General features: G+C 51.1%; 2 protein-coding genes across 2 annotated transcripts; both read left to right on the forward strand.

The window, feature by feature from the left end:
• The first annotated feature begins 22058 nt into the window (after nt 1-22058).
• Nucleotides 22059-33960, forward strand: Scrt2 (scratch family transcriptional repressor 2). The gene is made up of 2 exons (XM_059259663.1): nt 22059-22191; nt 33155-33960. The coding sequence occupies exons 1-2, from the start codon at nt 22059-22061 to the stop codon at nt 33958-33960; spliced, it is 939 nt and encodes a 312-aa protein (XP_059115646.1).
• An 11997-nt stretch (nt 33961-45957) lies between these two features.
• Nucleotides 45958-50484, forward strand: Srxn1 (sulfiredoxin 1). The gene is made up of 2 exons (XM_059259664.1): nt 45958-46311; nt 48980-50484. Exons 1-2 carry the CDS (start codon nt 46105-46107, stop codon nt 49181-49183), a joined length of 411 nt encoding a protein of 136 aa, XP_059115647.1. The 5' UTR covers nt 45958-46104; the 3' UTR covers nt 49184-50484.
• The last annotated feature ends 20500 nt before the right edge of the window (nt 50485-70984 follow it).

The following is a 70984-nucleotide window of genomic DNA, read 5'->3' on the forward strand; positions in this document are numbered from 1 at the left end:
GCACTGTGGTTACTGCCCACATCCTTAGCAGGGCCTGGCTCATCTTTGGGATGTCATTTCCCTTGGGACAGAGAGACCATGTAGAGACTCTGGTGTTGCACACCTCCATGGTAGACCAAGTCAGGGCTCCAGAGGTAGGCAGGGCAGCACCATAGATCAGACTTCATCTGACTCAGAATTCTCAGTGTCCTTTCTTCCCTTCCTAGGCCCTGCTCCACAGTGCTGCATAAGCCGCAGGGCTAGGTTTGGGTCAGGAGCAGGATTCTTGCATGCCACAGCTCAGGTTCAAATCCAGCTGAGTCTGGGTTCTGCTTTAAAGGCATCACCTCAGAGGTAGCATTAGCAAATGGTCTCTCTACCTTCAGAGACTATCTCCCATCACCCACCCGTGGGCTTTCCCCTTCCTCTACACGGTGTTTCTTTTGTGAAACTGGCTCATTCATTTACATCTTCCTGTGGTTGTTTCCTGGCTCTCATCCCTTTGGAACGACAACTTGTATGGGCAGATGCTCTGAGTCAAAATGCCCTGGCCTTGATCTTTTCTAGGATGCTGGCATACCTTATCCGGTGAGGTTGAGGGAACTCATGCAAAGTGCTCAGCTCTGTGCATGCCGTAGCCAGAGTTGCCCAGCACAGAGCCAGAGTGAAGTAAGTAAGTGCTCATTAAAGGCTAACTATTGTTGGCTTTTTGTTTTGTTTTATTTTAAGTTTTTCAAGACAGGATTTCTCTGTGTAGCCCTGGCTGTCCTGGAACTCACCCTGTAGACCAGGCTGGCCTCAAACTCAGAGATCCTCATGCCTCTGCCTCCCAAGTGCTGGGATTAAAGGCGTGCTCCATCACCACCACCACCACCACCACCACCACCACCACCACCACCACTCACCCCTGGCTAACTATTGTTATTGTCATTATGGAAGGGCTGAGATTCTTCCTATCTATTCACTGGACAGCTTGATATGTCTCTCCATGCCTCAGTTTCCTTCTGTCAAATGGTGGGGTGATCACTACCACCTGTTACATCACAGAGTTGCTGTGTCAAGGGGTACAGTGACAGAAACATTAGTCCCTAAACTCAGCTTCAATGCTGAGAGACCGGGGGTGTAACTCTTGGTAGAACACTTGCCCAGCATGCACAAGGCCCTGGGTTTACTCCCCAGCAACACATAAAATGTACGGGGTCGCCCATGCCTGTAATCCTCACACTCGGCAAGTTCAAAGTCATTCTCAGCTACACAGTAATTTAAACCGCATACGCTTCTTTGGATATATCCCTCTGGGGAACCCGTCCTTCACAGCCTCCCACCCTAGGACTAGAAGCCTGAGGACCTGCTCGCCTCAAAGCCAGTCAGTGCACAGCTCAGATCTTCGAAGGTGGGTTTTCCATGGAGCCAGTGTTTTTCTAATTTGAACTTGGCCTTCCTCCACACATCTACAGTCTATGTTTCTCAACTTATTTTACGTTTTTCAAACTGCCTGTAATTTTGAAAAAGGATAATTCCTGCTAGTAGGAAGTTGTATAGTATTACCTTAAATAAGAGTTACTTTATTTAAGAAAGAGGGTTATGTTGATATTTGCTGAAAGAAATGCTCAAGTATCAGGAACTTGGTGCCCTCAACAAGAGGAGACCCTGAGCTAAGGGCTTAGAGTTTGAAGAAGAGAGTCCTCTGGGCTGGAGAGATGACTCAGGAGTAGAGAATGGATATTGTTCTTACAGAGGACCCGAGTTTGACTCCCAGCTCCATATCAGACAGCTCACAACGAACTGTAACTCCAGCTCCAGGGATTCTAATGTTTCTATTCTCCTTGAATACCTACATTCATGTGCAAGAGCACACACACACACTCTTTAAAATAATAAAAAAAATAAAGCTTAAAAAAAGAATAGAATTATCTGGGGACTTTTAAATGCCTTACTTCACTGGCAAATCCTTGTAAGGTGCAGTGGCTTGGAGAGACACCATTTCTACACTCCTTGAAAGATCCACTTAGGGCCAGAATCTAATTAATTAATGGAGATTCCCCTGACCGGCACCCCCAGTTCTTTTTCCTCAATACTATCTAATAAAGGGTCTTCTCTGGGGAGGAGCATAGGGATGTTGTGGCAGGAATATCCTTATTTCTCAAGTGACCAGGGTGACTGGGGTGGCGCTCTCCATTTGCACAGCAGCCAGGCTGCCAGGACTCTTGAATAAAAGGCTCGAGAGTTCAGTGGCATGTGACTTCCTGGAAAAGAAGTCAAAAGGGGACTCTGGCAAATGTGATGCAATATACAAGGAACCTCATTGGTAGGTGTGGTGGGGCAGGCTTATCATCCCAGCCCTTGAGAGACTGAGATGACAGAGTGTGCATCCAGGCCAGGCTGTGACACAGGGCAGAACCTGTCTCCGTTCATAACCACCACCAAAACTAACTAAATTCAGTGGCACCCCTAGGACTCTGCGGGCATGGCCACTGAAGGATGTTCCTAGCAATACTGTTGATCGTGGCGAAATGTTGAAAGTGGCTGGAATGTTCATCAGCAGGGGAGAGGGTGAGTGAAAACTCTTTGTTTCATACAGCAGGCAGCCGTGTAGCCATGAATCAGTGACGACACGAATGTTAGACAGGAAACATCTACAATAGATTGGTGAATGGAAAAGTCGCCAGGAAATGAGACAGACTGGGCCAGGAGATGGTTCAACAGGTAAAGATGCTCGTGGCACAAGTCTGAATTCGATCTCCAGACCTCACAGAAAAAAAGAGAGGATCAACTTCCCAGATCTGCCCTCTGACCTCTATGAACACCTTGGTACATGCCCACTTTACACACACACACACACACACACACACACACACACACACACACACACCAATATTTTATAATAGGAACTGGCGAGATGGCTCAGTGGTTAAAAATACATACAGGTACTGCTCTTCCACAGGTCCTGAATTAGGTTTCCAGTTCACAACCATCTTTAACTCTAACTCCAGGGGAATCCAATGCCTCTGGCGTCCTTGAGTGTCTGCACTCATGTGCACATACCACACCTCCCACACTCATGTGCATATACCACACCTCTCACACTCATGTGCATACACCCCACCTCATCCCACACTCATGTGCATATACCCCACCTCATCCCACACTCATGTGCATACACCCCACCTCATCCCACACTCATGTGCATATACCCCACCTCATCCCATACTCAGTGCATACACCCCACCTCATCCCACACTCATGTGCATACACCCACCTCATCCCACACTCACTTGCACATACTATACCTCATTCCACAACATGTACACATAATTCAAATCTTTTAAAAACTGAACGAACTCTATTATCTTTAAAAAAAAACTGTGTGTGTGCGCGAGTGTTGTTCGTGTGTGAGCACAGGCATACATATGCCATGGCACACATGTGGAGGTCAGAGGACAATCTCTAGTGTTTGAGATAGGGTCTCTTGTACATGACTGAACATGTGAGGACAGTTGGCCTATGAGCTTCTGGGGATTCTCCCTCGCTTACTTGGAGAGCTCTCTATTCTTGGGAATAGAAATGTATACCCCTGCATCTGGGGACCTGAATTCAGGTCCTCACTGAGCCATCTCCTCAGCTCTGTGACCCCCCCTTTTTAAATATGCATTATAGGATGGGCTACACAATGAAATCCTGCTTCAAAGAAAAATGGGGGGAGGGAGTGAGGAAGAGGAGGAAAAAGAGGAGAGGAGAGGGTGGGAAGAGAGAAGGGAAGGAGGGGGAGGAAGGGAAGAGTAAGCCACAAGCTGAGAGATGTTTGACAAAAATTGTCACCAAAAATATATAAAGAACTCCTACAAATCAGTAAGGCAAGGATAATCAAGAGGAAAAGCCATCTAAAGAGCTGAGCATACAGAATAGAAGTCATGAACAGCCAATAACAATTGAAAAGGTGCCCAACCTCTGACTAATTAGGAAAAGCCAAATTTAAAGTTCATCTCTGTTCATCAGAGTGACAGCCCTTAAACTGCTGGATGAATCTAAATGTGATCCATCCTGCTAGAGTAAGACGACTCCCTGACGACGGGGGAAGGCCGTTTGTACTATCACTGTAGAGAACAATCTGGCATCGTTCTTCAGTTATTCTGTGACCCCGCAGTCCATCTCCGGATACACTACCGGGAAAGCTCAGCCACGTGTGCTGAGAGGTGTGTGTAAGGACCCTGTCCCCTACCTCAGCTCGAAACTCCTCTCCCAGCATCCCTTTCTTCTTTCCTCAGGCAACGTTAACCAGCAGGGCTTTAACCCTCCTTCACCTCCAGGTGACGTCATGTGGGTCATGTGGTTCTTTTGGGTGACTGCTGGGCAAGCTGGAGTCTAAGCCCAGAGCCTGGCATCTAGGAGGTCATCTGTATTGGAGGCAAGGGACCAGAGAGAGGCCAAACCTACTCAGGGTGCTAGGAAGGAAATGACAGGGATGCAGGCAGGGCTCGTCCACAGAACAAACTGCTCCACAGTTGTCAAGAACAGGCACCTCCACATGGGCAGCAGAAAGTGTCTCCAAAAACACACCACCAAGCAGCAAAGCCAGCAGGCAGCTAGCCGTGTGCTCTGGGAGGAGCCAAGTACTTCTGTGCACCCTCACTCCATGTGCCTCTGCCCATGCCCACTGTGTTTGCCTCTCACACTTCTGAGCACCGGCCACTGGTCTTGGGCATGGGGCTCTGGTGGAGAACAGGGGACCTGCACCTTCCCGTATTGTGCACTATACTATGGAAAATATAGAAACATAACAATCAAACCATGGAAGAGGCCAGGAATGGTGGTGCATGCTTTTAATCCCAGCACTTGGGAGGCAGAGGCAGGAAGATCTTTGTGAGTTCAAGGCCAGCCTGGTTGACATAGTAAGTTTCAGGCCAGTCTACACAGTAAGACCCTGTCTCCACAAAACCAACAAATGCCAACAACCAAACCCCAAACCCCACAATCCACAAATCCATGGAAGAGATGTGGCTGTAATAAGCACAGCACACACACTACCACTCTACCCTGTAAGGCACAAACAACCCCAGGACCAGCATTTGAGAAGCTTTCAAATGTTTCCCAGCCACCTTTTGCTTTGGAACAAGGGCTAGACAGTTTCACACCTCCTGAAGAGCCTCTGGTTTCTTAACATTGTGTCTGCCAACACAAACTCATTGGACAGACCCATCTATTTCTCATGCTCAGAGGCCCCTGCTCTGCCAGGGCTACACCAGGGCTCACAGTGAGAACTGCAAAGGGGATAAACACTCATGAGGACCCAAGTTCAGATTCCCCGTGTACCCATATAAAATCCAGGTAATTCCAGTATTAGGGGAGAGGGTGATACAGGTGGATCCTGGTGCCTCAATGGTTGCTCATTCTAGCTCATATGGTAAGCTCCACGTTTGGGGACCCTGTCTGAAAAAGTAAAGTGGAGATCAATTGAAGATGATACCCTGTGTCTAATTCTGCCTCTCACGTGTGTGTGTGTGTGTGTGTGTGTGTGTGTGTGTGTGTGTGTGCACAGAGAATCCATGGAAGAATGGTCATGTTTCTCCTTTCCTTGGGAGCCAAAACGGCACAAGGTCACTTTGAAACCCTGTCACCCACGAACGGGGCTACATGGTGTCTCCCCAGTTAAGGTTCTCTGCTCTCTCCTCTTTGCTCCCACCTGCCCTCTCTCTCACGAGGCTGGCTTCCCTACTTCTCAACTCCCATAGCAAGCAGATTCTGAGGTGGCACCCGAGATCTCTAGCCCCCCCATCCATCTGTGAGTCTTGCCACGCCCTCCACACTGCAAAGGTGATGTGGCTTAGCGCCATGGCTAGGTTATCCGGCACAGGTGACCTTAAGCAATGGGGGTCGTGTGAGTCTGCTGGCCCCCTCTCCTGAGGGATTCCAAAGCAGATGGGGGTCAAAGGAGGACTCCCCACATCTTTGCTGACTTGACAGTGGCAGGGGGGCTGCTGACAAGCCACACACAGTCCTGTGGTCTCTAAGAGTCATCGAGAAAGCTAGAAGTCACCAAAGCATGGCTGCTCATCTGGCCTCATTCGGGCCCTTTGCTCAGGTAGGTCCCTAGGCCTGGAAGGCCCTGCTCCCTCTCCCTTAACCCAAGTCTCTGCTGGAATACTGGTCTCCGGAGTCCTACCTTGACCGTGTTCTCTACCATACCATCACCCCTTCGTTTCCTGTCCCACCCATGGCTCTCTTCATCACTTCTGCCGGTTCTATGGTTTCAGCTTTGCCAGGGTGGCTTTGATTTCGAGACAGTGCTAAGCTTGGAGAAGAGTTGGCAGAACGGGACAAAGAATCCTCACGTATGGGATCCTCACCCAGAACCTCCCTCTGGCACTGACACACATGTGCTTCATCATCTGAGCTGTGTAGGTAAAAGGATCCTTCCTGGCACTTGTGAGCAAGCTGCTGATCTGGTTCCCTCTGACCCTGGAACTCTACTGCGTGTTTTCTCCAAGCCAGGACATTCTCTTGAGGAACCACTCAAGCCATGTCAAAACCAGGAAATTGACACTGATACATGGCCTCGGTGTGATCTTCAGAGCCCAGCCAAATGCAGCCAGTTATCCCAGTAACGAAACCCTTCATCGTGTACAAGGTGCATCTGGGATGCGCTGGACACTGGGTGCTCAGTTTTGTCTTTCGTGGTTGTGACATTCAAGGCCACTTATCCTGTGGAAGGCACCTCGGCTGGGGCTGGTGTGCCCTGCTTCCCTGGAGTTAAAAGTAGGCTTGACGGGAGGTGGTGTCACACACCTTTAATCGCAGCACTTGGGAGGAAGGTGGATCTCTGTGAGTTGGAGGCCAGAGCGAGTTCCAGGACAGCCAGAGCTGCACAGAGAAACACTGTCTCAAAAAATAAAAAATAAAAATAAAATTAAAAAAATGAAAAGTAGGCTAGGCTTCTGAGTCTAGAACACTGCAGGGAAGATCTGTGCTGTCCTCTGCACTTCATGGAAGAAGACCTCTATCCACTATCTATCCCCTAACCAGCAATAAAACCCTTTAAAATTTTATTTTTAGATATATCTATTTTATTTTATGTGTATGAGTGTTTTTACCTGCATGTATATACATATACCAAGTACAAGCCTGGTGCCCAAAACGGTCTGAAGGCAGCACTGGATCCCCGGGAACTGGAGTTACAGATGGTTTTGAGCCACTGTGTGGATACTGGGAACTGAACCCCTCTTGACCGAGGGACTGCCTCTCCAGCCCCTGGGTGATGGAATCTTTGATCACTCAATCAAATTAGTCACCGCCCTGCTTTTCCCCTGTAAAGCATCCTCTTTTCAGCACAATTACTGCATGGAAGCAGCCGGGAGCAGGCTTTAGAATACAGAGACATAACTTGAGGCTGAGGACCTGGCTCACCAGCTAAGGGTGAGTACTGCTCTTGCTGTGGACCTGAGTTCAGTTCCCAACACCCATGTAAGGTGGCTCACAATCACCTGTAACTGCAGCTCCAGGGAGATCCAATGCCTCTGGCCTCTGCAGGCACCTGCTCATGTACACACACACACACACACACACACACACACACACACACACACACACACACACACATCACAAAGAATATTGACATTTCTACAACAAACCTTCACACAGTGGGTTTAGTTTTGGCATCCAGTAGTGATTTTTGTTTTTGTTGTTGAGTAAATGGGAACGTCCATCTTTCGTGAGACACCTGAATATTTTATTTACTGCTACTCTGAGTGTGATATCCCATCCCTGTTTGTGGCCCAGACTTGGTGACTTTCCCAAGCTTGGTTCATTTCCATGGATTTGGGCATGGGCTCTACCTGCTACAAGGTATCTCACAATTGATCTCAGGACTTCTCTGTGGCCAGGAAGTGAAATATTTGCAAGAATGTTTAGGGCAATGGTTTGAGGAAGTCTGAATGTCCCCCAAGGGCCCATTCTGATGGAGGCTTGGTACCCATGGGCGTGATATCGGGCAGTGCTAGGGAACTAGGACGCTTGGGGTGTGGTCTTGCCAAACAGTTCATATGTCATGCCTGGGGCACTCTCCCAGAGGCCATCATAGGAGCAGGCCTGGCCTCTACACTCTCCTCTGGCTCCTGGTAGAAGATGTGACCTCTTCATCCTGCACTTGCTCCTGACTCATGATACTATCTGTCTGACACCAGAGCCCATGCCAGCACGGCCATCCGATTTGGACTTTGAACCTCCAAAACTATACACTAAATAACCTGTTCTTCATAAGTAGCCTATGTCTGGAGTTTTAGCTCCATTTTGTTCTTATTTTGGTGGGAAGATGTGTGTTCATGTGTGTGCACATGTGTGTGTGCCAATGTACATGCATATGTGTAGCCAAAGGTCAACCTTGGGTGTCATTTCTCAGGAGCTGTGTTGCTCTTTGTTGCTATTTTTTAGTATTTATTTTTATTTTATGTGTATGTGATTATGCCTGAGTGTGTATCTGTACACCACATATATGCAGTGCCTGAGGAGGCCAGAAAAGGACATTAGATTCCTTGGAACTAGAGTTACAGACAGTTGTGAGCTACCACATACATGCTGGGAATTGAATCCAGGTCCTCTGGAAGAGCAGCCAATGTTCTTAATGCCCGAGTTATTTCTCCAGGCCCCCATCTTGTTCTTTGAGACAGAGTCTCTCATTGACCTGGAGCTTGCTGAGGAGCCCAAGCTGGCTAGCTGAGGAGCCCCACAGGTCCACCTGGGATTCTCGCGTATATCAATACACCTGGTTCCTAGGGATCTAACTCTCGTCCTCCCATGGCACGGCAAGCACTTTCCTGACTTAGCTACCTTCCAGGCCCTGTTTTAATTTTTTCAGATAAGGTCTCATTATGTAGCCCAGTCTGACCCCAAACCCAAAGCAATCCTCCTGCCTCAGCCTTCTGTGTTGTCCTTTTTTAAATGGTTGCTGCCTTTTAAGTCACAGCTGTCCGAATCAGTAACTGCAACTCCACCGCTACCAGCAGCAGTTAGGCCTTGGGCTCCAACTCTTGCAAAGCTACAAAGAGAACTTAACTAAACCTCTGTCCCTCTAAAGAACTCAAGATTCAAAGGCTAAGGTAGAATTCTGCGCTTCAGAGAGGCTGAATAGCAAGTAGCTCATCTCCTCTCCTTGCTGGCATCCTCCAAAAACCCCCTGTGTGGCTTCTCACCTCTCCTTATAAACCCTTTCTCACCTGGCTCCTCCCTACCACTTCCTGTCAGCTAGTTGCTGACTCAGCCTCCTGACCGCAGGTGAATTTTATTTAATCAAACACATCTTTGCATCATTAAACAAGCGTTCCAGAGCATAAACAAAAGTAACACACCTTGAAATCATATTCTACAACATCCTGAGTGCCAGGAGTCTATGTGCCCATCATGCCCAGCTAGCGTTTTATACCAGTGATGAAAACATCACAAAGACTTATATCAATCCATTGTGTCAAAGCTCACTAACTAACATGAATTTTTTATTTGGTCGTGTGTTTTATTTTGTTTGAGATAGGGTCTCACTATGTAGTTCTTGCTGACCTGGAACTCACTCTGTAGACCAGGCTGGCCTTGAACTCACAGAGATCCACCTGTTTCTGCCTCCTGAGCGCCAGGATTAAAGGCGTGTGCCACCATGCCTGCCATGAATATGTCTTTATTTTGCTCTCTTTTATTCAAACCTGTCCTTATATTCTTCTTCTCATTTGTCAATATATCTAGGAGACCTTTCTACAGCAATACATGAAGGATTATTTTACCTTTTTAGTGACCATTCAATATTCTACTGCTTACATATTCCAGCTTCAGTTAATACATTGCTGTATAATAGATATTTAGATTGCTCTTAATATTTTGCTAGTCCAAATAAGGCTGCAATAAAAATGATTTTAATATATTCAGTTCATGAATGTGCAAACACGTTCAGAAATGGGATTGTTGGTGTGTGGCCTTTTCTGTTACATGTTCAGTGATTAGTAGCTTAGCAGTTTGTCTTTCCTCTTAGGATGTCAGTGTGGAGAAGGGACTCTGCTATTCACTACTGTATTTTCAGCATCAAAACTGTCAATAAACATGTACTCATTGAATGAGTGAGTGGGCCGTGCTCTCTGATTCTGGACTGGATTACCAAGCATTTATGAGCACCCACTGTATGCCCGGTGCTATGTACCCTTTCGCTAACTTTCCAGACACTCCTGGGAGGTCCGGACTACTTGGAGGGTACCAAGTCCATGACTATGCTGAGGTCACACGGTTAGCCCAGACCAAACCACAACTTCCATCTGCATGACATCAGACTCTATGATGTACACTACTGACCATGTCACTCAACCTCCGACCCCACATGGTCCCCCTCCCCCAATCCAGCCCCACTTACTCCTCAGGTCCCATCAGCTTCTTTCTAGTTTCTCCCCCAGCCAAAGGCATTTGCCCCAACCCTCAGCCAGTACAAGCCAGGACCAAGGATGGGAGCTATCATTTCCATACAGCTGTCCCTGGGATCTGGGCCTGTGGAGCCCCCCCATTTTCACTGAAAAGGCTGAATTGTCTTGGCGTTTTGGGGACTGCCTGGGCGGGGTCTGGGGAGGCTATTATCCTACATTATCTCACTCCCCTGCCCCTGAAAGGAGCCTGTGACTGCCCCGCCCTCCCCTGCTGCAGCCTTTTACACTTAATTACCTCACTCATCACCAGCAGCCTGCAGAGGGACCACAACTGGGGCGTGAGTAATCCCGCCCCCCACACCCAGCCTGTCTGCAAGGAGGGGATCACCCTGTGGCCTGGAAAGAAAGGAACAGGCTGTGTAGGCCTCCCGGCCCAAGCACTCTGGGGTTGTTGCTGTGAGGGGCAGGCGCTGACCCCAGAGTCCCTGATGGCCTTTGCCAGTCCTGGCGTTATGCTCTCCATTTCCCTGGCCCCAGATTGTGAGCTCTAACTTCCCAGGCTGTAGAAGACTGGCTGGCTTACTGCAAGCTTATATCCTCGCTTCCAAAACAGGCAGGTCGGACTCCATTCCCAGAGCAGTCCACACCACACTGTGCAAACATGGCTTCCAGGGGTGAAGCTATCCCTCATCCTGCACCAAATGCCTTGTGATCCTTTGTCCTCTCTCCTCCTGGCTTCTTTAATGTGCTGGAGAGGTCACTGGGCCCACGGGGCCCTTTCTTATCCCCCAGCTGGTGGACACAGTCCCTGTCTGCTTGTCTCGAAAGAAAGGAAGGAAGGAATACAGGAAAGGAGGGAGAGAGAGGGAAGAAGGGAGGGAGTCTGGACGCATCTTCCTTTGCTAGTGTTAGGCCCAGGTCCTAGCACTGGGAGGCCATTGCTGGAATCTAGCAAACGTGAGTGAGGAGCCCACAGTGCAGGAATGGACCTGCTAGGAAGGTGTGTGCTGCTGGCAAAGCAGGATGCTCAGATCAGCCTTCCCCACACCATTCTACCCCATGCTGCGGGCTCCTGGAGTTCAGGCTTTCGGTTCAGGAACCTGGACGACCTGGAGCCTCTCAGGTCAAAACTGCTGCTTAGCCCCCAGTGGCCCAGGATAGGGAGTCCTCCATCACCGTGAGTCACTAATGTCACTCCCATATCACCACGGGTCACCAATGTCACCCCCATAAGATGGTGCAGCTGGGGCCAAGAAGCAGTTGCCCAGACTCTCCTCCATCAGTGTGGGCTCTGCCATCTCTCAGGGCAGGGGACACAGGCTGGCTGCAGTTCGGTCACTCCATCTCCTGCTCCCTCCCAGAACCACAATAAAGAGCTTAGAAAGTAGTAGGTGGCAGGAAGGATGCATTTGACAGTCAGAAAAGCCTGTGGGTCCTTTCTCAGAATAACGGCTTTAAATTAATAAAGTACATCGTGTTACAAAAGAAACCAATTATATAGGAACAGTTATCGAAATACTAAAAACAAATGTGCATTGGAGGATTATATTTGCTTCTTTACTTCACTTTGTAACCTGGGATTTAGCAAATAACCATTGTTGTTTTCAAGTTGTGATAAGCATAAAAATCAGACTGAGGCGATAGCTCCATCAGTTAAGCACTTGCAAGCACAAGGATCTGAGTTCGATCCCCAGAATCCACAGTTAAAAACAAAATCTGAGTGTAATTCAGTGTGCTTGGAATCCCAGTGCTGCCAAGGCAGAAACAGACCAGTCTGAGGCTTGCTAGCCAACCAGCCTAACATACTGAACAAGCCCCAGGCCAGTGAGAGACCCTGCCTCAAAGTCAAAAATAAATTGGTGGTGTCTAAGGCATAACTCCCTAGGCTGCACACACCACACACATATACACCACACACATGCCACACATATGCACACACACACATGAACACCACACACACACACACACACACACTCATGCATACACATGCACACCACACACACATGCACACACACGCATACATGTGCACACACACCACACACCACACACACATGCACATCACACACACACACCACACACGCACACACTACACATACCCCACACACATGCACACACCACATATACCACACACATGCACACACCACATACACCACACACCACACACACACACATACACCACACACATGCATACACCACATACACACACACCACACACATGCACACCACATACAAAACACACACACACACACACTCACACACACACACACACCTAGAACTTCTATATAGGACAGGAACACATGCCTGATTTCCATCAGTGACGAAGTCACAGATCCTGCTGCTGTTACTGTGCCTAAGCCTGTAATCATAAAGACATATGTAAGGACAGTGAGTTTTAGATGGACATTAGCTGAAGATGGAGTATGCCAGGCACGGTGGTGCACACCTGTAATTCTAGTACTCAGGAGCAGGAGGATTGCTAGACTAGCAATCCTGACACTGTCATGTATATATATATATATATGTTATATATGGGGGCGGAGGGACTGGAAAGATGGCTCAGTGGTCAAGAGCACATGCTGCTCTCCCAGAAGGCCTAGGCTTGGTTCTCAGCTTGGAAGCTAACAATGGACTGTAACTCCAGTTCCAGGGGACCCAGCCCCCTCTTCTGGCCTCCTCAGGTACCAGGCATACAAGCAGTGCACTTAAATACATGCAAGCAAAATACTCATACACATAAAATAAAAAATAAATAAATAAATAAATAAATAAATAAATCTTAAAAAGAAACAAATAACTCTCAATTTTATAATGCTTTCCTAGCTGAGTTAATGGTAGGCTTCCTGAATTCTTCCTGTGAACTCCAGCTTTAGAAAAATAACAAACATACCACAAACGTATTAGCGCTTTCCTTCCTTTGCAGACATCACTAGTCAATTACTGCACTCTTTCTCGCTTAACTCAAACTCAGTTCAGGGGGATATCGACACCAAGCACCTGGCAACCGCTACCTAGCCACCCAAGTTCTGCTCTTAAGCTGTAATTGACTTGTCATTCCTGGGGCAGGGGGGTTAAGGGCTAACAGTAAAATGAAGCTTGGCAACAGTACAGGGAGAAGAATAAAAACACTTGAGAACAGGAAAAACGAGAAAAGCTTAAGAAGTGTGGTTGGGGGCACAAGAGAGATAGCTCAGTGGTTGAAGCTAAAAGCAGTGTCTGCTCTTCCAGAGAACCCCAGTTTGATTCCTAGGACCCATATGGCGGCTGACAACTGTCAGTGACTTCAGTTCCAGGGAATCAGGTGTCTTCTTTTGGCCTCTCTGTACCAGTCATACACATGCTGCACAGACATACATGCAGGCAAAACACCCATACCCATACCATGAAAACAAATCTTAAAAAAAGAAGGAAATGTGGTTGGGAGTCCCAGCCATAGAGTAAAGACAATGCCACTTTCTCCTTGAGCCTCCTCATGTGTCTGGAGTTCTCTCGGTTCTGGGTCCCTCCCTCCTTTTGAGAACATCAGCCAACTAGAACAAGGCTTGGGGAAGAAACCAGGACGGACAGACTCATGTATTCTGCCTCTGGTTGGATCATACCATGAACATGCACTGGGACTGTCCTCTGAGAAACTGTGTGAGGAACTGGAGACACCAATATGAGCATGCCCAGGCTCTTCCCTGAATGTGAGGACAGAGGAACAGGAGAGCTGCAAACTCCAGAGGGGGGCCATCTGGGCTGGAAGCATAGAGGCTGACCAGGAGGAATTGGTTACCACAGGGTCAGAAGCATGGATGAAAAAGCTCCTTGAGCCCGAAAGCACAGGAGCACAAATATAAAAGAATGGGTTTGGGGCCGGGTGGTGGTGGTTCACTGGGGAGGCAGAGGCAGGCTCATCTCTGTGAGTTCGAGGCCAGCCTGGGCTACAGGGTGAGTTCCAGGAAAGGCTCCAAAGCTATACAGAGAAACTTTGCCTCAAAAGAAAAAAAAAAAAAAAAAAAGAGTGGGTGTGGATTCACAAGGGCTGACCTGCACTTGGGTAAAGTAACAAGAGATGTTCCTGTCTGGGGGCAGAAGTGAGGTACAAAGAGGCAGGTCCCTGGCCGGGGTAGTTGGTTTGTTAGTAGTGGCAGAACAGATTTGAGCCCAGACCACCATGCCTTTAGCCCCTGTGTGCCCATCCCTCTGCTTCTGGTGTAGATAACAGGGAGGCTGGAAGGCGAACCATGGGGACACGTAAGGGGGTCCTGACGCCTTAGGAGTCATCTGCCCCACCAAGTTTGGGGTCAAGTACAGGTGAGTATCGGTAATCTCCAGAAACTGGTGGAGTCCAGCTGGTGTGTGAGCAAAGTGGAAAGCAGGAGGCAGAGCCAGAGGTGCTGAGCAGGGTTGATTCCTCTGTGCCAGGAATCCTGGGAGTTCAGAAATGCCGACTCTGCAGCCCTGACAGCCGCCTTCACATCTGCCAGGGATGGTTCTGAGCTCAGCTAGTGGGGAAATGAGGGAGGCGGGAGAGGCCATCACTGGTGAGAGCCAGCCTTGGCCTGGCAGGGAGCCCAGGTAATCCGGAGAAAGCACGCCGCTGCCCCGTGCCTCAGTTTCTCCAGCTGTCAAATGGGGATGAGAAGAGATGATGTCAAGATCTGTGAGGGTGCTTAGGCAATGATCTGATTTACTTTCAGGCTGACTCTTCTCTAAGTCTGAAAAAGCAACTGCGACCCCGGGCCTCAGTCTCCCAATGTGCAAAAGCTAGCAGCTCAGTCACACAGCCTGAAGAGGCAGTACTGGGGTTAACATTCGGCTTGCAATGCCCCAGGCCCATGCTTTGAGCCTCCAAACCAGCTCACTTGTTGTCATGTGAAACTTTTAGAGTTAAGTCCCACACACTCATCCCAGCTGGTGCAGAGGCCTGTCCCAGGTCTCTTGGCCCCCAGAGCCTGGCGATTAGCCTCCTACCAGCCAGTCCCTTCCAAAAGATCTCGGCAAGGTGCTGAAATGTGAGCATTTCAGGAACAGAAGAAGAAAAGGCACTTTGCGGGGTAGAGTGGGGGGTGTCTCTGATCCAGTGATCTCCCAACGCTCAGGGCAGCATAAGCGTGCAAAGCACAACCTGGCCTTGGCTGAGGGTGAGTGGGGGAGTGGTCACAGGAGGGAGTCTTTCATGGGTTTGTTTGTTCACTGAGCTCCCATCCTTTGCCCAGCACTGGGCCAGTGGTGGGGGTATGGTGAGTGGGAGGGGGAGGGGCAATCTTTGCAGGAGTCCACCCACTCACCCAGCACAGGCATATTTTAGAGAGAGGCTCTGGTGATTTAATGTCAGTGAGGCTTTGCAGCTAGGCAAACACATGGCAGGTTCTCTGCTGGGTCAACTTGGGCAAGTTTTGTCACCTCTCTGAGCCTTGGTCCATTCATCTGCAAAACAGGGAGAGTGATAGAATGATAGAGTAAGATAAGCAGCATGGAGGGCTAGTCTGGGCTCCTGGAATACAGTAAGTGCTCGGGAAACATCTGTTTGTATTATTAGCCTTTGTGGCTTTGAAACGTGTTCTTCCCTCCCATGTCACTCGGCAAAGAGGAAAGAGAAGAGGGCTGTAGGCAGTGGAAACAGAATGCATGGGGTCTTGAGGTGGGAGACATAGGAGCTTGGGGGACATAGGAGCTTAGGGGACATGGGAGCGTCAGGGAGTCTAGGACCCTGTCTTACCCAGAACCACCCTAGTCAGCTCTTTCCTAAAGTCTGTGAGGAATCTGAAGGTCTGAGCCAGTATGAGTGAAAACAGAAGAAGTTCCCAGAAATCTCTGCCCAGGTCTTTGCAGCTGGAGAGGAGGCAGTGTGGTGGAGAGGTGAGGGCCCAATGTCTAGAGTAGACTGCCTGGGGAGAATCGTGAATCACCACGTACAGGCCATGAAACCTAGGGCAAGTTATTTACTCTCTCTGAACTCAATTTTCCTTGCTGTAAAACGGGCCCAGTGATATCGTCTGCCTTCCAGGGTAAGTGTAAGGATTAAGTACCATTTGCAAAGTGCATAGGTCTGTCCCTGGCATGCAGCCTAGAACTCCGTGTTTACAAAATGAATTAAGGAAAGCATGAGGTCGCCGTAAGGTGATGCCCTTGGCTTTTTCTCTGGTGTCAGCTCTCTGAGACCCTCCATTCGCAGCCCCTTCACCATCCACCAAAGTGTCCAGCGGGGGCCTGGACTCAGGACTGACCTCTCAGTCCCAGGTGGGATTCCTCCTCCAGAAGTCAGGCTTGCAGGACTTCCTCTGAGCTGCCCCAGCCGGAGCTGCTCTGCTCTGGTTTTTCTTTCTTCCTCTTCTGGCTTCCCAGGGCCAGACCACAACCCTGTGGGATGCTCTTCTCCCATGGTCACAGATGCTACTCCAGCACCTCTCCTTGGCTTCCCCTCCACCCTCACATCTGTTCCTGGGAAGACCCAGAGAGACACAAGCAGGAATAGATAGCATCCATCAGCTCTTCAAAGCTGGGGGTCTGGCTTTGAGATACTTCCAGTCTCATCCTTCTCCTCTTCTAAGGAGCAGGGTCTGGATAAAATGCACTTGAGACATGGGGCAGAGTACACAAAGCTTCCTGGAGAAAGCCCCATCAGTGCAGGGCGGATGCTTTTGTGGCCACTCTCCTCCTTGGAATTCATACAGAATTCCATTATCAGCTCTGGACAGCAGCTCAGGGACCGTGTTGTCCCTTTCCCATTCAGCAGACAAGAAAGCTGGGGCCCAGAAGGGAGAAAGGATGGAGAAGACTGTGGCAGGGGCCAGGCTCCCACCCCCCATGACTGTTCCTTCTGACCCCTAGAGTGACAGGTGCAAACTCCCCGATGCCCACCCTCTTGTCACAGCTATGCAGGGTGACCTCAGAACATACTGCCAGCCATCTAAGGTCACACAGCTGAGACTCCCGTCCAGATGCAAGGCAGGACAGAGGGAGATGCTGGGGGGACAGAGCAGGCTGGGCAGGCAGCTTGAAGCTAGATTTATACCAAGCCTGAGAAGGAAGTGGGTAGTGGACCACATAGACATGGGACACCCTGCCCCCAGCTTCTCTGCATAGAGATCAGGAGACCTTAAGCCAGTCATTCACCCAAGTGTGCAGAACAGGCCAGGAACAGGGCCTTCCCCCAGGAAGGTGTGCCAAGGCTCAGATAAGTGAAAGTGAGCAAAGCCCAGATAGACTGTGCCATCAATCACTGTGGGCCAGGCTTTGCTCTGAGCACTGCACCCGTGTGCTGACATTTGGTTATCACGGCAACCTTGCAGTAATGCCATTGTGTCCAAGGCAAAAGGACAGGAGGCTATACTTTACTGAACTTCACTTCTTTAATGTGGAAGTAAATAGAAACGCTCAAGAGGAGTGTTTGCTGAACTGAACAGTCTTTTCAGTCTTTGGAGAAAACACAAAAAGGATCATGAAAATGACCTGAGTTCCCGCAGCCACCTTCCTTTCTGTGACTGTTCGTTTGGTCTTGGGCTCATTGCCGAGAGAGTTCTGGATTCTGCATCCTTCACTTAACATAAAGCCATGTGCTTCCCAATATGGTCATCCACATCCATAGAGGATGTCTTCTTGGAAACCCCTCTCCACTCAGGCCAACTGGGATTTTCACCCTGACTTTAATACGGCAGCAGCTGCCCTTGGGAACAGAGCACCTTTTTATTCTATGTGATTTGGGGACAAACCCAGTAAGCTGGTATTGGGAAACCCGAGGTGGAAGGCTCTTCTTGGTGTCCAATGATGAAGCTACGCCACCACAGTGTAGTTCAGTATATTCCATCATCCTGAAGAGGCACTTTGAACCTCAGGTCCTCAGCTGGCTTCTTCTTAGCTGCTCTCTTAGCTTTATCTCTGTTGCTATGATAGAATATCCTGATAAAAAGCAAGTAGGGGGAACTGGAGAGCTGGCTCCACAGTTAAGAGCACTTACTGCTCTTGCAGAGGATCTGGGTTCAGTTCTAGGGGATCCAATGCCCTCTTCTGAGGGCATACACGCAGGCAAAACACTCATACACATAGAGTTGAAAACAGTAACAGCAAAAGAAAGTTAGGGAGACAGGGTTTTATTTCAGCTCAAAATTCCAGGTTACAGTTCACCATTACAGGGAAGTCAAGGCATGGATTTGAAGCAATTAGTTATACCCAGAGTCAACAGCAGAGAAAGAATCGAGTGTGTGAATGCTTCTCTTCAGCTTACTTTTTCTGCTAGTACATGGTCCAGGACTCAAACCTCCAGCGGGCTGGATTTTCCCACATCAATTAATGCAATTGAGGAAATCTGTCATAGGCACTATCAAAGCCCAAGATGATCTAGACAGCTCCTTACAGAGACTCTCTCCAGGTGGTTCTAGAGCATACCAAGTTGACAATAAAACACATCACATCTGCTAAAGATGTGTGTGTCACCTTCCAAGTGGGATCTTAGCCTCAGCTGGATTCTAGTGGACTGAGATGCATCACTTCCATGGGGGTTCTACTGGTCAGTGAATGGATGGGCCACTCTATGGCCTGTACGATTTGAAATCCTGATGAAGGAGAATTCAGTTCCAGCTCCTTCCAGACTTTGTGGACCCTTAGAGCCTTGGTAAGCAATCTGGGCTCTGTTCTGCCATCTCTGAGACAGAAGGCTGGAGTGGCATGAGTGAGCCTCTTGGCACCCACTTTTTTTATGTATCCTCAGTGCCCTGGACACTCATAGAGGAGATAAAGTCCAAGACCCAGCACAGAGCAAGAATACTGCTATACCTAAAATAAGGGCCACACCATACAGATAGTTTCTTCTATCTGCAGAGTAGCCAATGCTACTCTGCAACCAACAGGGCCATCCCGTCTCAGACTCAATGTCACACTGCTGTGCACTCATTCAGCACTCATTCTGGGCTTCTTGAGAACCCTCTGCAATCTGGCCTTATCACCTCCCACTTCTTGTCATCCCTCATCAAGTCCAAGCTTGTTGTCCCAGAGCCTTTGAACATGGGATAGCTCCTGGCCCTGTCATTGCCTGGTTTTCCTATGGCTGGCTTGCATTTTGGCTTAAGAGGTACCTCTCCTATGAGATCTTTGCTGGCTCCTTGTCTAAAGGACCCACCAGCCTCCATCATCTCTTGTTAGGGCCCTCTCAATACCAAACACCTCTTTGAAAGGACAGTTTTGACCTAAGCACTCCCTGTTCAATGTTCATTCACTGTCCTTTGGCTCCAAGACAGTGGGTACTAGGAATACCTACCTCTGAGTGCTAGGTCCTTCAGGCACAGCTGTATAAACAGAACCTGAGTGTACCGAGCACTTCCTATATGCCAGTCTAACACATCACCAGTCTAATTCCTTCATAGGTGACAGCTCCTATAATGCTCCCAGCAACACCTGAGCCAGCAACAAGTATTGTTTCCACTTATAAATGCAGAAACTGAGGCACATATCAGCTGGGCAACTTGTCCAAGATTCTACAGCTACATGGAGGGCCGGGAACCTGGGCACACATTGCTGAAAGTATGCTGTGTCATAGACGGGCCGTCCTTGTCCTCACAGGCTCAGAGAGGTGGGCAAGCAGGAAGTCAAAGGAAGTCAAGGCCATCATCTATAGGATATGCCACCTCAGCTAAGTCATGAGGACAAGTAGGGTTAGCTGGGGTGAAGGACACTCTGTCATCCTGCACAGAGACCAAGAGGGTAGCCAGGCTGAAGAGCTGGAAGCAAGCTCCTTAAGTCTGGAGCACAAGATGATAATGAGGACCATGAGTTATCTGAGGGTGAAAAGTAATAAATAAATAACAACAACAAAAATAATAAAATAAAGTCCCAAGGGACAAAACAGAAAGCAGTGTGACTAGGAAAATAAACAGGGACTCCCAGATGATGCAGAATCTTGGCAAGACCAGGCACCCAAATGTTGCTGGGAGATTTCTTAGCCACACTTCCAGGACCGCCATAGCCCTTGACTTCGTGGTGCCAGAGGACACTCTGGAAACTGCTGCTGACTCGCTGGCTGTGTGACCTGGTCTTTCACTCCCAACTGGCACTGGAGGACCCAGTCCCCAAGGACATCCCCACTCCATCAGCTTTGCATCCATAATAGATGATATCGGCCAGGAAGAGCCCGGCATTCCCAGAGGCCGATGCTGGGACTCCGGCACACTGACCTTACCCCACATTTGCTCTGGCTGATCCACCACCCCGGGGTTTGCCTGGCTGCCTCTGAACAGGAGACTGAGCTCCCCAGCTCCTTAGTCCTTCCAAGACATGAGTGCTCCCCCAGGTTAGGATTGGATTGCCGGGTGGGGTGGGGGTGGGGGGGTCTGCTTAGATCCTTCCAGAGACAAAGGAGCTGACCTGCAGAGAGTTCCAGCAGGAGCCCCGCTTCCCCTCCCTTCCCCCCTCTCCCTTCTCAGTCCACGTGTCTCTATTGTCTGCTCCCCCGCTTCAGGGAAAGACACAGCCTCGGATGTGTCAAAACCACCACCCCCCGGCAGCAGGGAAATTAATTACTGGGCGATTTTCACTTCCTCTCGCAGCGCTCGCTTGAGCTAGGCACTGGAACAGGACCGGCTGAGTGAGGCCGGCATCGGCATGGGGGACCCGCTCCTTCCACCAGTTCTGGAAAAGAAAGTTGAATCCCAAACCCAACAGGGGGCTCTAGTTGAAGCCCAAGCTGGGGGCAGGGAGACTTCTAGTTAAATCTGGGCATCCACACTGCCACTTCGGAACTGGGGCAGAGGGAGCCGGCTACAGACAGAGGGTGGTGGCTGGCCGACTCACTCTTTTCATCCCCCTCCCCGAGGCTCCCTGTGCTTGATCCCACCTGCGCGGGGCGCTTACCCTTCAATCTCCTTGTCTTCTCCCTCTATTTCGCACCTTTCTTTCCCTTTCTTCGCATCCCCCAGAGGGTGTGGGGTGGGGGTGGGGGTGGGGGTGACTTCCTTTTTATGTGTCCTGACCTCTCTTTTTCTCCTGCGGGTGCCTGAGTGTGTGTTGCCACTTTCTCCCTGTGCCTTTCTTGTCTGTTTCTCTCTCCTGTCTTTTTGTCCTTCTCTTAGTCTCTCTCTCTCTCTCTCTCTCTCTCTCTCTCTCTCTCTCTCTCTCTCTCACACACACACACACACACACACACACACACACACTCTCGAGCGCACACACACACACACTCGCTCACACATTCTGATTCATATTCTCTCTCTCTCTCTCTCTCTCTCTCTCTCTCTCTCTCTCTCTCTCTCTCTCTCCCCCCCCCCCCCCCCCCGCCTGTGTCCCTCTCACTTTCTCCCCTCCTGCCTGTTCGTTCCTCTCCGCGCCTGGTCTGCCCCCACCGCCGGTTCAGGGGAACGTGTGCGGAGCGATTGTCCTGGGGGACATTTGATGGATTAGAGCGCTGAACAGTTCCATTGCTGGGGGACCACCTGATCTCCTCCAGCCTGCGTCCCATATAAAGCCGGCAGCCGGAGTGCTGAGCACAGCTCCAGCGACCGCCAGTGTGCGCGCCGCCGTCGCCGCCGCCGCCGCCGCCGCCGCCGCCGCGCCCGAGCGGCACCCGAGCCGGAGCCGCGGCCGTCGCCACCCAGCCGGCTCCGCGGCCGCCCGCCCGCTGGGAGCTGTCCAGTGCTGAAGCCCGCGCCGACAGCCAATCGCGCCGGCCGGCCGCCTCCCCCACCGGGCCGCCAGTGCCCCGCGAGCCCCCCGCCCGGCGGCACCATGCCGCGTTCCTTCCTGGTGAAGAAGATCAAAGCGGATGGCTTCCAGTGCAGCGGGGTGCCAGCCCCCATCTACCACCCCCTGGAGACTGCCTACGTGCTGCCCGGTGCCCGCGGGCCTCCAGGGGACAACGGTGAGTGGGCCCTACGGGAGAGGGGGCGCTCCCCAACTTGGGCCGCAGGATGGAACCCCGGAGGAGACGTCCCTGGCCGAGTGCGCCCCTGGGACTTACTGAAGGCCTGCCGGGCGGGGCTGGGACTAGGTCGTACAAAGGAAAGTGGCAGGGTCGGCGGATCCCGCAGCCACGCGCCAGCCGGGACTTTGAAAGTTGTGGCCCTAGAATACGGCTGGAGTGAGGGGGTGACAGAGAGAGGACGCCCCTAAAAAGCTAATAGGGGCGGCTCGGAGTACCCTCTCACTGTTGAAGGAGAGCGACTGGCTGCCTGTGTGATCCCTGATGGGAAGGTAAGGGACCAGGACTGCCGGTCCCTGGGGAGAGGAGATTGGCTCTCTGGGGAAAGTGGGAGCACCCCGCCTCCCTTCAACCATACTCCCCCCGGCAAGGCCAGACAAGCGCTCTCCAGCCCTCCTCTCTCCAACTCTTTTGTTACCCTCTGCCACATGCCTGCCAAAGGCTGGGCCTGTCCTAGGGACTCAGAGGATGAGATTATTGGAAGAGGTTCCCCCAACGTGTCTCCTGGTCCACTGGACTGCACTCTTCCTCTCCGGCTTCTCACCCCCAACAACCAAACCTGCTGCTCCTCTGAAACCCTCCACGTCCTACCCCACCCCCACTCCGCATCTCTTCTTAGAGCAAGTTCTTATACAGCAGAAGGATTCGGGGGACAAGAGAGGTCATTCAAGCCCCAAAGGGGGTGGCATTCTGATGTCAGGAGAAGGATGCTTCTGTGAGCCTAGGGGCTCGCCAAGGGGGCGATGGTAATAGCACTCAACAGCCCCACCAGGACAGGTGTCTGGGAAGGAGGAGTCACTTCGGTAGTGAGACATCTGACATCACAGGGGTGGGAGAAGAAGAGAAGAGCAAGGCACTAAGAATGAGTCTGAACTGGGAACTGAAGTGGCAGGCAGGAACCCGGGAGGTTGGGAGCATCTCCTAGAGGACTTCCAGGCACTCAGCCACATGCCAGCACTCTGCCAAGCCAGGTAGAGAAGGTGCTGAGCCAAGGGCTCTGTGACCTCATCAAGGTCACAGAAGTTAGGCTGCGATCAGAGCGCTTCTTAGAGCCCCTCAGCCTCTGGCTCCACTCAGCTACCCGCAGAACCCTCCACTCCTTTGCCCACATCTTCCACTCTGCTGTCCTCTTTTCATGACCTCCAGGACCTTGGGGTGGAAGGCAGAAGCTCAGGGAGATGTCTGGGCTGAGGGCTGGCAGGACCGAGGGTGGACCTGGCGTTGTGCCAAGGCTGGGGAACATGTGCTGGGAGCCGGTAGGAAGTGAAGTCTCCAAGGGTCTGGGATCCATAGGATCCCTTAGGAGACTGACACAAAACTCTCCTGAGGCCCCCCTTGATCCTGTCCCTGAGCCAGCTGAGGAAACCCAGAGAATTTCACAGCCAAACTGCAGGCTGTTCCTCAGGAGGGAGGCAAGAAATGCCTTGCCTTGAATTTGGTCCAAGCAGGCTTTGTAAAGAACCTCTGCGTGAATGATGGGGAGTGCAGATGGAGATGGAGGTGTTTTACAGAGGTCCCTTTAGGTTTAGCAGCCTAGAACCACCCCTGCCTTTGTCCCTTTCCTAAAGGGATCTACTCCCTGGCCTCAGGGAGAGACTGGAGCTGCTCTAACCACATGCCTGGCTTGGGACTCAATACAGTAGCTCTCTCTGGTCTGTGACTTGCACCGTGACCTTGGGCAAGTGCCTTCCTTTCTCTGGTCCTCAGCCTCCCCAGCAGTACAAGAGTTTAGATGTTATGAACTGAACATCCTTCCAACTTTGACAAGCTCGGTTTCTGTGGAAGGTTAGCTGATGAGGGGAGGGAGACACTGGATCTAAGGGAATGCTGGGGTCCACTGTCACTGTTTCCTTGAGGCTCTCTTCACCCTCTATGAGAGGGGAAGTTTTCCCAGATTTGGTCTCTGCCAGCTGCCTCGTGGTAGAATAGGGTACCCATCTTGCCCTGTCTTCTGTGAATGGCCAGTGTGGAAATCAGGAAGGATGGCCCTCTAGCCTTTCAACTAGAAAACATAGGGTCTGTTCTGTCTTGTTTTTCAAGGGCCTCTTCCCTCGATGGGGTGTGGCCAGACTGGGCAATGAGGGCTCCCTGAGTGGGTAAGTGTTCTGAGGGTCCTCAGAGAGCCTGCTGGCTCCTGGTGGCCCGTTGTCTCTCCGCTCTGCCGGAAATAACCTTGCTGAGCATTTGAGGGAAGTGTGAAAAATTGCTGAGCTGACGATTTTCCCCCTCTCCCAGCGTGTGTAAGTGTGCTGGGTAAACAAGGAGAAAGAAAGGAGGAGGGAGATGAGGAGAAAGAGGGAGGGATGGAGAGAGGAGGAAGGAGGAGGGAGGGCCCGGGGCTGGAGGTAGTTCCAGTTATTAGAAAGATCCTCTTACAAGCCATTTCTGCAGCCTGGGCTGCAGGGTCAGGTTGAGGCTGGGGGGTGGGGGCCAGGAGGGAGGGAACTGAATGTAAAAGTCAGAGGAACAGGCTTCCTCATAAAGGCATAGGACCCCAACTGAGGTGGATCCCAGCTCTGGGAGTGCCTAAAAATTCTAAAGAATTCCTGAAGAATCCCACACACATCACATACATGCACAAGCTCCCTCCCCTCCCCACTCTCTTTTTAGCCTCTAAAGGTAAACATCATGTGTACATGGTTCCAGACTGACTCCAGGCCTATAGAACCTCAAATAGAGAAGGGACACCCCCTCCAAGTTGGAAGAACTCAAGAGAAAGTCTTTCAGAGCTCCCAGAAGAAAAGAGACAAGGTCCTATTTCCCCTAGCTTTCATCAAGATGCACCTTCCCCTTGGTCCTGTGTCCCCTCTACAGTTGGTTTTCTCCAGAAAGCCTTCTCCTTTCTCTGTCCTCAGGGTGACTCTGAGCATAGATTTGTCTCGCTGAGAAGTGCCAACCCCTATTCTACTTCCTCCTCACAAAATGTGGCTTCCAACTCTACCAAGCCCACCCTCTTAGCCCCAGAGCCCATTGCTCTGTGCTGGGACTCTGCAGTTAGGAGAAGGCAGCTGCTCACTGTCTGCATATCGGTGGTCTCTGTGGACCCCTGCCAAGGACATCTCCTCTAGTGTCCACCTCCCTTCCCACTTGTCTCTGACCTCCAGCTGGGAGCCAGGGCCCCTCCCTCTCTACCCCAGCCTTGTCCTCCCCACACCCTTTCAGAGTGTACCCTCCCTGGCAGACAGGGATCAATGCCGATCCAATAACACTGTTGTCTGCCCTCTGCAGCTACATTAAGCCTCCCCTAGCAGGCTGAAGAGCGCTCCTATCCTACCCATGGGCTTATCTAGCTGACCACATTATACCGGCTTCCACTTCCTTTCACTGCCTCTGATGGCGCCGAGTAGTCGCTCCAGAGCTAGGCTTGGGAGCCCGGCTAAATAGACCCATCCTTCCCACACCTCAGAAAGTCCATCTGGGGATGCAGGGGGCTATCCCAATCCCTCAGCAGAGGGAACCCAGAGAACACACAGCAGGCCCATGTGTTTGTAACCACATAGCCTTTGGCATATTGATCTTGCTCTAGAGTTGAGGTCCAGATTAAAGACATGTACACGTCCAAGTCCAATGTTTATATCCAACTTCAGGTTGACTAGGCCCAAACTCTAGGTCCAAGGTGAGTGTCTAAGGTTATAGGACCAGATCTGATATCCAGAACATATTCAATGCCTAGAAACTGGTCCAGCTCAAGATTCTGGGTCCAGAACTAAGATCTAGGTTCAATTTCCAGTCCAAGGTCATTCCAGATCATCTCAAGCTTGGCCAGGGTAGAATTTTTTGGATAGCTTTAGCTCAGCCTCAGTTTCTCTCCCACAAAAGAGTAGCTGAGCATGACCTAGTTCAGCTCTGACTGGGGACTCAAGAATCAGTTTACCTATCAGGGCTCAGTGGGAGTATGGAAAAGTAGGGCCCTCACAGAATGTGTGATCTGGGTCCTCTAGGAAGTTGGGAGCTGGCAGTGATTCCTGAGAGGGGGCAGGAGAGTACTCAAGGCCCTTATGCCAGTCACAGCACACAGTCTCTGGGGCCACACACGTGTGCACACATACTCACCCTGCTAAGAAAAGAACAGCTCAGGAGAATTGCTGTAGTCTACAGAGCAGAAGAGGTAGGGAGGGGGCCTGGAATCTGAAGAACATAGATGACGGAGCCTGCCACACACCACAGCCTGGGGGCCCTACTGGGAATAGGTTGAGATGCTGCTGAGAGAGCTGGAGGCCCCAGGCCTCTGGGCCTGCTTTCCCGGGTTTCCTCCTGGAGTGGGTGTCTGCTGCCAGTGTCTGGGTAAGGGGCTTTGGAAGGGGATCTTTTTTTTTTTTTTTTTGTGCACCCTTCCAAGGCAGAGAAAGGGAAGGGCAGGAACCAGAAACACTGAGAAGAAGGTAGGCTGTATGCAGTGCACCTGTGTTCAGGAAGCCCAGAACCAGCCAGGCACAGTGCCTTCCAGGGGGTAGTAGGACATGGTCTCACCAGCCAGGGCTGATAACTCCAAACCTGGAGCCACATACTCCCATTACCACAGCCCCTCACAAAGTCCTTCCTATTGATTACCACAGAGCTGTGGGCCTCCCTACGAGACACAGGAACTGGGTCACTGTCAGGAAAGCCCAGAACATAGGGAATTTCAGGAGTCAGGGTGGGAAAGGAGAGCTGGAATTCTCTAGAAGCCCCTTGGGCCTGGGTCAGTGGGCATCAGCCCCAGGCTCTGCAGCCCTGGTTGTGTTCAGCCAGACCCCTCACTCTGCCCCCTGCACCCCTGTGGGCAGATGTACAGATGTACCAGCTGCCAGGCCTTTGGAGAAGGTGGGTGTCATTCTGGTCCAGTGCCCAGGGAACAGCTAACAAAGATGCTATAATAGGGGAGGGGGAGGTACCCAGCCCCTTTGCCCAGCTCTCTGAGCAGACAGGAGAAACTATTTTTATCCTGCTTTGCTGCTGACAGACCTGGCTTTCTGCTCAGCTGGCTGGCGCTGATTCTTGAGGCCTGAGGCCCTGGCACAGCAAGGAATAGCTCTAAATATACCCACGCAGCATCCCCGCGGTCCCCACTGCAGCAGGAGGAGTCCTGTCCAGGAACCCAGCAGCCCCCTCTTCTGCCCATCTCAGAACAGGGAGGTGGGATTGGGGCTAGAAATTCCCTGGGGAAACTTGGCACCTTGGGAATCTTGGGAGATACTGGGGAGAAGAGCTTTGGGCTGGATCCATTAAGAAAAGGAGGCCACCAGGCAGGCTCCCATGAGAGCTGGTTGTGTGACCAGGGAAGGTTCAAGGCCCCTCTCCAGGTTCCAGCTTCTGCAGGAAGGTGTGGGAGGGTATGACCTCAGACTTGAGCTAATGTCATCAAGCCTCAGCAAGGGCCTCACACGCAGTAAATGCTCAGTAAGTGTGAGTCACTACTCTTGAGTGTCATTTACAAAAATGAACAGGGTGCTGGACCTTTTTCCAGGGTAACAGCTTCTCCCCAGCCCATCACATCAATACCCCATGAGACACAGGCCAACTGTCATTGGAAGACACCCCCACCCAGCTGCTTCTCTTCCCTCCCCCACAGGCCTCCAGCCTCGCTCTGGTGCTCTGGAGGAAATGCTGGCTATGGATCCTGAAGCCTGACTCCCCATCTAGTGACCTTGGGCGAGTCCTCTGCCCTCACCAGGCCTCTGGCAGACTGTAGCACCTGTTCCCAGGGCTGGCTGGTGCTGACTTCAAGGCTAGCGGACATAGAAGGACTTGTAAGAGTCCTCCTCTCCGACCCCAGGGTCAGGCAGGTGTCTGGGGTAGTGTGCAGGGGTCCCAGAATGTTACTCTTCATAATTTCTCTTCCTATCACTCCTGTGGCACCAGAACTTTTTGAAATGGATGCTGCTGTCTAACGCGTGCTGACTCTTGGGCATTCTCAGGTGGCACACACACCACCTGAGCCCTCCCCACAATCATGGAAGAGGCTCTTCTGGTCCCTGTCCCCGGGATTTCAGCCTCAGGACTTAACTGAGGTCACACAGCTAGAGTCTGTGTACAGGAGTCAGGGTGAGTGAGCCAAGTGTCTTCCTCTTGTGTCCTACTTCAGCAAGACCCACTCAAAAGAGACCTTTCTCTTCTTGTCAACTGCAGGACAATCTTCTACAGCCTGACCCTGAGTGGGTTCCATGCTAAGGTTGGAAACCTGATGTACAGGGTTATAAAGGATCTTCCAGGGTTCAGGCCAAAGAAGCAAGGTGCTTCCCAAGGTCACACAGCAGCCTGAGACACTACGTCTCTGGACATCATCAGAAAATACAGGAATAATAATGGCAATGGCTTGAGAGGCTGGATGCTATGTGCCTGGTGCTGGCCTGAGCGCCGTCCATACATTAGCTCATCCACTTCTATTAGGAAGTCCCTTGTGCGGATGGGGTGGACTGATCCTGAATCCTTTGTCCAGTGTCACACAGTGGGGAGACATCTATGGATCTGAAGAGAATGGGGAGTAATGAAGGAGTAAGATGTAGAAGGGACAAAGAGCATCACATAGGGATTGATTCCACCATGATACAGGAAAGTCTTTCATGCATCCTAGTCAGCGTTCTTCCTATGCGTGCTGAACCCAGAGGTTAAGCTACCTGGCTAGCATCACAAAGTAAGACCCACCCAATCCTAACATGACCAAGCAAAGTGTCATCATATGATGTTCCAAATTGATGCTAAATCTCACAGACACTGGACATCAGGCTTGGGCCAGTGGAGCTGGCCCTGAAGGCAATCTCATATGCATCCCTAGGCAAATGAGCGGCTGTTGTTTGAGCAACCCGTTTCCATAGGGAGAGCTCTGTATCAGGGTACGGTGCTGCAGTGCTGCAAGACGACAGCAAAGGGCACCACAGGCAGCACGCGCGTCTGAGCCAGGGCTGAGGGAAAGATCCTTGAGCTCCCACTGCGCACTAGTTTTTTTTCATCAGAATATGATGGGGAAATTATACAACCCAAAGGGGGAAAGAGAGGCCCAGAGAAGCAGCAAGATGCTCCCAGATGAACGCCAAGGAAACCATATACAGAAATCCAGCTGGGGAGACTCCAGACAGTGTTAGAACACTCTAGTATCACTTAACTCTCTTGGGTGCAGTCACGCATGCAAAACACTTCAAACAGAGCCTAACATCTCAATGAGGGTCCTTTACTGATACTGTAGAGGCACAGAGGAGTCACGTATTTTGTCCAAGGGCACACAGCTATGGCCGGGAACGTAACGCAGTATCAGAGTGCTTGTCTAGCATGTGCAAGGCCCCAGACTCAATTCCAAAGTTGGGGGGGGGATTGAGGTACGATCTGGTGGACCAAGGTCACTGTATTAGTTACTTTTGTATTGCTATGTGCTATGATAATGATAAAACACAGTGAACAAGAGAACTTATAAAAGAGTTTAAGTGGGCTTATGGCTCCAGAGAGACACAGGTCCATGATGGCAGAGTGGAGGTATGTGGCTGGAGTAGGAAGCTGAGAACTTACATGTTCAATGGCAAGCACGAAGCAGAGAGCATACTGGGAATGGCATGAGGCTTTGAAACCTCAAAGCTTGTCCTCCAGTGACATATTTCCTCCATCAAGCCACACCTCCAAAACCTGCCCAAACACTGCCACCAACTGGGACCAAGTATCCAAACATCTAAACCTATGGGACACATCTCATTCAAACCACCACAGCCACACAGTTGGGACCGGTAAGAGGAGAGCCCCACGCAGGCTGACTGCTTCCAAAGCTATGCTTTTAACCAGTATGTCACCATCTATGAATACGAGCATACAAAGTGGTGATTACTGCGTGGCATGGTGGTGAACACCATTTTTTTTTTTAAGAAAAATTTTTTATTCATTTTACATACCAAAGATCCCCCTCTTCCCTCCTCCCACCCCTCCAGCTTCCCCCTCCCAGCCCACCCCTCATTCCCTCCTCCAAGAAGGTAAGGCCTTCCATGAGGAGGTACATTTAGTAGAGGTACATTTAATCCCATCACTTGGGAGGCAGAGGCAAGTGGGTATCTGTGAGTTCAAGGCTAGTCTGGATGAGCCAGAGCTACACAGTATGACCATCTCAAAAATAATAAATAAGCAAATAAATAAAAGATGCTGGTCAAATGATCAGATCAAATCACATGACCACTCCCAATAGATATCATCTCATACCTCATTTACAGAGACCCAAGGCACAGAAGGACAGATGACTAGCCCAAGGTCATTCTGCTAGTACCTGTGTTCTGGCATCAAACTGCCCTCCCCTTTTCATGGCTGGGGTCCTGGGAGGTGCGGACCTGTCCCAATAATAGGTGGACAGGACCACAGACAGCTGCTGGGATGATAAGCCAGGCTATCTGGCACATCTCTAAATCCATTCCACAAGCACTTACTAGGTACCACTGTCGGGGCCCTGGAGATGGGAGGGTCCCAGCCATTACCTGTTCTTGGGGGCTCCCTAGGATACAGGGAACAAGCAGAGTGGTACAGTGGGTTCCCCTCTTTGTTCCATCCCATGAGCAGGTCCCACGACTCTGTACCTCAGTTTCCTTATCTGTCAGAAGATGTTTTTGTAAGGATTCAGAAGTGGCAGTAAAGCTCTCAGCAGAGAGCCTGGTACCCAATGTGTACTCTGCAAACAGCCCAGTAGCCACACCTTGTGGGGAGGCTGAAGAAGGAGAGGGTCTGGGAGTACCCACCAAATAAATAACCCAGCCCTTGTCAAAAGTGACAGACTGGCTCCCGGCATGGGCAGTCCTGGCCTTCCAAACTGAAAGCAGATGGGAGGGGAGATGAGTGGTTCCAGGCTAATCACCCCTACCTCTTTAATTAAAAAAGTCACCGCCACTGCCCTTTGTCCTGACCACAGAGTCCCTTACTGTTGAGTCACCCACCCTGATTCCCCAGTCAGTTCTGTGTGCAGTGGGTCCTGTGCAGGCCACACACAGGACAGAGAAATACAGACACAGACTAGCGGTGTTGAAAGGTAGTTTGTCCAGATTCCAACCTGGGATCATCCCAGATGCCAGAAAAGGCAGAAGCCTGGAGGATAGTCAGCCAGGCCCTATAAGGGAAACGAAGCTTGCCAAAGTGCCCAGCCTGCCAGACATGGCTGGAATCGTGCTTACAAAGCCCTCTTCCAGCTGCTCCTTCATGGGGGAAGCCGTGGGCAGAGGGGCGTTACAGGTCCCAGAGGTCAGCAGGAGAGGGGCAAATGGGAATGCCCCTCCTCAGCTGTGAAAGCGGGGAAGGGCCTAACCTCTATTGTTCTCTGGAATCAAAGGACAATGGGAACACTTGGTAATTAAGTGCGGGATGATAAGTTTGCTCAATGTCTGCCAGGAACTCTCTGAGAAGCCCAGCCCCCAGAGTCCCCAGGGAAAGGACTAAGATCAGAAGAGGCCATGGGAGTCAGAGACAAATGGTGTGGCCCCTGCTCCCAGAAGTCCCCTGAGAGAGCCTCAGCCTGCCCACACAGCAGTCACTCAAACACATGACAGACAGGATTTCTCATCCAAACTCCAGTAGAACAGGTGGAGAGTGAGTGTCTGTTTGTCTCTCTCTGTCTCTCTGTCTCTCTGTGTCTCTCTCTGTCTCTCTGTCTCTCTGTGTCTCTCTCTGTGTCTCTCTCTGTCTCTCTCTCTGTCTCTCTCTCTCTCTCTCTCTCTCTCTCTCTCTCTCTCTCTCTCTCTCTCTCTCTCTCTCTCACATACACACACACACCAGGGGTTCAGGGAGACTTCTAAAGGAATACTAGGAGCTTTCTATCCCGGAGTAGTTACTACAAGCCACACTCTTGACTGCTATGCTAAGTCCTCCAGAAACTGGGGCAGGCAGGTCTAGCTGGGCTCTGATGTCTTTACGCAGCATTCATGCACGGCACACCTGCTGTGTTCCAGGCAGGGCAGAGTCTACAGACCCAAGCCTAGAGAATGCTACTGTAGTGTAGTGGGAGAGGCAGACAATTCACCTTCATCGAAGCCACTTTTCAAACAAACAAACAAAAAGTATAATTATAACACTAACATTTGTACTGCAATTACTGTGCATTCTCTCAGTTTCTTTACGTGTGAAATGGGAACTAAAATAATATTTCCGATGATGACTAAGTGAGATAACCTTTGTAAAGCATGAAGTTCAGGTCGACATACATGTAAGTGCTTAATACTTACACGTTTATCATCCATCACTTCATATTGGGCTCTACCAAAGACCTGGAGCTGGGTGTCTAATTACAAGCTCCATTCAAAGCAAACATTTTTAAAGATGGGGTCCTCGCTGCGTGGCCCAGACGAGCCTCAAACTCCTAACCTCAAATGATCCTCCTGCCTCAGCCTCCTTCATGTACCACCTATAAGCTCCATTTCGAAGATAAGAAATACGATGAAGGCAAAGGCTGTTTTGTAGTATTGAATGCCTTTAATCCCAGCACTTGGGAGGCAGAGACAGGAGGATCTCTATGAGTTCGATGACAGTTTAATTAACTACGTAGCAAATTCCAGGCATAGACTCAAAAAAATTAAAAAAAAAAAAAGAAAGAAAGAAAAAGCCTGAGATTTGTGCATGTTACAGAGGTGGAAAGGCAAAGTGTTCTTGGGGTGGGGGAGGGCATCTTTGCATTGCAGAGCTTCTGCACGCTTAGATCGCTTGCTGTCCCTCTGTGCCTCAGTCTCTCCATCCAAAGAGAGTAAAAGGCTACTTCCACCGCGCTGTTGAGCACACTTGTGACAATGAAGGCCAAATGGGCAGAACCGAGCCAACCTCTGCACCCACAGAGGTTCACCCAGGGAGGCCCGGGTGGGCAGGCCGCAGAGGCGCCGCCACCGGGCAGACTGTCTGGGTGCGCATGGGAGCAGGGCGGCCTGCGGGGACACCTCCCCGCACTCCCCCGCGACCTCACGCCCCTCCTTGTCACCCGCAGGTTATGTGGCGCACTGCCTGCCCCCCAACGGCTACGATGGCGAGCAGAAGCCTGGGCTGGAGCTGGCGCCCGCCGAGCCCGCATACCCGGCCGCGGCGTCGGAGGAGTACAGCGACCCTGAGAGCCCGCAGTCCAGCCTGTCGGCGCGCTACTTCCGCGGGGAGGCGGCCGTGACCGACAGCTACTCCATGGACGCCTTCTTCATCTCCGACGGGCGCTCGCGGAGGCGCCGGGCCGGGGCTAGTGGGGACGTGGCGGGCGCGGGCGACGCAGGCGGCGGCGGCGGAGGTGGCGGCGGCGGCGGGGAGCGCGCGGGTCGCTCGGGGGCGACCGCAGGCGGCGGGCACCGGCACGCATGCGCGGAGTGCGGCAAGACGTACGCCACGTCGTCGAACCTGAGCCGCCACAAGCAGACGCACCGCAGCCTGGACAGCCAGCTGGCGCGCAAGTGCCCGACGTGCGGCAAGGCCTACGTGTCCATGCCCGCGCTCGCCATGCACGTGCTCACGCACAACCTGCGCCACAAGTGCGGCGTGTGCGGCAAGGCCTTCTCCCGGCCCTGGCTGCTGCAGGGCCACATGCGCTCGCACACCGGCGAGAAGCCCTTCGGCTGCGCGCACTGCGGCAAGGCCTTCGCCGACCGCTCCAACCTGCGCGCGCACATGCAGACGCACTCGGCCTTCAAGCACTACCGCTGCCGCCAGTGCGACAAGAGCTTCGCTCTCAAGTCCTACCTCCACAAGCACTGCGAGGCCGCGTGCGTGAAGGCTGCCGAGCCGCCGCCCCCCGCCGGCCCGGCCAGCTGAGCCTCCGCCTCGCGGGGCGCCCGCCCGCCCGCAGAGGCCTCTCCCACCCCTCAGTCTGCGTCTCCCCTGCCTGCGCCCTCGGCGGGGTGGGGGTGAACCCCATCTTGGCCCAGAACTTGTTTTTCAACCCCGACCCAGCCCACCACTCACTTCCTGCACCAGATCCCCCATCGCACCCACCCACATTGTCCATTCTGGCCACCACTCGGACCTTGACCCCCCCCATGTCTGGCCTTTAAGGCTCCCAACTCAGGCACCAGGTCCGTACTTCTTCGGGTCTCGGAGCTGGAAGTTTCTCCGGCCCCGACTCTAGGCTGTGCTCCTTACTAGATGTTTCTTCTCATTTTTCAGCTGAGTCATTGGCCATTCCTCTATCAGAGCCCTCACTCTAAGCCCGAATGTACCCTTGACTTCCTGTCTGCCTCAGTTTCCCTGTCCACCCAGTCCAATCCCTTGGGTCTCTCTGCCAAGTTTCCGTGTGTATGTGTGTGTCCATCCAGGAAGCTAATCTTCATTCCTGGAGTCCCCTGCCTGTCCATCCCTGATCCCCTCGATACTTGGGCCTTAGGTCCAGCCACCCACATGATCCTACCTGACATCTCCACCCTCCTTGGTCTTCCTGGATCTCATCAGTCATCCTAATCCCTGCTCTCTCAAGCTCCTTCCCTCTTGTAGCTCTCCATCCCTCAGTTTTCCTAGACTTGGGAGGCAGCCCAGGGCTCTGCCTTCTCAGGTGCCCCTTCTCACCCCAGGACAGTTCCTGCCTAGGCCTCAGGCCTGGAGCTGCGCCTTTCCCAGATTATCTGAGCACTTTCCCTCACCCCAGGACTACAGGTTCGCCTCTGCACCTCACCCATGGACCCAACCCATCGTCTGGCAGGGCCCCTTCGGCTATTTATTTGTGTATTTATTTATTTATCTATTTATTATTCTATTTAATCTCTTGGCTTTACCCACCCAGGGACTGTCTGGCTTCCCCAGCTGGACTGGGAAGCCGAGGAGCAGGGTCAGCAAGGCCGTAGCTCGCTGCTCCTCCCCTAGGGGTATGGGGAGAAGCCCACCCTTATCAGAGCCTGAACTCTCTAGGAAGAGGCCTGGAGAAATGGGGGAGGCGGAGCCTGCTGATCCTCAGCTGGCGGGGGAGGAGCCATCAGAAGGTCCTATTTCGGGGCAGGTCCCCGGCCTCCTGAGCCTTCCACTCCTGTCCCAGGAAGCCCTTCTGGACCCTCCTCTTTTGTTTCTTATTTATTCCTCTTTCAGAGGGACCCCAGGTTCCAGGGACCGACTGAGCCCCGGACCCCGCTGGGGCCTCTGGCCTGCTTCCGGGAGGAGTGCTCTCTCCCGGCCACGACTATGCAACTCTCCCGGGCAGAAGGGCCGGGACTGCCAGCCAGGCGCCTATTGGCCACCACTACCTCCTCCACCGCGCTTTTGCATGCCCGGGCGAGGACCGAAGCACACACCTCCGCGCGCACCGGCCCGGCCCCCTCTGCTTTAAGCACACGCCTCTGCCCGCATCCTTCTGTGTCCCCTTTGTGGACGAGAGTCCTGGACACTCAGACCTCCTCCCCCTCCCCCTAGCCACAAAAGAGGGAGGAGACTGCAGACCCCTCCAGGCCCCTCTCTGGGGCTTGTGAGGAGTGGAGCTTCATTCTGCCCCAGGCTCCTGGAAGGGAGGCTGCAGAGATGGTGGGAGAGAGAGGGGTCACCAGAAGCAATTACGGAGGGTGCTGACCCTGTAAATAGGAACTTCTGACAGCAATAATTTCCCATGCATGCTAAGCCTTTGGCCCCTCCCTTGCTGTACCCCTAACTCATCCCCCACCCCTATTCCTTCCCCATCTTCAGCAGTATTACTTGTAACGCAATTCAGGGATATTAAAGGGACTTTGGCCACTCATCAGTGCCTCCAGACCTTTGACGGGGACCCGTGTTTAGAACCTCCCCCCTAGTGCCCCTAGATACCCTATAGGAGCAGTTGAGAGTGGAACGGTGTGCTAATGCTCCAACCATGACAGCAGTTACGGGACAACCTACCCCTCACCACACACAGTCTCCAGTGGGGTCTGAGGAGCACAGGCAGCGGTAACATTTGTCATCGTCTCACCTGCAGCCTCTGTGACTACACACTGTCTGGTCTGCTGTGGTATCCAGTTTGGGAACAAATTCCATGCTAGACCAGGGGCTTATTATACTCTGGTTAAATCTTTATGAAGCAGAAAGGCAGTTAATGCAAAGAATTGGCCGCTGAAAAGAGGCACAGGAAAAGATGGAGGGGGTCCTCAGCTGGCCCCCAGAACTCCATCCCAGAACCTTCACCAGGACAGCTACTTCTTCCACAGTTAGGCGGTGGTGGTCAAGAACCCACACTGAGGCCAAAGGAGGGCAAATCTCTTGTGAGTTCAACCCAGTCTAACCTGGTCTACATAGTAAGTTCCAGGCCAGCTAAGGCTACATAGTGAGAACTTGTCAAAAACAAAACAAAACAAAACAAAAAGCACCGTGGACACTGTCCAGGGGCCAGAAGGCCACTGCTGCTGCCTTGACTGATACCTTCGTCTCTGATATGCTGGTAGCCTGTTCTGTGATGCCACCTCAGAGCTCAGCTCCTCCAAGGCCATCTTGACAGCAACCAGAGCCAAATAAGAAAGTGGTCCCTGCCCACTTCTACGATCCAGAACCCAGGCAAGTGCATTCCACTGGCAGAATTTAATTTATGGTCAATACTGAGAAGTGGTTTTAACGTCTCAGCCCCACACTAGAGCCAATGCTCTAAGGGAGGTGGGAATGGATATTGGTGCCCATCAGGCTTCTCCAGCCCCATCACAGTGGTCCAGCACCCACCTCACTTTTTCCTCCTTAATTAGTAGCTTAAGGGTTATCTGTAGCCGGCTTTCTTTGGGGCCAGCAATCAGCTCCCAAATCATGACACAGAGACTTATTATTAGTTGTGAATGCTCAGTCTTAACTTAGCTCTTATTTTAATCTGTTTCTCTTTATCTTTTGCCTTAGGACTTTTTACCCCTCCCCCCCTCTCTTTTCTTTCTTTCTTTCTTTCTTTCTTTCTTTCTTTCTTTCTTTCTTTCTTACTTTCCTGCTGTCTCCATGTCTGGCTGGCGGCTGCCTGGCTTCTCTTCTGGCACCAGGCATGCCCCCTCTTTCTCCCTCATTCTCTCCTCCTTCTCCTTTGGCTAGATTTCTCCTACTTATTCTCTCTGCCCACCAGCCCCGCCTATCCCTCTCCTGCCTAGCTATTGGCCATTCAGCTTTTTAACTAGACCAATCAGGTACCTTAGGCAGTCAAGATGAAACAAATGCAACACATCTTTACATAATTAAACACACATCCTTACATTGTTAAACAAATGCAACATAAACAAATGTAACATACCTTTACACGATTAAAGTAATATTCCACAGCATAAACAAATGCAACATATCTTTACCTAGTTAAAGTAATTTCCACAACAGATATCTTCATTAAAGTAGTAACATTACCCAGGAGGTTAAGAAAGTAATATACGAACCAGTTCTGGCCAATGAGATTTAAGGAAAGGACGCTGGAAGCTTGCGGAATTCTTCACTACCTCCCCCATCTTAAAAGTTATAGCCAATCTCTCTCCTCCTTACATATGAGCAGAGGATCACGTATGGCTGTGAAGGGAACCAGAGCTTGCATGAAGCCATGCCACAGTGCAAAACAGGGACAGAAAAAGCCTCTGTCCTTGAGGACGCTGAAAATTGACAAAAAGGCCACTCTGCAACTTCATGGTTGGTAGACTGTTTCAGTTGAATAAGGCTCTTTACCCACAGCTCACGGCCCCTGACTGGCATATGGATATAGCCTGCTTGTCTTCGTCCTCTAGAGGCCTTCAAGACTGATGTCACCGGTTCTCTATCATCTGGCTGCCCACCCAGCAACTGTGCTGCCACACCTCACAGTCTAACGGAGGAGCCCAGGTCCTGTTCCTGTAGTCACTTACCCCTGAGTCTTAATTTCCACCCACATGCACGTGGCCTCCAGCTTATTGTTTGAGTTCCCAGCTCCTCTCTGAACTGCAAGTCCATATCAGCCTGCAGGATTCCTCCACTTGAGACCCAAAGCACCAGAGACCAGCCGGAGTCTACAGCCAGAACTCAGTCCCCTCCATAGTTTCCCACCTCTACAAGTGTCTGGCCCGCCCATCTAGCTGCAGACACAAAGCCCAGAAGTTGCTTTACCTATTCACCACCTACCTTACCGTCCAGTCCACTACTGGCTCCTGAGCCTTTTTCCTCTCCATGTTCTCAATCTCTACCTTAGTTGATAACCACCATCATCTCCTAACTGGGTCACTGGACCAGCTTCTCATTGGTCTCCTGGGATCCACTGTGCCTCCTTAACCGCCCCTCCTCCACACAACAGCCGTGGAAATGTTTCCCAAAGTGCAGGTCTCCTATCTACCTGTCTTTGTTTGGGCAAATAAACTACACAGTTGTTTATTTCCCTAGGTGGGCATGGTAGCTGATGCTGGTAATCCCAACACTCGGGAGGCTGAGGTAGGAGGACTGTCTGAAATTCAAGGCCAGCCTACGCTATAGAATAAGGGCATGGCAGGGGCTGGAGAGATGGCTCAGAGGTTAAGAGCACTGACTGCTCTTCCAGAGGTCCTGAGTTCAATTCCCAGCAACCACATGGTGGCTCACAACCATCTGTAATGAGATCTGGTGCCCTCTTCTGGCCTGCAGTCATACATGCTGTATACATAATAAATAAATAAATCTTAAAAAAAAAAAAAAAAAAAAAGAATAAGGGCATGGCAGCGTGTGCCTGTACCCCAGTGCTGGTGTTCGTGGAGGAGGTAAGACGGGGCTCACTGCTCAGCCAGTCTACCCAAAATGGCTACAAGTTCAGTGAGACCGTCTCAAAGCTGTAAGGTGAAGAAGAATAAAAGAAAAAACTCGAAGCTGGCCTCCGGCCTCCACTCATACACTCACAGGAGAGCCCAATTGCCCACATACAATTTTGGGGGTCTAGAAGTCCTAGATTGAAGTTCCAGAAAATTCTGTGTCTGGTTTGTTTCTGCTTCCTGCTGCACAGATGGCCATCCTCTGTCTCAGTCACATGGTGCAGGGACAGTGGAGCTTTCCAGGGACTTAGTGTGTGTGTATGCACAAGCATACATGTATATGTGAGAGCATTAGGGATGGAGCCCAGGACCTCAAACATGCTTGCCTTACAGGCGATCTCTGCCCTCAGCTCCCAGCGGGCTCTCATAAGGGCACTGATCCCATCAGCGAGGGCTCTGTTGTTATGATCTATTCCTCTTCTAAAGTTATCACCTCCTAAAACCACGCATTAGGGTTCCGACGTATGAAAATGGAGAGACAAAAAAAAGATCCCTTTGGAGACAACATTCTGCCTCTGCCTCTCAATTCCAGTTGTCCTCACTATGCAGAGATTAGGCTGCTGCAGAACAGCTAGCCCACCTGCCTCAGCCTCCTCTGTGCTAAATTCATGGTCTGAGCCCTGAATAAGTGTCCTATCAGCATGAGCCTGGCCTGTGCCCTCGGTGTTATCCCATATACCTGCTCTCTATTTGCAGCTGCATAGGCTGGGTATTTTTCCATTTGATATTTTGTTTCTTTTCTGTTTAATACATCTCATCTCTGCTTCATTTCTTTTTTTGTGTGTGGGGGGGAGGGGGCTGGGTTTTGGGATTTTCCAGACAGGGTTTCTCTGTGTAACTAGCCCTAGTTGTCCTGGAACTTGCTCTGTAGCCCAGGCTGGCCTCGAACTCCCAGAGATCCGCCTGCCTCTGCCTCCCAAGTGCTGGGATTAAAGGCGTGTGCCACAATTGCCCAGCAAAATGTGTAGGCCAGGCTGACCTCAAATTTGTGATCCTCCTGCCTCTGCCTCCTTCAGCAAATCCTACCAGTGTGTACCACCACAACTGGAGTCTGCATCATTTCTTGCTGCCAGAATTTTACTATGAAGAGTTCTGCACCTCCCCCCACCAAGCCCTTTGCTTAGAAAGAGCTTCACTAAATATAAGGTCCTTGCTCCCAACATCTACGGCCCACAGAACATCACTGAACCCATGCAGCCAAGTACCAAAGGGCCTTTTCACTGCTGTCTAAAAACATGCTCCTGTTTCTGAATGACACCTCATCAGTGTCTTAGGAGGCTTGTGCTCCAACCAGCACGATGTCCAGGGCTCCCTAGGTATCCTCCTGAGGAATCCTTACAGCCTCTTCGCTTTGAACCTTCATCAGAATCACCTGTGAAGGCATCGCCAAGTCCTTGCCTCTCCTGTTACTAGGTCCAAAGCCATTTCCATATTTTCAGATATTTTAGTATCGCCTCCCTTCTCCCAGTACCAATTTCTGACTACCACAGACTGCTTACAAATGGCTGAAAGTTGTTTTTGCTTTGCTTTGCTTTTTTTTTTTCTCTAAGTTTCAGAAAATGGAAGGGCCAGCACATTCTTGGTGAACAGCAAGGGCCTACTTACTAGTTTATAGACAGCTGGGGTTTTTGTTTTGTTTTGTTTCTTTTGTTTGTTTGTTTTTGCTGTCTCCTCTCACAGTGGAAGGAGAGAACACCCCAAAGTTTCTCTTATGGCACGCTCATCCAACTTCTGACCCCTCTGCCCTCATCACCCATTCACCCACTCACCTCCCAAGGGCTCCTGATACCATTATATGGAGGACCAGAATTTGGAAGATTTTTTTTTTTTTTCTGAGACAGGTTTTCATGTAGCCCAGGCTGGCCTCAACTCTATATACAGTCAAGGCTGGCCTTGAAATCCCAACCTTCCTGCCTCTGCTCATCAAATGCTAAGATTTCAGCACAGCCAATGAAGGCCAGTGGAGCCCCCTGGAGGTGGGGTGATGCAAAGGCATGCTGTGCTTGGTCTCAGCCTCCAGGACAGTAATAAAATCCTGAGGTTTACAGCTGTGCCATGTATGGTGTGCTTGGATAGTTGCCAAGCGGATCGGGTGCTCTCGGGAGCCAAAGGTTGTGTTACACCCACCAGCACCATTCTTTTTTTTTTCTTTCAGAGCTGAGGACCGAACCCAGGGCCTTGTGCTTGCTAGGCAAGCGCTCTACCACTGAGCTAAATCCCCAACCCCATCCAGCACCATTCTTTCCCAAGAATTGATGGGCTATTCAGTCCATCCCCTCTCTTCCCCTACTAGACCAGAAGCTCCATAAAATGCACTAGCAGTGTCCTTTTGCACATCATTAAACCCTTTGGGTCTAGCACAATGCCTAGACAACAGCAACCAGTAGCTGTTCTTGGATGAACTCCACACATTTAAGTCATTCATGATTAATGACAATGGCTCCTGCTTTTAAGAGTAGCTGATTTTTTTTTTTTCAGATGCGAGCATCTAAGTAGAACCTGCAAATGTCCCCTCTCTCCCTCTCTCTATACCATGAAACATGCAACTTAGAAGCTATGGCTTAGATTGCCGGCTACTGACTGGCATCTATTCACTCCTTGCTTAGTGAGAGAACTCCCACTGCAGCTGAGCAGATTGTCATTATGAATAAAGACTACATATCCCAGCTGCCCTAGCAGTCAGGGTGACCAAGTTGTAGAGACCCAAGGGAAGGTATTAACATGGAACTTTTGGAACAGCATCCAAGGAAGGAATGGTCATACCCTTTACTTTTCACAATTTCCACCTCCTTCCAGGCTCAAATTCACATGAGGTGACTGGCACTTCAGCAGCAATATTAAACCAAGAGGTGATCTAGAGAATTTAAAACCTTTCTTTAAAACAATGAGGCAGAGCCAGGCACACACCTATAATCCCAGCAGGGACAAGAGAATCATACAAGTTCTAGGCCAGTCTGATTAGGCCGCAAGTTCTAAGTCAGCAAGGGCCATATACTTAGACCTTGCTCCAAAAATAAACAATAAAACAAAATTGTAGAGCAGAAAGATAGGCCTGCGCCCACTTAGTAACCATAAAGCAGCCATCCCGGCCCTAGACTTCCAGCTTCCAGATGATGACGACCCCTTTTCCTCTTCCTTCTCCTTCTATGAGAGAAGACACCAGCCTCTATGATTAGGTCTCTTTTATAAGACGCCAACACCATCACTGTTGGCAGCCATGTTCTTGCCACAGAGAGTTAATCCCTCCACTGAGTGAGGAAGAGCGCTTCAGCCTCACCCACAGTCAGGGAAGTGACCACATACCTCTAGGTTCATTATACTGATTCACGCCAGCTTTCTGCCACACAAAGGAGAGTCCAGACTAAGCCTGGGCTGCCAGTGCACATCTGTAATCTCTGTACTCAGGAGGCTGAGGCAGGAGGTTCTCAATAGTGAGACCCTGTTTTGAAAACCAACTGGGGAGTCTGGCCTAAGACATGGCTACAAGGAGACCAGCATGGAAATGCAGAACTGGAGAGACCTTCAAGACAAGTTACTAACCTAAAATACAAACAGCCAATATTTACTGAGCCCTTACAAATGTGTTGGACCATGTCTAGCAATACTACCTAACGTATCTCTTTTTATCTCCCAGTAATCCCACAGGTTGGCACTATGTCCATTTTGCAGATTAAGAACTGAGGCATAAATGGTGACAGCCTCCAGACCACACATCTCATACTGTGTAATTTTAAGCCGGGTGGGGTTTAAACTATAGGTCCTCTTAGCTGAAGTTCTGGTTCCCCCCTAGCAAAGGCTGAGGCTCCAGGCTCCCTTGCAAGCTTACGTGGGGGCCCCAGCGGCAGAGAGAGCAGCAGGAAGAATGAGTCTGGGCTATGCCTGCCCCTGCTAGAGCAACAGGCCAGTACCACTGATCTCTGAGAACAGTCCAGAAAGGCCCAAATGATCAACATTGCCAACCCCTGCTGGTGGAAGATTGGCATGTTCTGTTCCCATGGTAAATACGACACCATCACCAGCATGTGCTATGTGTGGGCAGAGATCAACGTGGGAGCTCAGGGCACCTGGGTTAAGGGCTTGTGAGTCAGCGGCTGAACTTTCTGGCACAACTGCAGCTAACTTCATCGGGGGAGGGGGGGCTAAAGGGACAGAGCACTGATACCCAGGCATCCACTGCATCTTTCTCTTGTCAAAATCCATCTCTCACGCACTAGCCTCATATTCACCCAGCGTGGGCCCACATCCTTAACCCACATCCAGGTGACTCAGAGGAGGCTGTACCCCAGGTGGGTGGCTGACTGTCCCCTCTAAATTCATCACAGTCATCCCCTTTGGTTAAACAGCTCAGTATATGGCATCTCCCTGGAGGATGCCAGTCATCCCGGGTGACTCAAGCTAGCCCAATCAGACTGAGTAGAGAAAGCACTTCACGTCACCACTGCTGATGTAGTCTCTCCCTCTCTCTCCTGGATGTGAACAGAGGTGAGTCGCACGCCACACTGGCAGCCATCTTGAGACTATGAGGAGAAGCAGACGGAGGCCAAAGCTGCTTCTGCACCCCCAAAGAAATGCTCAACAGACTCCAAAGAATGAGGTACCCTTCTATGTGAAATAAAACAGGAACCAAGAGGCTGGTGGGACTGGGGGGCGGGGTAAGCCACATGGAAAGCCAGCCCTGGCACCTAAGCTGCAGAAACGCCAAGCAGGTTCGGGAGGGGATTCAAACCGAAGGACCCCATACTCCTTTCACCTTCCAAACACGTGGGGAAAGTCATCTGCACGTCCAAATGTTCCACAAATAGGATTCTCTGTCTGCATCACCTCCAAGTTCCTCAGCTGACGGGGAGCAGAAGGAATCAGGGAGCTAGAGCCTATGGCGACATAAAGAACACACAGCTCTCACCTCCAAGGGGATACAAGTTTATTCTGGAGCACTTAGGTCACCCCAAAGTCCATGTTCCAACATGATAACAGTTTTGGTGGTTTTTTGTTTTGTTTTGTTTTGTTGTTGTTGTTGTTGTTGTTTTTTTCAAGACAGGGTTTCTCTGTGTAGTTTTGGTGCCTGTCCTGGATCTCTCTCTGTAGACCAGGCTGGCCTCGAACTCACAGAGATTCGCCTCTCTCTGCCTCCCGAATACTGGGATTAAAGGCGTATGCCACTGCTGCCCGGCATGATAACAATTTTATGAATTATTAGCATTAACAGAACAAAGAAAGTAGATAAATTAACATGCTTAAAATACATTCGTGGAAGGGCTGGAGAGATGGCTCAGCAGTTAAAAGCACTGGCTATCCTTCCAGAGGAACCAGGTTCAATTCCTGGCACCCACAAGAGGCTCACAATCTTCTGTAACTCCAGTTCCTAGTGATCTGATGCCCTCTTCTGGCCTCCACAGACACCAGGCATACATGTAGCATGCAGACACCAACATAAAATAAATAAACACAAAGTTTTTAAGTTAGCCAGTGGCTTAAAACATATACATCTGTGGAAGCGCCAGGTAAGGGAGTTACATCAGAGCCAGGTAAGTACCTCTGATGCTGTCTGTGACATCCTGAACTTGTGGGTTTGTGGAAGCTAGTTGTCTATCAGTATATCATAAACAGGTTCACACCATAGTCACAGGAAGTTAGGTCACACAGCGGATAGGCAATAAACAGCTATGGGGGACGGTTAGAGATAGTGTAGGATATTTGGCTCTGGACCTGCAACATTCCAACCTCTCCACAATCACTAAGTTTTTTTTGTTTTTGTTTTTTGTTTTTTTTTTTTAATCACTAAGTTTTGATCAGCCTAGAATGTTCAATGTGGATGGGTTTTTTTCTGGGAACTTTACTTCACACCTCTACTCCAGTCAGCCAGCTGGGGCAGGAATGTAATTTATTGATGTCCTGCTTTGTGATTCCTTAATCACCTCTCAGGTCACCCTAGGCAGACAACTGTATGCTTCTGGGTCCCTAAGACGCCCGCTCCATTCAAGAGCAGGGTAGCCAAGAAAGGCTAAGCTCAGCACCTACAGCCGCCCTTGCCCAGGGAAGAGCAGGGGGCAGGGTCTCCGTTCCCAGGGTGATTCAGGATGGCTATTCAGAGTCCTCAGCAGGAACATCGCCCTGAGTCTACCTTCTCACTGGTGACCCATGTCCGCAGCTCTATCTCCTAACAGAGGTTACCACACCAGGTTCTTTCAGAACCTTCCTGTCCCCTTCCTTCCCTTGGGCCTGGGAAGGCTTGTATCAGCTTCCGGAATAGAATGTTGCAGAGACGATCCTGTACCGCATCCAGGCTGACTTGGAAGAGGCCCAGCCTCTCTAGGGACACTCATTGTTGGACACCAGGAGCCACGCTGGGAGGAAGTGCAAGTCACAAGCTGTTGCGGGCTGACACCCCACCACAGCTCCTGCTGTGTAGTCGGGTGGCCTGACTTTGGTTTCTTTTCCTGGCTTCCCCCTCACCCCCCAGCGGACCTACTTTGGGGAGGTCCTTCTGTAACCAACGACACCTACTTCTACTTCCTGGATATACTTTGAGGATAGGAGACACGTGGAACTTCATGGCAGAACCGCACAGAATCAGCGCAATCCAGAAGGCGCTGTGGCTAATTCTTGTCCCTGAGCCCAGGGGAGCCCCTGGTGGAATCCAGAGCGATCCGTGGAGCAAAGCTGTCCGGATTTGGGCCTCAGCTCACCCACTCATTAGCTCCAAACCTTATGTATGTGTAGGGGCGGAGGTGACATAACTTCTCTGTGCCTCAGTCTCCTCCTCTGTAAAATGGGATTGACATCGTTCCCAGCTAACAGGGTGGCTCTGAAGTGTAAGTCATCACACTCCGGCTTTACCCTGTGGGGGCCACTGTTCCCAGCTCCCACTCAGAGCCAACTCATCCTTGCTGGGCAGGTCCAACCGCCCGCGCGCGTCCTTGCCTCTCAGGGCCTGAGTCACCGCTCTGTGCGTCACTCGCGACTCTGCTCCGCGACTTGCAGACTCACCCTGAGTCAGCGGCCGGGCGCGTCCACTGTGTGCACCGCGAGGGGGTGAGTGCACCGCGAGGGGGTGGCGGGGCGCCGCAGCAGGAAGTCGGCAGCTGGGTCGACGTGGGACAGGGCTCCGGTCGGGCGGCGTGGAGGCGGGTACGGTCACCTTGCGGGCCCAGCCACTTGGACCGGGAAAGCGCAGCTCCGTCGCCCCCCGCGGCCGCCGATGGTACAGCCCGGTCGGGTTAAGCAGGCGGACTGAGCTAACCTCCAAGGAGACAGTATGGGGCTGCGCGCGGGTGGAGCGCTCCGCAGGGTGGGCACCAGGCCCGGGGCGCCCGAGGGCCGGGACCCCGGCGGTGCTCAGGGAGGCAGCATCCACTCGGGCTGCATCGCCGCGGTGCACAACGTGCCAATCAGCGTGCTCATCCGGCCGCTGCCGTCCGTACTGGACCCGGCCAAGGTGCAGAGCCTCGTGGACACGATCCTGGTGAGCCCGCGGAGCCTGAAGGCCCGCGCGAGGAAGAGAGGGCGCGAGGGTCGGGGTCCAGGATCTGCGGGAGCTCAGCTTCGGCTGTGTGACCTTGACCAACTAGCTGAGCCTCCCTGGGCCTCAGGTTCCGCGCTTGGACTTGGCCATGAAAGTAATGATCCGTGACGCACATACTCGAAAGTGCTGCAGTCGCCCCGGATCTGATTTCAGCTTCTCGGATCAGCTCTATGAAGTAGCTGCCGTTCCTCCTGTACGGAGGAGAAACTGAGGCACAGGAAACTTGGGTTGTCTTGTTTTGTTTTGTTTTTTAAGCAACTTTCCCTAGGTCAAGCGCTTTCAAGATAATACAATGAGACTTTATACCTAGACAACCTGGGTATCCTGATGTCTCTTCTGGCCAGGAGAGTCGTGGCAGTGGCCTGGGTGTGTCATGTCTGTTGGGAGGATCTTGTCCAAATGGGAAGTGGGAGAGGATCAAGGTCAGTCTATCATGGAGTGAGAGTCCCTGCAGAAATGTTTGTGTCAGGTTAGCCCTACGTGGCTTACTATCTCTTCTTCCAGATTCTTGAGCAGTGGGCCCCGAGACTCGGGAGGATGTTTTAGTCCTAAAACTTGCACCCCTGTCTTCCTGTATGAATTTCACAAGAGCAGGAATTTTGCCTCCTTGACGGTTGCCTTCAAGCTGACAGTTTGTGGGAAGAGGGCTTAGCCTGGGATACTCTCTGAGTACCAATGGGCCTCTGCATAGACTTCCCTCACCCCAGGGAGGGCTGCCATGCCCTCCTTTTTTGTCGTTGTTAGAGTTTTTGTGTGCACATGATGCTAGGAATTGCACCCAGGAGCTTTGGCACGTTCAACAGGAACACCACCAGTGCGCTGCATCCGTAGTTTTTTGTTTTTTTGTTTTTTAATCTCTTTGTTGCTTCTAACTCCTTAGTCTTTCTGTCTCAGTGTCAGTGACTCCCCTGCCCACCCTGTTGGGCTTGGCCCTCTGTGACCTCACAGCCAGCCACCTGGGTGCCCCCTAGCACAGCTGGGATCCTGATGGGTTTCAATGACCAGTTTAGACACCTCTGTCCCATACTGGAGCCACAGGCTCTGTGGAGACAAGGACTTGTCTGCCTTGGCCACCTAACCATGCGGCCACAAGCATGGTGGCTTACAACAAGACACGGGTCCAAAACTGTGTTTTCTTGTTGCCGTTTTTTTTTTAAGACAGGGTGTGTCCCTGTGTGGCCTGTGCTGGCCTGAAACTCATCATCCTGTTTCAGTCTCTGGAGTGCTGGGGTCACAGGTGCCCTCCACCAGGCCCAGCTCAAAGTGTGGTTTATTGAGCTAAAATAAGGCAGTTTTCTTGAGGCCCTGAGGGAAAATGCATTTCTTGAAGTCTTAGTTACTTTTCCCTTTGCTGTGACAAAACACCCTGACAAATGCAACTCAAGGGCGACAAGGTTTACATTGACTCCCAGTTCCGAGATAGAGCCCATCATGTCAGGGAAGTCATGATGGCAGGGGCTGAAGACATTGTATCTCTACATTGTATCTATGTAGCTCACTTTCTTCTCTTTATACAGTTCAGGATCGTAAGCCTAGGGAATGATGCCACTTAAAGTGGGTGGATCTTCCCATCGCAGGTAACCTAACCAAAACAATCTCCTACAGGCATGCCCAGAGAGGCTGCCTCCAAAATGATTCTGGATTTCATCGAGTTGACAATTGAACCCTTTAGCTGAGGGCTTCCTCTTCCTCATCTTCACATCATCATCAGCTGGTGGTTCCCACCTCAGGTCACTGTGACCTCTTTTGCCACAGCCTTCTTCTGCTTTCAAAGAACCTGGTGGTTACATTCAGCCTGCCTGGGCAACCCAGAACAATCTCTCAATTTCAGGAGCCTTAAAGCCCACTCCTATAAGCAGATTTCCACTATGTAAGGTGGGTTTCACAGGTCCTAAAGACTAGGAAATGAGCATCCAGAGGGACCGTTCTTGAACCCACCCCCTATCATACCTTCAACACAAGGCCTGCCAAATGCAGCTGTCCAGTATCAGCTCCCTGACTTGGCCCACTGCCCTGCTCTGTTGAACATGGGAGGTTACCTGTACAGCACAGGTCCCTAGCTGTTCTGCAGAGGAGCCACAGTTCAGCATTTGGGCTCTAAACTAATCCATATCTGCAGCTTCTCCAGTGGGTCTGTGCCCCTTGTCACTCCAGAGAGACCTGTGGCCTCCTTCCTGGCTTGTCATCTGTGAGACTGTCTTTATAGTATATGTCACGCCATTATTCACTTCCTCCTTCAATCCGTTCCTGGGACAGAAATCGTATCAGGATGAGACCGTCCTCACCTCCTGGCTGTGCTGTGACCCCCAAGTGTGGACAAGTGGGTACAGGGTAGATCGTTCACATGGATATAAACACTCCGCACCTAGTGTTTGGGGAAAGCCCCTCACTTACAGCATCTGCCATTACTCTGCTGGAAATACTCTCGGGGCTGATTTTCAAGCTGCCAAGGTGCCACCCGCCAGCTTGCAGAACCCCTAGGTGGCGGAGAGCCTGCTGCTCCTGCCAGCATGAGCCCTTTACAAGAGCTCCGCTTGGCTCAACAAAACATTTTGCTGGTTCTCCAGCACAGTGCCATGCTCACTCACCCTGTGACCTTTCTCTCTAGGAGGACCCTGACAGCGTGCCCCCCATCGATGTCCTCTGGATCAAAGGGGCCCAGGGTGGTGACTACTACTACTCCTTCGGGGGCTGCCACCGCTATGCCGCCTACCAGCAGCTACAGAGAGAGACCATTCCTGCCAAGCTCGTGCAGTCCACCCTTTCAGACCTGAGGGTGTACCTGGGTGCATCCACACCAGACTTGCAGTAGAAACCTCCTGCTCACCCCACCCCCTGCACACCAGCTCGACCTTGCAGAGCCCAGAAGATACGCGTGGCCCCTAGCGGGCGGAAGCTGTAGCAGGGATATGTTCTCTCTATTCCTAAGGAGGGAGGTCTGCCTCTTGGTGCCTCTGCGCTAGTCCCCAGGCCCGAGAATAAGGGAGCCCAGCTCCCCTGATGTGAAAAGATGTCATGGCCTTGACTCTGAAGGAGTACCAAGAGGAGTAAGTGAGAAAGGAGATGGACCTGGAGACAAGGACTTGTTCCGTTCTTATCTTTATGATAGCCTATCACTTCATGAACTAGGAAGTAGAGGAAAACTTAGTTCACCAAGGCTTAAGTGAGAGAGGCTTGTTTTCCCCATAGCTTGAGTCCCGGAACAGATGACTCACACAGTACTGGGTCAACAGCTCGGTGAAGGTGGGGCCTCCCTTTAGGTAATCCTTTGGCCTTGCCCTCATGGCCCCTTACTTCGTGGTCACAAGATGGCTGCTATATCTCTAGGAATCTTATCTGTGCTCAAGGAAGAAACCCACTAGACCTTCTATCAGAAAGGAAAACCTTCAGAATATCTGCACAGAATCCTTGGTCAGAGCTAGCCACCATTGGCACCCACAGTGGCAAAGGGGACGCTGTCACAGCTGAGCATGACTGCCTTGTTCATCCCTTGGAAGTGGCACTGTGTCTCCTGCAACCAAATTGGGATCCCATTAGCGGGAGAGGAAGAAGTATGTATCAGTTAGTCCTTGCTGCATAACAAGCCATTCCCAAACTTAACGGCTAAAACAAAGTATTCATTTACCCATGATTCTGTGGGTGAGCACTTGGGGCTAGGCTCCCTTGGGCAGCTCTGCTGGTATGGCCTGGTCCTGCTCATGAGCCCGCCATCAGCTGTCACCTCAGCTGGGGCTGGCTAGGCTGGGATCACCTTACTCCTTCTGTGGCACATGTTGACTGGATTGGCTTGGTCATCCTTGTTGCCTCTAGAGGGTCAGCTCAGGCTTACTCTCGAGATGGCCCCAGAGTTCCAATGAGAGTAATAGTGAGGAGGCAGGTACTGGCTCGCTGTTAAGAGCACCTACATGGTTACTCGTGACTGTAACCCCAGCTCCAGAGGACCTGACACCCTCTCCCAGCCTCTGTGGGTACCAGACACATGGTCCACGGACATACATATGCAAGCAAAGCACCCACATACATAGTTTTTGTGGTTTTTGTTTGTTTGTTTTGTTCTGTTTTAAGGTGACAAGATATCATCAGCCCTTGTCTAGGACAATGTCACTGCTGCTAAGTTCATTCCTCAGATTCAAGAGACCCCAGCTCTCAACAGGACGAACTGTAAAGAACACAGGGCTATTGTTCGTTCAGCACAGATGAATCTTGGTGGGCAAGTGACAGTATGTCTCGCTCCTACCCATAAGCAGTCTTAAGTTACTGTTCTTGAGACCTAGGAGAAGTCATGGCATGGTGTCTCCAAGAGCTGGGTACCCCATCCTCAAGGGTGACTCACTAGCAGAAAGGGGTGGGCAATGGGGCATTCCAGAGGGTTTCTGCAAACCGAGAGCCCTGGAGGCTGAGGGAAGGCTGAGGAAGCAGCAGGGAGAGATGGCACTTGCTGCTTCTCTCCCAAAGAGCTCAGTCAAGTGTCACTTTCTGTTCTCCCAGCTCAAGTGAGGACAACGGCTTTCCCACCCACCGAGTGTCCCAGCAAATGAAGTTGAAAGGGAAGAAATGCAACATGGTGCTTGGGTTGAATCTTAAGACCAAAAAGGGACGGGGGAGCATTAGCAGGTCAACTGGGAACTCATTCCGTCTAGATTTAGTTATCTTCCAGTTTGGGCAATCAAACTGCTGGGGTGGGCTGAGTGAAGAATGTATGGGAACTCTTTAGTCTGCAATTTTTCTGTAAATCTAAAGTCATTCCAAAATAAAAGTTTATTTAATTTAAGAAAACACGCACAACAATGTGGTAGCTTTGCCCAGTATTTTTGGTTGGGTTTGATGGGCCTTGCCCCTGAAGCTGAAGCTCCTGGGTCTGGGGCCCAGGAACATGCATTTCTAGACCTCAGAAACAGCTGGGGGCCCAGGAACATATATTTCTAGAAGGTTCTCAGGAGCAGCCGCTGATAAGGGAACGCAGCCAGGACTCTGTAACCTGATGATGCAGCTTGCTTTTTGTGCTGGGCCCTTGGGCTGTGTTCAGGATGCTTGGGCTCTGGAGCAGTTTGAGCAAGTACTCCCCACCCCTGGCAGGAGGCTTCTCCAAGCGGCCAGAGGGGCTCTGCAGCTTTGTGACCAGGGTCAGGCGAGCAGAGGGTGTTCTTGCAAAGTGCTGTCTTGAAGTACCACTGTCACCGGTGAAGGAACCTTCCAGCACCTGCTGGGCGGAGATAACTGCATGTAGTCAGTACCCCAGGTACCGACTCCATTCGGAGGAACCCAACCAACAGGCCTCAGGAGGACGGGGTGGAGGCACAGGTCATTTAAGAAAGGCAGCTGGAAGCCAAGCATGGCTGGTGTCTGTAATCTCTGCACTGGAGAGGCTGAGACCAGATGACAGGTTCAGGATCAAGACCCTCGCGGGCAGCACAGCAGATTCCAGGCCACCCTGAACAATTTAATGAAACCCTGACTCCACATAAAAATAGAAAGGGGGAGGGGATGTAGCTTGGCAATAGAGCATTTGGCTGACATACTGGTTCATGAGAGAGGGGAGCCTTGTGGCTGTCAATTGGTACTGAGCTGCATTTCCCACTTGCACCAGCAAGTGGCGCTGCTTTCCCGTCCCTAGAACAGAGCGGCGTTTCGAGGAAGGCACTGTGTCCAAGGTTGAGGTCCCGTCCTCAGCTGCTGCTCATCCTGCCTCCCCTATACTTGTACGTACCTTGGGCGTGCTGGGTTTCTCTACAGAGGGGGCACCTCCAAGAAGCTTTGGGCCCCTCCGAGCTGGGCCGTGAGCTTCTGGATTCTCAGATCACGTGTTCCTTCCCCTGCACTCAGAAAGGGTAGTTTGTAGGGGTCCTTGGGGCTCCTTAAGGTCCTGGAACCAACCCTTCTTCAGCAGATTTAGATTTTAATTTCTCAGTTTTACTAAGATTAGACATTAATGGGTGCATGCCTGTGATCCCAGCACCTCGGAGGGTGAGGCAGGAGCATTGCAAGTTTAGGGTAAGCCTGGGCTACATTATGAGACTGTCCCAAAAAAGCCCCAAAAGCTTAAATAACTAAATATTTTCAGTTAAAACACTAGGAGCAGGCTGAAGTCCATCATGGGTCCTAGACCTGGCTGGCTTTGAATTTTAATGCAATGAGTTTTGGCCCTTCCAGAAGTCTGCCTGACTGCAGAATTCACATTTGTATACATTTGTGCATGTCTAGAACATTTTTGGGGTGTGTGTGTGTGTGTGTGTGTGTGTGTGTGTGTGTGTGTGTGGCCAGGGGTCAATGTTAGGTATCTTCCTCAGTCACTCCCCGTTTTTTCTTTTTTTAAGGTTTTTCTTTTATTTTTTAAAATTATGTGTATGTGTATCTGTGTGCACACGTGAGTGCAGGTGTCTGCAGATCCCTCAGGAGCTAACATCATCAGTGATTATAAGCCTCCTGATGTGGATACGGAGCAATGAACTCCTGGCCTTTGGAAAAGCAGTACGTGTTCTTTTTTTTTTTTTTTTTAATTTATTTATTCATTATGTATACAGAAGAGGGCACCAGATCTCATTACAGATGGTTGTGAGCCACCATGTGGTTGCTGGGAATTGAACTCAGGACCTCTGGAAGTGCAGTCAGTGCTCTTAACCTCTGAGCCATCTCTCCAGCCCCTTCCACCTTATTTTCTGAAACAGAGTCTCACCAGGTAACTGTTCAAATGCTGTCCCAGTAGGGTCTCTCCCGGAACCTGGAGCTCACCCACTCAGCTAGGCCAGCAAGCTCCAGCAATCTGCCTCTACCTCCCCGACACTGGGATTACAGGTGTACACAACCACACCCAGCTTTTCAGATGACTTCTTGGGGAATCTAACTCAGGTCCTCATGCTTCCACAGCAAGCACTCTCCTGACTGATCCATCTCCCCAGCCCCGCTCTTTCCCCCAAGATTAACTCTTATTATGTGTATAGGTGTTCTGCCTACGTGCATGTCTGTGCATCACACGTGTACCTGGTGCCCACAGAGGCTGGAAGAAGTCATCGGTCCTCTGGAACTGGACATAAACAGTTGTGAGCTGCTGTGAAGGTGCTGGGAATTGAACCCTGGTCCTCTTTAAAAGCAGCCAGTGCTCTTAACCACTGAGCCATCTCTCCAGCACCCACCCCTTTACAAAACACTATTTTCAGATTGACGTCTCTTGGCACTGGCCACTGCCTTCACTGGCAGCTGAACTCCTCTCCAGAACTCAGGCTGGTATCTGCTCCATGGCCTCTTTTTCCGAAGGCCTTCTCCCATATGTTCTTCTCTTTCCACTTGATTTTCTTCATTACTTTCCATGGTTCTCTTCAGTCTCCACTGATGTCTTCCCTGCCCACCAGAAGGTAGATCCCGGCAGGTCTTCCCTGCTTACCACCCTGAGCCCAGCGCTGAGAACAGTTCCCAGCACTTAGGTGTTCCTCAGACAGTTGTTGAGCAAGTACATCCCACAGGAGGGAGGCCAATCTTTTTTATCACTGCCTGGTGTTCCAGGGTATGAACGTAACGATGTATCAGCCGTTCTCCTGTTAGTGGACACTTGGGAGTCCACTGGCTGCTTGTTCAACCTGTGATTCCCATGTCCCCTCTTGTGTTCTACCAGCTGGACACCTAGAAACCTAAGAGCCTGCTGACACATAGCCTCCTACCTAGTTTCTCCTTATTGGTGACCTCACCGGAGGAGATGATCCAAATGCTACCCAGGCAGAACTTGGAGACTATTCTTCCTAACTCCAGCCCTTTTTTTGGACCATGATCATGGTTGAGAACAAAAGAAAGCTATGAGCCCTTTTCCCTAGCCGGGCAGCTCACAACCACCTGTAATCCCAACTCCAGGGGATCTGATGTCCTCTTCTGGCCTCCAAGGGCACCTGTACTCAAGTGCGCATACTCACATACAAATGTACATATAATTAAAAAGAAAATACAATATTTAAAAAAGAAAATACATACACTTTGGGCACTTTTTGGGCCTTCCTAAGCTTGACAGACAGCTTGCAGGGTCATTGTGCCCAGCACTAACAGCATGTCTCAGAGGGAGGTACCTGCCCGTGCAGAGGTGGGATGAGGGACTGAATGGACTCTGGTTGCCAACTGCTGGTGAGGATTCTCAACCCCCATCAGCCTGCAGTTAGAATAGCCTCCCTGGGTGGTCCCTGCACGACTACCCTGCTCCCCAGAGCACCAGGCTTCGACTGGATCCTAGTCTGGGTCAGAGGGGATCCTAGGAGAGGCTATGACTGCCCTGGCCTGGAAGGGACCTGGAAGACCTCCAAACTTCGTGGTGGGTATATCCACCACACCTGCTTCCAGGTTCGCCCTTCCGTAGAATAAAGGATCCAGCCCCCCAGCCAGCCCTAGAAGTGGGCAGGGCAGACATGGTTTTCCTTGTTGCTCAGATCGGAAACTGAGTCCCCAAACAAGCAGCCACCTGCCTGGGTGCTCCAGCCGGCTCCGCCCCATAAGGCGGCCCATGGAGACTCTTGCCCTGGGGCCCCATCCTGAGCCTGACCCCCGGCTTTGCCTGGCAGATGACCTCAGCTGCCGCCAATCCATTGGTTCCAGCTCCGGGGGGGAGGGTAGAACAAAGCACGCTTTGTGGCCGGCTGTCCCCTCCCCGGCGCGGCCGCCTCCGGGACCCCCTCCGGAACTCCCGGCGACGCCCCCCGGCCGACAGCCGTGTAATGTCTTCCAGGCGCGGACTCTGCACACAGCCGCGGGGCCGCCTGCGGGCCGCCTCCCTGGCCCCTAGCCATCTCTGCGCTGAAAGCTGGCCCTGGGTGCCAGGCAGGTGTAGCCACCTGACAACTCAGTGCACCACCTTGGGGTTACCCGCTTTGGGGTGAGAAACACTGACATTGTTCATGGTGTCGCTGTGGCCGCTGTTTTGTTTTGTGGCTAGTCACTTCAGATTGACAGCCCTGGGTTCCGATGTCCGTGCCACTGACTAGCGTCATCCGGTTCAGAACAGTAAGAACCACCGACTGAGGGCCTACTGTGTGTCAAGTGGTAGTGTGGGGTTCTAAGGCTGTCTTCCGCCTTTGTCAGGATCGCCTTGGCAGGGGTAATTTTATCCCTCATTTAACAGAGGAGAAAACCCAGTTCCCAGCTGCCCTGGACATAGAAGAACCTCTCCAAGTCTCAGTTTCCTTGTCTATAAGGGAAGGCCGTGTATAGGACGTTCCCCTCTCCCCACAGGGTGCTCCTATGTAGCCCATGCTGGCCCTCTGACTCCCCCACCTCAGCCTCCTCGGTGCTGGGATTACAGGCATGGACTACCATCCCCAGGCTCCCCTGGGTTTTTAGAACTGTATTTCTTCCCCTGTCTTAGCCCTGCTCAGATGAGCACACAGCTGGAAGCATGGCTGAATGGGTCTATCCAGAAGCCCGACACTTTTAGGACTCTTAAGAGGGGGCTGCAGCAGCCCGCCGGCTTACAGAAAATTGAGAGATTCTGCCCTCACCCGAAGACCTCTTCCCTAAGTAGCAAGCGCACAGCCTTTTTGTGGCTCTAAGCTGTGGATGGAGGTGGCCTGCCTAAGGCCACTGAGAGGAATTCAAAGAGAGGTCAAGACTTAATTCTGAGGAAACACCATCATAACTGCCCAGGTGATGCCCGGCCCTTTGTGCCCACAGACAATGGAGTATGATCAGGATCTAGGTGTTTTTCAAGGTGGAGCCAGGGTCTTGCCCGTGGCTGGAACTAGATCAAAGGAATATCAAGGCATGAGCCTCACTCAGCAGCTGGTGCCCTAAGAGACTCAACCAAGCATAGGACATACAGTGGGGCCCAGTTCCCAGGAGTCCAAAGGGTAGGGAAGGAAAGAAATACAGTTCTAAAAATCTGAGAGAAACTGGGTATGGTAGGCCATGCCTGTAGTCTCAGCTGAGGAGGCTGAGACAGGAGGATCAAGAGGCTAGCATGGGCTACATGGAAACACCCCATCGAAAAATACCAACCAACCAACCAATCATACAAATAAATAAGAACATCAAGTGTCACCTTCAAGAGAAAGCCACAGGGACTTGGAGGGCTTGCTGGTGCCCTGGGGGATCACTGATCCTGAATTTCTGAATCTGTTTGCTTTTGTCTTAGATAAAAGGAAAGAGAACTGAGGAATGGCTGAGTGCTATCCTGGGGTGTGGGTGGGTATCCAGTGGCCACTCCCTCCCTCCAGATCCAGCTGTGGCTGCCCTCCTTTGTTAACAAGTATCTCACTGGACCCCTGGCCTTTCCTGCAGGAATCTGCCTGGACAGCGGGATTGCAGAGGGAGCCTCTGGCTCCTTGTCCTGTGCCCTCTTCTGTTTTTCTGTATTTAAGCACACACAGTTGCTGTGGGATGGTCTGTATGTCAAGTGTGTTGCTGATTGGTCAATAAATAAATCACTGATTGGCCAGTGGCTAGGCAGGAAGTATAGGCGGGACAAGGAGGAGAATAAAGTTGGGAAGCAGAAGGCTGAGTGAGAGAGACACTGCCAGCCGCCACGATGACAAACAGCATGTGAAGATGCCGGTAAGCCACGAGCCATGTGGCAAGGTATAGATTAATGGAAATAGATTAATTTAAGCTGTAAGAACAGTTAGCAAGAAGCCTGCCACGGCCATACAGTTTATAACCAATATAAGTCTCCGTGTTTACTTGGTCGGGTCTGAGCGGCTGTGAGACTGGCAGGTGAGAGAGATTTGTCCTGACTGTGGGCCAGGCAGGAAAACTCTAGCTACACACAGTCTCCTGCATTTCTTCTCCAAATGCAATCTTTTGCTCCTCACAACACTGTGAGGCAGGTGCAATGGCCACCTCAGCCTCGAAGATGAAAACCCAAGGCTTATATAGGTGAGGTCCAGGGGCCTGTCCTGGAAGACACCCCCGGAAGTTCATCTGATCCAACCACAGGCTGTGTCTCTTGAAGGCCTATTGCTCTAGGAAACACCCAATGATTAAAGTAGGGGGGCCTTCCACTTAATTCAGTACATATGGAGTACCTACTAAAATTTTAGTCATTTCATATAGCCCCTTGCCTGAAAGTGTTTGAAGATCACTTTTAGAAACCGTTCCTGGGGCTGGAGAGATGGCTCAGCCATTAAAGGCTAGGCTCACAACCAAAAATATAAGAAACCTTTCCTAACTGAGCTGGAGAGATGGCTCAGAGGTTAAGAGCACTGGCTGCTCTTACAGAGGTCCTGAGTTCAATTCCCAGCAACCACAAGGTGGCTCACAACCATCTATCGTGAGATCTGGTGCCCTCTTCTGGCCTGCAGGTGTACACGTAGGCAGAACACGGTACACATAATAAATGAATGAATGAATGAATAAGAAAGAAAGAAAGAAAGAAAAGAGCCAAGTGTTGGTGGTACACGCCTTTAATCTGAGCACTCAGGAGGCAGAGGCAGGTGGATCTCTGTGAGTTCGAGGCCAGCATGGTCTACAAAGCGAGTTCCAGGACAGGCTCCAAAGCTACACAGAGAAACCCTGTCTTAAAAAATTAAAAAAAAAAAAAAAGAAAAAAGAAAGAAAGAACCCCCAAAATGTCCTTCCTTGGGGTAGTCCAGCTCATTGGCATCTTTAGTTCTCAGCTGAACTATCTCTTCCCTGAAGAGGTCTCCCTTACCCCCAACTCTCTCTACCTCCCCAGCAGCCACCTCACAACCCCCCCCCCATTTCTTTTCCTTCCTATTTAAAGTAGCTAGTTTGTTCCTAAGCTTGTGTTCTTGTTTTCTTTCTTGCTGTTCCTCCAGGATACAAGCTCTGTGCATTCAGAGCCTGGTGGGCAGAGTGGCTAAGCAGAAGTGGCTGGGGCGGAGCAGCCTAGGGAGAGCAGGTCAGAGAGTGGACATCCAGGTAGAGGGCTGGAAAAGCTAATCGTGGTTGTCAACTTGACGCACCCACAAAGAGGGAAACTCAGGTGAGGCATTGCCTCCATGAGACTGGCCTGTGAGCATGTCTGGGGGGCGTTTTCTGATTGTTGGGTGATGTAGAATGGCACTGCCCACTGTGATGGCACCATCCCCAGGCAGGTGGGCTGTGTAAGAAAGGTAGCTGAATGTGAGCCGGAAGCAAGCCAGCAAGTAAACTGAGTAAGCCGTGTTTGTTCCTCTGGGGTTTCTTTTTTTTTTTTTTTTTTTTTTAAATATTTATTTATTTATTATGTATACAGTATTCTTCCTGCATGTGTCCCTGCAGGCCAGAAGAGGGTACCAGATCTCATTACAAGTGGTTGTGAGCCACCATGTGGTTGCTGGGAATTGAACTCAGGACCTCTGGAAGAGCAGTTGGTGCTCTTAACCACTGAGCCATCTCTCCAGCCCTCCTCTGGGGTTTCTGCTTCAAGCTCCTTTCTTGGTTTCCTTGGTGGGCTGTAACTTGTAAGATGAAGTAAACTTTTTCCTCCCTAAGTTGCTTATGGTTATGGTGCTTAACACAGAGACAGAAAGAATACTAGGACTAGGGCAGGTAAAGGTGCTTGCCACCGAGCATGGGGGCTTACGTCAGATCCTGGGCAGCCACGTAATGCAAGGAGAGAACAGACTCCAACACATGTGTACCGAGGCATATCCGTGAGTGGGCTGTCACGTGCAGTCACTCATGGTTAGTATGCACACACGCATAGTAGAAAAACATTTAAAACAAATATTCTAAAACAGCCACACACGGCTTGCATGTAGCATTCCTTCTCTATGTAGGCATGAGATAAATTTGGGCTTCTATTACTGGGTCCATCTAGAAGACACAGTCTTTGTGCATCTTAATTTTGTTTTAAAGATTCTATTTTCTGTCTATCCATTTATTCATTAACTACAAATTTCACTGTGTGGTAGACATTCTTTGGGAGTTCGGCTACCTCCTCAGAACATCTGTACTGCTGCTTAACATTGAAATGGGAGTCTGACTTCTAAATTTATTTTTTAAATTATCTTTTCGTGTGTGTGTGTGTGTGTGTGTGTGTGTGTGTGTAAGTGTGTGTAAGAGAGAGAGAGGGAGAGAAAGAGAGAGAGTTTATGTACCCCACATGGATGCAAAATCCTGAAGAGCAGAAGAGAGCATCAGATATCCTTGATCCGCAGTTACAGACAATGTGAGTTGCCATGTGGGTGCTGGGAATTGAACCCTGGTCCTCTGGAGTAGCAGCCAGTGTCCTTAACCCCTGAGCTGTCTCTCCAGCCCCCTGACTTCTAAATTCAAATGCATATATTTTAAAGTCACTTTTGAGGTACAATTTATACGCGACAAAATGATCTCATTTTAAGTGTTAGAAAATTTGGTTTTTGTTTTAATTTTATTTATTTAGTTTATTAGTTTATGTATGTGGGTATTTTGCCTCCATGTATGTCTGTACACCATGTGCTTGCCTACTGCCCATGGGAGGACAGAAGGTGACAGATCCCCTGGAACTGGAGGTACAGATGCTTGTGAGCTGCCATGTGGGTGCTGGGAATTGAACCCAGGCCCTCTGGAAAAGCAGCCAGTGCTCTTGACTGATGAGCTGTCTGTCCAGCTCCCAACATTTTGACAGACATACACAGTCACAGAACCACAGCGGCAGTCAAATGCAGAGCATAGAGGTTACCCCCTGAGTCTGTACTGAAGGCCCCAAACCCCTTCAACATAATGTATGGAGGGATGCAGCTCAGTGGTAGAGCATTTGCCCAGCATGTGTGAGGTTCAGGGTTCAGTCCCCAGCACCACACAGAGCAAGAGGACAGCTGAAAAGCCAGTGGAAGGGGGAAGTCAGAATCCTCATCACATCCCATGGAAACTGAGCACAGGAATGGCGTGGAAACGAGATGCACACGCATCAGGATCAGATCCTAACAAGACAATGTCTGCAGAAGCTGAGAGCCCGGATGAGAGAGCACGAAAGCTCGAGAGATGGTGGTCCACCAGGTGAAAACTGCACAAGCCTGATGACCTGAGTGGCCTGGTGACAGGCACACAGCAGACCCCCAACAATGATCTATTGACATTGAGTGGAGAGCTATAAAAATGGAACAGAAGGCGGACTGGTAAAACACATGCCACACATGCATGAAGACCTGAGTTCGATCCCCTAAAACCCACTTTAAAAAGCTGGGTGGCACACACTTGTAATCCCGGTGCTGGGGACGAAGGGACAAGCAGATTCCTGGGGCTTGCTGCCTAGTCAGCCTAGCCAAATTGTCAACCCCAAGTCAGTGAGAAACTGTATCCAAAAAACAAGGTTAATGGTTCCTGAGGAATAACACTCCAGGTTTACCTCTGACCTCCACATGAAAATGCACATACATGTGCATGATACCCCCAACTCACATACACATATATATGCATGCACACACACACACACACACACACACTCTCGCACACACGCACAACATATGCACACAAAAGACTCAGACACCCATGTCCTCCTCAGGATATTGAACTGCTGCTCTAACAATCTGCCTGTGTTAATCAAGGAAGACTTTCCAGAGGAGGCGGCCCGTGAACAGGAACTTGACAGAGTGTATTCTCCTACTTACCAGACAGATATGGAAATAGAAGCACAGAGAAGTAATGAAACTTGTTCAAGGACACACAGGAGGAAGAGAGAAACCCAGCACTCGGGGTCCCAACCCATTCCTCCCAAGCGCCAAGTGGGTCCTAGAGTAGCAGGCAAGAGGGAACCTGGGGAGAGACTCCCAGCCAGAGTCTGGAATCCATTTGCCAGGCCAGCAGTGTTTTCCCAGGGAGAAGTGGGAGGCCCTGGCCTGCCCCCTCCCCAACACCATCTGTTCCCTGTTTATTTATTTATACTTAAGTCTCACCCTCCAGCCCTGCTGGGGGCACCAAACATACCAGCATCCCTGCAGAGGTGGCTAAGGGGCCAGAGGGACTGTCAGACCGTAGGATCGGGCCTAAAGGGCTCATGCCCCAGCATGGCTGTCCCTACTGTGAAGCTGCCTTACCTTAGTTCATACTAGAGCCCCCCCCCCCCCCCATGTGAGCTTGGAAGGGCAGAGCCAGCACAGCATGGTGGCCTGAGCCCAGCACGGCCACCATCAGCCAAAGACTGCTGCCCAGTTCAGTGACGCTGCTCCATTCCATCTCTGCAGGGTCAGCTCACACATCATTGAAGGCCCACCAAGACACAGCCCCTGTGCCCTCTCCAGGACCCTCCCCCCAGGCCCTGGCCTTGTGGAGGTTAGTGATGCTGGTGCTCCTGGGGTCAAGACTGTCCGCTCATCTGCAGGGAAGGCACAGCGACATGAAGCAGCGATTTCACCTCTGTTCCCCAGAGGCCGCCCTGGTACCGCGGCCTGCCACAGTGGCATCAAATGCAAACTTCAGGAAGCTGGGTCCCACTGTTCACTAACTCCAGTGCACTGAAAGTCGAGCTGGGAAGAAAGCCCAGGCTGCCCCAGGGCTTCTCGGTAGTCACCCACCCAGTCCTCTACATACAACCTTCCTCCTCTTGATCTATAAAGCCAGGGTGCCTTCTGCCTTTCCCAGAGACCTTCCTGGTGGTCCTTTCCTGGTTTGAGCCTTATTCTATTTTGCGTGCAGTCCTCTCTGTCCCCATTGTCCTCTCTGAGACGTGGCCTGCTACACAACCTCCCTTGGAGCCCATAGGAGTCCCTGCCAAATTTCCCTGAAGCCTGGGTCTCCTCTCTTGCTCACATCGCCTGCTTGAGACTTCCTCCCTTACTGAGGTCCTTATCTTCAGGCAACCCCGTCTCAATGTCCCCTCTGGGCTCAGGACCCCTTTGCATAGCACACATGGCTAGACTCCCATGGTGCCCTCAAAAGGCTTCTTGGAGTGTCATGGGGCGTCTGGGCAGACCCCTCATTCTGAGGTCCGTACTGCCCTTTTGAAGCTACGGGAGCAAACGTCTGCAAGGCGAGGGAGAACTGGATGGATTCACTGCATCTGGGGGCTTCCACAGCTGGACAGGAAACTGCAATAGGAGTCCTAAGAAGCCAGCGAAGGGGGAGGGGACATTTGCAGGCCACACCCCTCTGCCTGCTAGACCTTGTGGAGGCTATTTTCTTCCTCATTGCCCTGGGGAAACTGAGGCTTATGAAGAGCTTCCATCCACCAGTCTTGCAGAAAATCTGCACTGGTTTTGAACTCAGGTTTACCCCATATCCCAGCTACTCTCAGCTACACACCCAGGTCTTCCAAAGCAATACTGGCTAAGTCCACTCACTTCAGGTCCTGCATTGTCCAGGCCTAGTGAGAAGGGGGACCAGGAATCTCAGGAAGGATGTGAATTGTGGGGGGAGCAGGGAGGTGTCCAGGGTGCTCTGCCTTACCCTCCTCGGTGCTCGATCTCCCACCACAGTGGGCCCCTGGCCCCCGCAGTGCCTCCTCATCTGGCTTCCATGTGCGCATGCTGCACCTGAGTACACAGGCTGGCCAATCTGTCTTGGACTGTCAGAGGATCAATGGGGCTCCCAAGACCCACACAGCAGGGCGCTGGAGGGGAGTCCCTAATGAAAGGCAAGAAGGGGACCTGGCAGGCATAGCCAGGCAGAAGAGAACAGCCAGGCTAAGGGTGGCCTCCAAGGTGGAGCCGGTAGCAAGGGAGCCCCCACCCCCGAAGGCCCAGATCTCAGTGCTAAGACCTGGGGGCTCCCTGTGTGAGGAGGTGGGAGGTGGGGAAGCAAGCTGGTTTCCAGGCTCACATGACCTCTGAACTTGAGGACCTGTCATTTACTCTCCCTGAACCTCAGGTTCTTTACTGTTGGAAGTGAAGGGTTGTAGCTATAGCTTAGTGGTGGAATATTTGTTTACATGTGTGAAGGCCTGGACTTCATGCACAGTAAGGAGGGCCAGGGCAGAGGCTGCACTACCTGGTATGGTACCACAGGGGGTCCTGAAGGCCTATGCCAAATAAGAGGTCTCTTTTTAGGTACAAAAAGGACTCCAAAATTTGAGCAAAATAAAGCAAGGTATAGGAAAGTGCTGCATTCAGCTGAGCCTTACAAGCAGACCTATGGATATTTTAGTTTGCCTGTGTTTCTAGAGACAGGGGTGGGGGGGGGGGGATAGGGGTGTTGGAAGGGGCCTGGCTGGGCATGGCAGGGAGGCTTGCCTGGCTGCACTCTGCTGAATCCTTGCTCCCTGCTGGCACTTTCTTTGCTCAGATCACAATGACATCTGATGTCATTGAGGCAGGAAGTATGAGAGCCGCCAGGCAGATGCCACCTTCATCACTGACCAAACTGAATAGATGAAAAATGGGACAAAGCAGCACCATGTGCCCTTCCCCCCACAGGCTTCCTGCTCTGAACCTAATCATGAACAAATAACAGAAGAATCAACTGATTTGTAGTCTCCAAATATTGTCAAGCGGGGTGTGTCTGAAATCCCAGTCCTGGGGAGGCAGAGACTGGAGGGCCAGCCTGGGCTTCATACCAAGGTACTGCCTCAAAACCAAACGAATGACTGAATCAAGGTTGTAAAAGTCAAAGAAAAGTTAAGAGACTGTTCCAGAGAAAGGAGACAAAAAAGATGTTAAAAACTAAATGAAAAAAAAATTAAAATAGTCAGGCAGTGGTGTGCACGCCTTTAATCCCAGCACTCGGGAGGCAGAGGCAGGCAGATCTCTGTGAGTTCAAGGCCAGCCTGGTCTACAGAGCGAGATCCAGGACAGCCTGGGCTACACAGAGAAAACCTGTCTCAAAAAACAGAACAACAACAAAAAAAGAAAGAAGCCCTCTACCACTGGATCTGGATCGGATGTATCACTGGTTTGCTGTGAGGACATGGGCGGACAAACTGGTAAAGCGTCACATCAGTGTGTCAGTGCCCAGGCTTTTGTGTCTGTGGTGTGATTTTGTAAGAGTACATTTTTGCTTTCTAGAAAACAGGATGCATGAGTTAACTTAGGGCTGGGAGGAACTGTGCCGGCAAACGCTGGCCATTCAGCAAAGCATGCGCCGAGCAGAACAACATGGGCATTTAAGGAGTCCGAGGCCAGGGCACACAGTGCTTTGGGCAGCCCTCTAGCCTGTCTGTATATCCGACATTGCCAGGTAAAAGCCAGTTGTGGATATGTCCAGTTGATGCAACGACAATTCAGTATGCCTGGGTGACATCCTGAGTTCTTGGCACACGTGACTGCATCCCATCCTGACAACCACCCCAGAAGGTGTGACTACCTCCCCCTTTGTATGGATGACACCCAGAGGCTGAGTATCTTGCCCAAAGTCACACAGCTGGAGGAAGTAATGCTCACAGATCATGATGGTGGTGGTGGTGGCAGTGGTGGTGGCGGTGATGGTGGTGGTGGTGATGGTGGTGATGGTGATGGTGGTGGTGGTGGTGGCAGTGGTGGTGGTGGTGATGGTGGTGGTGGTGGTGGTGATGGTGGTGGTGGTGGTGAGGGTGGTGAGGTGGTGGTGGTGGTGGTGGTGGTGGTGGTGGTGGTGGTGGTGGTGAGGTGGTGGTGGTGGTGGTGGTGGTGGTGGTGATGGTGGTGGTGGTGATGGTGGTGGTGGTGGTGAGGATGGTGGTGGTGAGGGTGGTGGTGGTGTGGTGGTGGTGGTGTGGTGAGGAGGTGGTGAGGGTGGTGGTGGTGTGGTGGTGGTGATGGTGAGGTGGTGGTGGAGGTGGCGGAGGCGGCGGCGGCGGCGGCGGCGGCGGCGGCGGCGGCGGCATTGGTGGTTGACGGTAGTGCTGATGCTTATTAGCAGCATGGTTCCTGGAATGAGACTCTCACAGATGGGCTTATTTATAATCCCTCATAAAAGTGCTGGGGAGTCATCAAAACCTCACCTGACCACACTCCCTCGCGTCACCTCAGCCACACAAGGCCTCAGTAGCAGCTGAAACAGAGGAGGAGGAGGAGGGGAAGGCTCACAGAAGAGAGGACTCCAACGAGGCAGCTTTTGGTGGTTATCACCTATGCCATTGTGGGTCTTTCTGTGATGCAGCTTCCAGAGTCACCTGTGAGGAAAGTAACCCTCCATGTGCCCCACCCCCACCCCAACTGGTTGGGTAAGCAGGACTTGAATGGAATTGTTTCTCTGGTTTGTGGCTGCCTTCTCTTTTGTATGCTAACGAAAAATTCAATTTAAAATGCTACCTGCATAAAAAGGTGAGAAAAATGAGAGGAATCCTTGTCCTGATAGACAGCCTACCATAGGTCAGGCTCTGCACTCACATGGGGACGAAAGCAATAAGCCAGAGCATGGTTCTCAATCTTCCTGAGGCAGCGACCCTTTAATACACTTCCTCATGTTGTGTGACCCCCAACCAGAAAACTGTTTCACTGCTACTTCATAACTGTAATTTTGCCACTGTTACGAACTGTAATGTAAATATCTGATATGCAGGACATTGGACCCTACGAAAAGGTCGTTAAAACTCAAGGGGTCACAACCCATAGGTTGAGGACTCCTGAGCAAGACTCAATTCCTACCTCCAGAACCAACCAGAAAGGAAGTCCAAAGCCATGGCTGCCTGGAAAAGGTTTCACTGAGGTTGGAGGCTCTAGGCTGTGTTTTGATGAATGTATAGGAGTCCCTAAAATGATGAAAAGAGAAAAGGACTCTCCCTGGAAAGAGCAAAGCCTCAAAGGTAGGACCAGTGGGTTTCTGGGATAGCAGCAGCACTATTCAAAGGGTTAGGACAGGAGATGGCAAGGTTTAATAACTCATGCCTGTAACCTCAGAACTCCGGAGAGTGAGGTCCAAGGTTGGCCACAAGTTCAAGGCCAGGCTGGGCTATGGAGTAAAACCCTATCTCATAAAAATGACGAGGAACTTGAGAAGCAGGCAAGAGCACAGGGGGAAAGGACTGAGACCCAGAGTTCACGGCACTGTTCTTAGAGAGACCAGCTAAGGCCACCTCTCTCCAGGGTGGTCTCCCCTCCACTCGCTCTCTGCTTCGGCCGTAGAGAGCTGAGTTCGGCTCCTTTTTCAGGTCCTTTCTCATCTTACCGTACACCTGGTTTCATTGTCCTTTTCCATCAGTTTCTACTCTCTTCCTATGCCCTTAAGCATTGTGGGAAGCCACCTGTGCACCGCCGACACAGGGTAGGAATGGTGGCAATGGTCGTGGCAGTGGTGACAAAGCCTGAAATTTTGGAATGGGTCTGGCCCTTGCTCCCCTGATGGTCCTTGCCTTAGGGTTTCTATTGCCTCTGTAGCACCTGCACTCACATACACAACACCCCCCTCCATATACACATAATTAAAAGTAAAATTGTTGTAGAATGCTATTTTAAGATGTGTTACATTCATTTTTGCATGGAACATTTGTTTAATGATGCAAAGATGTATTACATTCTTTTATGTTGCATTTGTTTAACTCTGTGAAGCTGTGTTACTTTGCCTGTCTAAAACATCTGATTGGTCTAATAAAGAACTGAACAGCCATCTCCAGTCCTACCACATTTGTTCCTACCCAGCTCCCTTCCCATTTTCTGGGTCTCTGTGGACCCACTCTGCAGGGGTCCTTAGGCATATATTTTTTTGGTTTTTTGAGACAGGGTTTCTCTGTGTAGCTTTGTGCCTTTCCTGGAACTCACTTGGTAGACCAGGCTGGCCTCAAACTCACAGAGATCCACCTGCCTCTGCCTCCCGAGTGCTGGGATTAAAGGCGTGAGCCACCACCACCCGGCTCCTTAGGCATATTTTGGTGGCATACAACATCCTGCTGCGTGTCCTGTTGCTTTCTATGTTTATAGTTTGTATGTGTATAGCCATAAGTTTTCCTGTGTCCCGCCTGGTCCCGCAGCCACTCAGACCCAAGTAAACACACAGAGGCTTATAGTATTTATGAACTGGATGGCCTATGGCTCAAGATTCTAGCTAACTAGATCTTTCTTCTTAAATTAACCCATTCCTATTAATCTATGTTTTGCCACGTGTTTGTGGCTTACCAGTCTGCTGGCAGTTGCTTCTCCTGGTGGCGGCTGGCGTCTCTCCTGGCTCTCTTTTCTCCTTTCACTATCTCTCTTGGATAGTGACTTCCTGCCTGGCTCCATCCTGCCCTGCCATAGACCAATAAAGCTTTATTCATCAACCAATCAGAGCCACACATATTCACAGCATACAGAAAGATATCCCACAGCATATATGTGCTCATGTTCATGTTATCAATGAATGCATACGGTTGTTCCAACACTGCACTTCGCTCATGCCCCAGGTATGGGCTTGCTGGGGGCATGGAATTAAGTTTCTATGGCTATACTGAAATATATACAAATATCCTTGTTCCCTCAAGAGCATATAAACTGAGGTTTCCAGTTCCCCTCTCCCAGAGGTCTCTCGCAAACATCTGATTCAATCTCTGTGATGCTTACTGTTAATTAACTGGCACCTACTGTTTGCTCTCTGGGCACCAAGAATTTTGTGGTTCCTATCCCTCAACAGCACTGATTGTTGGTGGCCTGTGTAAGATCCCCAGCTGGGCTTTGTCCCTTGTGCCTCTTCCTACTCACAGGTTCCCGGAGCCTTTCTGTTTACAAAGATTTTGGTGTTTCTGACTCTGCAGCCTACCTTGCAGCCTACATTCCTGTCAACCCCATTTCTCCCAGAAGCAACAGAGACATGGCACTCTGCTCCAGGCCAGACACAGCTCTTCCCTACAGATCTGTCTTCCTCACTTCATCGGTAACTCCCGGATGTTGCAGTTATAAGAAAACTAATTTACAACACAGGAAGGAGCCAGCCCAGACCCATTGGAGCATTGGAAGGGCTCTCGGGCAGTTGCCTGGAAATCCTGTTTATGGGCAAGGCTGGAGACAGAGCAGGAAGGAGGGCAGCATGGGAGATGCCTGGGTGTGCAGCTTCAAAGGCTTCCTGGCCTTTCCCATCCTCAGGGCCCTCAATGCTGCCTCTTCCATGGAGTGTTCTTCAATCCTGGCGATATCAGGCAAGCCCAGCCTCTCTATTGTACCCTTTTTAAAGCTCCATCCACCTCCCCAGACAGAGAGCAGAAAAGACACCAGCATCCCTCGGGTTCCTGCAGTTCATCTTTTACTCAGGGGAGGGTAAGACATGAATAGGTGAAGATTCCCACCATGTATGGCTGGCTTTCTGGGATGGAGAGGATGATGCAGAGCAGAGAGAAGGAATAATGGATGTGTAAATACAGCGTGTCATGTCTTAGGCAATTAAGGGCCATGGGGTTAAATACAACAAATAGAAGTCAACATAGATACTTGAAAGATGAGAGACTGGGCCAGGAAGAGTCTCCATGCCATGGAGCACTGTCCAGCACAAGTGCATGGGCCTTTAGCAGAGCACCTGGTGTTTGAGGAGCAGCAAAGAGACCAGTGTGGCTGGTGAACACTGGCAAGCAGAGAGAGTGGGACCTAGGAGAGAGGTGCAGGACCCAGGAGAGAGGTGCAGGACCCAGGGGAGAGGTGCAGGACCCAGGGGAGAGGTGCAGGACCCAGGAGAGAGGTGCAGGACCCAGGAAAGGAGACCACTGCACAGGTCAGGAGCCTTGCGAGGTCATGATCTGGTTGTTGCTCCAGTGAGCTGGGAACCAAAGGAGGGTTTCGTTGGGGGGGCATCCAGAGGATTTCTGTGGCCCCCAAGTCAGCAACACACTGCACAGTGAACAGAGTGCAATGGGGGACCATGGACCAACTAGGCTATAGGAATCCTCCCAGGAGAGGCAGGAGCAGGTCCCCATGGTAGCAGCGACTTCATACAAAGCATCTCAACATGACACCAATTTCATCCGCTCATGTGTTCAGGCTGGGCGTAGCAGGGATGGAGCTGTCATAACCTTAAGGGATCTTAGACCTCAAAGGCTGGATAAGAGTCTACGGGTGACAGTTACAATTGTCAGGGGCCTCAGGACCAGATGATTTAGCAAACAAGACTAATGACAGGGATACTTCCATGCAGCCGTGCCAGTGGTCTGGGCGCCCTCAGAACACTTGGCCTTTCTATAGCTCTGTACTCTGAGAATTGGACAGCCAGGGAATGACCTCTAATGTCATGGAGTCACCTCTGCCCCTTTGTGTTGGTCAAAGGCAACAAAGCCACCCAGACTCGAGTAGAGTGGACACAGATCCCCCCTCACTTCTCTAGGGGGACCACCTTCTAAAAGCATCACAAACACTTGGCATCTTTGAGACAGTTGAAGGCGGCTGTGTGGGATGGTGCTGGAGGTATGGCATGGACTTAAAACTGTTTCTGCTCCCAGGGGCTCAGAGCCCAGTGGCCAAACCATAGTCACATCTCAGGTGTGTAGGCAGCCCACCCAGTGAGCCAAGGCAGGCTTCTTGGAGGAGGTAAGCACAAGCTGCATCTTAAATGACAATGTCCTTGGGTACAGAGACTGGGGCTGCACATGCGCAGAAATGAGAGAGGGAAAGGTTAGGTAAGGTAGGCCCTGGTACCTGCTGTCTAGGTTGGAACTCGGCATTGCTCTTTACAGTGGGTGACGTGGGGCAGATCACCTCATCCACATGCCATAGGTTGACATTGTCTTTCCAGGTGGGAAATGCCTGTGAGATACCTGCTAGACAGAAAGAGTACTACTACAGAAGAGGGCATGGGGCAGAGATGCTTGTGGTTTAGAAGAGGGACCTGAGGCACAGGCCAGTGACTGGTAACAACTCCTCCCTATCTCCGCTCACTTGAGAATGGGTAAGGAAGGGGTCACTTCTTCCTTGTACCCTCTTGCTCTGTCTCCTCAGGAATCCTAGGTAGTCTGTGGAAGAGATCACTGGCCGAGAATTTGGACATCAAAGATAGTCTGTTAGATCCCTACTGGCTCTACCCCACCCCCAGCCTGGGCTCTCCACAGCCCCTTCAGCGGGAATTCCTCAGTCCAGTATGGAGTTCCGGTGGATTTTATGGGCCAGCCACAAGCAGACAAATGGAGAAGAAAAACATCCCCCTGGAGCCCACTCGCCTCTCAGAACCTCACTTCCGCTCAGCCGGAAGGATGCTGAGCTGTTTTAACCCTGTGTGGGAGGTGACCTCGGAGATGGATTCAAGATCCTCCCTGCCCCCACCCTGAATTGACACTGGTCTTTCCCAAGGCTCTACTTTCCCCCAAGCATTTGGCAAAGCTGTTTCAAAGGTTGGTGAGATGTCAGAGGATGAGGAAACCTGCCACCAAGCCTGACAACCTGAGTTTGATCCTTGGATCACAGATGGTGAAGGAGAGAACTGACCCCTTCAGTTGTCTTCCGACCTCCACACAGGCATGATGGCATGCATGCCCCAACCCCCCAGTAAATAAAAAACAAACAAACAAAAACATAAAGGCCCCTGATGCCTGTTTGTGATCACGGCAAATCAACTTATTGGGTAGTACAGTATGGCAGACTAGCAGCCAACTGTCCTGTGAGAATGGGTCCAAGACAAGTGTAGGAAATAGGAGAGGCAGTAAGGTGGACCAGCATGGGTTTGCACTGCATGGGAGCTGGAGATCCAGCTGGGCCTGTCTGGTTGGAAAGATCTTAATCCTGGCTGTGCAGATGGAGCTGTCTCTCTGAAACGGGCTTCGTGAGAGAGTGTGTGCCATCGGTGGAAGGGAGCAGGGAAGGATGCCAGGCAGACACACTGCTGGGACTTGACACGTCCCAGTCACTGTTACTGTTGCTGTCCCTTGCGTCCTTCCTCAAACCTGGCAGGGAGACCCCAGTGCCCACGTTTCGTAAGTGGCACAAGCTCC

Source organism: Peromyscus eremicus, chromosome 4, assembly GCF_949786415.1.
Source record: "Peromyscus eremicus chromosome 4, PerEre_H2_v1, whole genome shotgun sequence".
Classification (NCBI taxonomy): Eukaryota; Metazoa; Chordata; class Mammalia; order Rodentia; family Cricetidae; genus Peromyscus; species Peromyscus eremicus.

Coding starts and splice junctions, on each gene's coding strand:
- Scrt2 (XM_059259663.1), top strand. CDS start 22,059: ATGCCGCGTTCCTTCCTGGTGAAGAAGATCAAAGCGGATGGCTTCCAG. Junction 22,192..33,154: donor CGGGCCTCCAGGGGACAACG/GTGAGTGGGCCC, acceptor TGTCACCCGCAG/GTTATGTGGCGCACTGCCTG.
- Srxn1 (XM_059259664.1), top strand. CDS start 46,105: ATGGGGCTGCGCGCGGGTGGAGCGCTCCGCAGGGTGGGCACCAGGCCC. Junction 46,312..48,979: donor GCCTCGTGGACACGATCCTG/GTGAGCCCGCGG, acceptor CTTTCTCTCTAG/GAGGACCCTGACAGCGTGCC.